A 72,089-nucleotide genomic window follows, 5' to 3' on the forward strand; every position below is an offset into this window, starting at 1 on the left:
TCAGCGCTTTATCGCCGCGGGGTAGTGCCACGAGGCAGTAGTGGGATTGGAGCATAAAGCCGTAGAGGGTCTCTGCTTGGAAGAAAAGACTACGAAGTGGATGGAGAGGAGACTGGTCCCAGCCCACCAGTGTGTCAGCCATTGCCATCGCATGTAAACATCGTAAATATCCGCAAATATACTTCTCTTGTAAGAATATATATATATATATACATATATATATATATATATCATCAGCCTGAATACATCCACTGCAGGACAAAGGCCTCTCCCATGTTCCGCCAGTTAACCCGGTCCTGTGCTTGCTGCTGCCAATTGATACCCGCAAACTTCTTAATCTCATCTGCCCACCTAACCTTCTGTCTCCCCCTACTCGCTTGCCATCTCTGGGAATCCAGTTAGTTACCCTTTTTACCAGCGGTTATCCTGTCTTCGCGCTACATGCCCGGCCCATGACCATTTTCTCTTCTTGATTTCAACTATGATTCCTTAACCCCCGTTTGTTCCCTAATCCACTCTGCTCTCTTCTTGTTTTTTAAGGTTACACCTACCATTTTTCTTTCCATTGCTCGCTGTGTCATCGTCAATTTAAACTGAATCCTCGTTGTAAGTCTCCAGGTTTCTGCTCCAGGTATATTACAGCTGTATCTTACCGGTACTTAGCTACGGAGCAGAAACCTGGAGACTTACAAAAAGGGTACAGCTAATATATATATATATATATATATATATATATATATATATATATATATATATATATATATATATATATATATATATATATATATATATATATATATATATATATATATATACGTGTGTGTGTGTGTTGCATGACTAATATACTCCACAAGTGCAGGCTCACCATTTTTTTACCATTCGTCCAGACTGTTCAACTGTTAGTCCCACTGGAGAACATTCTACAAGGACAAACATTTAAACCAAGTGGAGTAAGTGCTAGGGAGTAATAGTTGAACCTTGCAGTTGCTCCCGCAGTTAGTCCGAAATTGGCTCAAAATCTGTGGCAGCCCATTTAGTCCCCTAAAGGACCAATGGCATATCCCACTTTAGTCCTTTTTGGCTTAGAGTGTTCTTGCCCTCTGCGAACAACGCAGTGGTCGAGTTTTATTCGGTCTCGTTTGTGCAGAATAACAACACAGGCCAGTCCATCTTGCATTCCGCCGAAGTAGTGGCGCACATTTTACGAAGCCGCTGCTTGTCTATTTTTCCGCTGCCAGTGCGGGGCATCTGACCAAGGAATATAACGCCGCCGTGCAGATGCATGTGTTCCGGGAACCTCGCTGCAAATAAAAACAATCAAAAAGAGACTGAAGTTAAATAGCAACCGGTACTTGTACGCATATTTATCTGAAAGTGTCTTCAGATGAGACTGCTCAGCCATCATTCTGTTGGAAACCCAAAGTACGTACCCGAAACATAATTTTATTTGGACAACGGTCAGTGACCTGTTTAATAAAAGCAAAGCTCTAGCTCAAGTGAATGTGTATTTCGCCATCTACATCTTCATCACGAATACCATCTGCCCCCCTTGATCGTGTTGCACGGGACGATCACAGAAGAATAAAACTTTGTAAAAGATGCATGCCAGACTCCCTGACCACGGCTGTAGTATCTTGTAGAATTTCGTTGCCAGGTTTTTCTTTCAATAGGTAAATTTACCCCCCCCCCCCCCCTTCACGCTGATTCCTTCTATTTTAAAGATTTTGGGGTCATTTTGCGGCTACAGCATTCCCACGGGTGCGATTGACGTGAAAAACAAGCAAGTGATCAACATAAAGATGTTTGATCACCCTGCTCACCCTGTGTTCTATAGATAGATATGTGCCAGTGAAAGCGCGCGAGAACAGCCGACGATCGCGTCTCAAGCGTGGATGAATCTCTCTGGGCGTCCTAATTTCGTTGTGTGACAGGCCCATCATGGTCACAATGGGGGGGGGGGGGGGGTGTTACTCTTGCTGCTAGGGGTGTAGCCAAGAAGTGCATACCGAGCACGCTAGAGTTACTGTATATGCTTCCTACGGGATTTGATTTGTGGGGTATAACGTCCTAAAACCACCATATGATTATGAGAGACGCCGTAGTGAAGGGCTCCGGAAATTTCGACCACCTGGGGTTCTTTAACGTGCACCCAAATCTGGGTACACGGGCCTACAACATTTCCGCCTCCATCGGAAATGCAGCCGCCACAGCCGGGATTTGATCCCGTGGCCTGCGGGTCAGCAGCCGAGTACCTTAGCCACTAGACCACCGTGGCGGGGCGCTCCCTACGGGATATGATACCTGAAGGTAGCATATAAAGTAACTCTAAAGCACGTGTCCCTCCCCCCTCCCCCTCCCCCGAATTTTTTTTTTGCCATGGCATCGAGAGCAAAAAGTGACCATTTCAATGGAATGGGGCGGCCTCCCCGAAATCAAGGAGGTGGAAAGCAGCACTCACCTCGTTCCTAAAATCAAAACAGTGAAAAACAGTGCTCACCTTATTCCTTTCTCCTCCCTTTTTCGTTCATCGGAGCTGTGGCCCCAGTTCAATGGCCAAAACACAGTATGAACCGACTAGCCCAGCAGCAAGGACTCCTGATATCAGCAGCCGAGCCAGAAATATTCGATAATGCGTGAAGAGACGCGGGGGGGGGGGTAGCAGTGCTCCGATTTGTTGTTTTAATGCTTGTGCCGGCGTTTTCATGTGTTCGCGTACATGTACGCATACGAAATGTAAAAAAAAAAATTCTTGGTGGGGAGGAGGGGTGCACAACCCGCACCACTTCCCTGTCTACTCCACTGCAGATAACTGGTGGCGAGAGTAATATAATGTACACCAAGAGATGGGAAACGCAGCCAATGATTTCATAACGTTAGATAAAGAAATGAAATTAATCAGCAGGAACAAAATAAAATCAGCTCGCACAATAAACAGCTAAGTGAACATCATTGTCTGAGACATTTATACTGCAGTGAGCGTAAAAGTACGATAATGATGATGATGAGAGCACCGACAATGATTTACGCAGGCAGTGCGTTGCGCATTATCTACACCTAAATGACTATGTCCAGCCACCGAGTAACAAGACGCACAGAAAAAACAAAACAAGGACGCCTCTTTTACCCTGTTGCTTCATTTGTATTGTGTTCCACTCAGTAGTTGAGTAATTAATGCTATAAGCACTCGATAGCACTGTAACATATGTTATGCTCAAAAGAATCGAACTACGAACATTTCCCGAGGCCACCTGAATGCTTGGTCTGCTGCTGTGACTCACCGTGCTCAAAACAGCGAAAGTGATGATTGGCGAACGCTTACCGGCGATCATCTCCTGCAGACGCCGAGCTTCTTTGGTGGTAGCGTCAGCACAATTCTTCAGTACAACCACGGCCACAGCTGACTCGCCATAAACTTCATGCGGCCGACCAACCACGGCTGCGTCGACCACTCCGGCGCAGGCGAGGAGAGCTTCTTCCAGTTCCGCCGTGGCCACGTGTGTGCCGCCACACTTTACCAGGTTTTTGAGGCGCTCCAACAAGAAGAACTGACCGCGTTCGTCGTAGTAGCCGAGATCTCCTACACGCTTGTACTCACACAGGCACGAAGGATCACACATGACCAAAAAGGAAAGAAGAAGAACGATTTCAGACATTTATATGCACAAGCACACACGCATTAATAAAGTAACCATCGACTTTGAATATAAAGACAGCAGTTTCGGCTTATAGGTTGCCAGCCAAGTAAAAGTCGGGGGAAGCGATGCATTGCAATGCATTGTATTGCACATCATGGGAAGCACGAATGCGAGGCATACGCGTTGGTGGCAGCTACCTTGTGGCGAAATATTTCAATAGCGTCCAGAACTACAAGTGCTATTGCATCGACCAACCATACTCTGCTTCATGCTTAACTGTCATAGCTATTAATGGTGCCTCTTGTATAGTATTTATATGCTTACTCACCATGAATGTTTGATACAGAAGAGCTTTCGTGTTTTGTTACCTTTGTTGACAGTTTTTTTATTCTTCCTATTTTTGGTACTGTTACTAATCATCAGGGGATCGGAGCGATATTTGGAGATAGCTCGAATAACGACGGTGTCCTGCGATGACTTCTGCAGCTGTATTGCCACGCGCACTTATTGCTTTATTGTGGTGCAATAATGCCTCAACGACACAAAAAATAAAAAAAAAACACCACTCGGCGCCAGCCGCCATGCAATGTTTCAAGATCTACGCAAATTTCTCCGACCGTTCTGTTACGATTACGCGCAAATACCGGCTGCGGCGGTCACTTTTCGATGAGGGCGAAATGATAGAGGCGTATGTACTTAGATTCAGGTGCACAATGAAAGAACACAAGGTCGTCAAAATTTCTGGAGCCCTTCACTACTGCGTCTTTCACAATCACATTGTTTTGCACGCCAAACCTCAAAAATTATTGTTAAGAATACGCACAGTATGCGACTACTCTTTAGTTTATTTGGGAGCTTACGTAAGCACCAGCGATAACTTTAGAAGGTGCGATCACTGATGTATAAAACAAGATGCGCTACACCGTCGATCAGCTCACCGACGGTCGACAACGTTTATTGTGGCTGTCAGTGTACCACGTACTTTGCTTGTATTTGGAGTTATTTAGTTTTCTGGTCACAAGTTAGCCAAATAAAAAGCTTTGTATCCGCCATAGTGACTGCCGCCTTCTTAAGTCACCACCACGTGACAACGCACCAAGTGTGAGGCATTTCTTGGGGCCACATGTTCTCTCATTGAAAAGATATGTTCACTTAGTTTTCCAATCGTAATAAATTGGAAGAATTAAAACAACTTACGGGCTACCACACTAGATATAGGCACGTTTTGCTGCGCTAAACTTGCATTGGGAATAGGGTAGTGACCGGTGCCAACACGGTTGGATGAACTGAAAGGCGGAGGGGCTGGCACAAGCTTTGAGGGGGGGGGGGTGCTCGCCCCTACGGTCCCCCACTCTGGATCCACCACTGTGGCATGGCTTTCGAGATGGTGGGCGCCGTGTTTGGCCCCGGCCGTCCCAATCACCACGCTCCCAAGCAAAACTCAACACATGACCTCCGATATGGGAGATGTGCGGTGGGACACGCCGCGCGCTTGCCATCTCGGAGGCCATCACCTGCATCACTTCGTGCGCCCGGCTACCACCAGAGGGCGCACTCACTGTGGACTTCGGAGGCTGACATGTGGAAAATGGGCATGATTAAGAAGTCCGCACTAGAGATCTATCGAACTTTTAAGCAAGAAATTGCCAAGGAAAGGATCTATGATAATACTCGGGGTAGTTCTCTACTGTTTGAGGCAAGGACGGGAGTACTGCGAACCAAGACATATCGGGCAAATACGAAGGGGTAGACACAGTATGCAGTGCGTGTGGAGAGGAAGAAGAAACTGCCGAACACTTGATAATGTTCTGTAAAGGGCTTCACCCTATAGTTCAGGATGATGGCGCAGAGTTTTTCAAAGCACTGGGTTTTAGGGACCGGGAGGGCAAAATAGACTTTAAGCAAGTAGACTTAACTAGAAGGAGGATATCTGATTGGTGGCTAAAGTCAAGGCACGAGTGAAAATTAAACTCTTCACTGCAAAGTACGAATCCTCAAACTCACTTTTTAAGGAAAAAAAATAAATATAGTTTTGGGTTCTTTAAGTATTACGGCTTAGTGGCGCTAGCCACCGCCCGATCTAAAGGGTACAGCCACATCCATCCATCCATCGGCGGCGGCGGAGAATGCGGCAGACAGCAGAGCGCACGGGATTCCAGCATGCGCATTCCCCCCCCCCCCCCCCCCCCACGTATGATCAAGATTCATTACCAGAATCTTCTGGCTGCATTGAAGACAAGTATTATTTTTGTTACTGCATTAATTTTGGTCCAAATTACGAAGAAAAGCATAAAAACTGCTCAATTTTCCTGACGTAATAATATGTGGTATTTGACGTCAGAAAAACCACCAAATAATTATTAGAGACGTCATGGTGGAGGACTCCGGAAATTTCGACCACCCGAGGTTCTTTAACGGGCACCAAAATCTGAGCACATGGGCCTACAGCATTTTTTGCGTCCACCTAAAATGCAGCCGCCGCAGCCAGGATTTGATCCCGCGACCTGCGGGTCAGCAGCCGAGTGCCTTAGCCACTCGACCACCACAGCGGGGCGAATTTTCATAATATAGGCCATTGTAAGGAGATATCAAATCGCCTGTGGCAGTATTAGTTTTTTTCCATTATGGTACGTTTCGTATCGGTGCTAAATACCTTGATTTGAGAAATATACATCAATTCTAGCATTACTTTCTGGAAACGGTTTATGGGTGAAAACTGTTCTCGTCGTTGAACCATATTGCACTTCTATCGCGACACGCCATTTCACTATTTTATCCCATACGGATATCTATGAGGCAGACAACCAAAGCTCAGTTACGCTGCGGATAACCGAGCGTCCTGGTCGTGTCAATGAAGTAAGGTGATAAATAATTTTGCAGAAATATTGTAGAAGGCTTCGATTAGCCGGTCTAATTTTACTCCACATATATTTCAAAGAGATAGTGCTTGAGTTGTCATCGTCTCATTTTTGGTCATTTGTATTTTGATTATGTTTTAGTAGCACAATGGCAATACTAGTATCGTGTTCGTTTACTGTCCTCTGACCACATTTAAATCAAAGGGTCGCACATGTAGCAGAATGGTGTCTTTATGAAGAAGAGAAAGTATTCGAAGACTAACCCCCGTATTCTAGAACGTCCCTTCACTCAATGCTTCACCTTCACTCGAGAAAGCTGATGGGAGAGCCATCTCTAGGCACGGCAAGTCACTGCATATCACCGACAATCTGCTGCCACTCTCGAGCAGCGCAGCTTCATTTTCAGCCGAACAGTGGCGCAGTGCTCAACTTTGTCAAGTGAAGGGCAAAAGTCGAGTCGAGGAGCGTTTGTGAATACGGGAGTAAGACTCCTGACAAACTAAAAAATGAAAATTGTAGCTGCTAGGTATACCACTCAATGTGTCATATCAGGTACACCAAACTCTGAACGCATGTTGATTTTTTTTTGAATAAGCAAAAGATTTTGTAGTTCGTTCTTACGTTGCCCCGCGTATCCATTGAAAACAGTAATACTCAGAGAGCAAATTGGAGACCATAAGGGACCAAAACGTGCCTGTGACCAGCCCGTAGTCGTCGCAGGACTGACGACTTTTAGTCTAGATGCAATCTAGACGTAAGGCGGTGGACCACCTGATTCCTCCTCCCGGTTTCCTGCTTCTTCGGTGCGACGGGAGGTAGCTGGAAAGGGAAACTGGGGCAGCTTCGTGGGCGAGTGCGAAACGTGGTGCGCTGCCAGGTGTAATTACATCAGCGCGTATGCGAGAAATTCTGGAAATGGCCTTACAGTGAAAAACAGCGCTATAGTTTAGTGAAAGGAAAGAAAAAGGAACTCCTTGAATCGAGTGTAACCCGTGAGCGTAGAAGCGGCCCTCTTCTGACTTCGCTTGCGGATCGGGATCTCATCTTTTTTTTTCTTGGACAGTGCCCCCCGCATGCTACACAGCCCGCAAACTTCGAAGCATTGTAAGTTTTCATGACATATATATCTCTTGCACAAACATGGCAATTATAATATGGGTGCCACAAATCTACAGCAAAAAAAAAAACAAAGCCCATTTGAGAATACAAATGCCCCAGCATTGACTTTGCTCTCGTACACACTGATCCGAACTTTTATATATGAGCGCGAGGTTATATAAAAGTGCGAAATCATCTCTTTTTCTCGCCGCATGCAAGCTGCGCCAACAGCACGACAGCTTTTTCGATCCTATGAGGGAACACCACGGTACGGTGAAAAGAGCGGGCCATGCCTACCTCTGAAAATATATACGCTCTCTCCGTGTGATAGCCGGAGAGAGAAACACACCACACGCCTGCCATTTCGGAGGCCACCACTGCGGTGGTTTTGTTGCGGTGGTGCTCGGCTACTGAACTGAAAGGCGTGGATTTTATTCGGCCGTGCCGGTCGCACTGCGAGGGATTTAACGTGCGATGTGAGCGCACAATAATTCCAACCAACTAACTACAAACCCTATCTCAAAATGTTGTTAACCTATTAACCCCAACTATATGTAAATGCGGCAGACTCCTCGCACAACGAAAAAAAAAGCACATTATCTGCTCTGTTCTACATTGCAACTCTTCGCCGTCCTGACCTTGTGTAGTACTCTTCTTCCTTTCACATATATGACAGCTCTAGCCTTCAAAAATTCAACCTGTTAGAAGATTTAATGTTGCTGTCAGCATACCGGTTGTGTATTTTACTTATACAGGGTGTTTCTTTTTTTAACAATGCAGACATGTTTTATAAAAGTTCTGTGATAGCATAAGCCAGTGACAGTCTTCAGAGGCGAACTATACCTTGAGGCAAAAATATTTTGCCGCTCATTGAGTCCCATTGAAAATACTAATTTACAAACACCTGGTAATTTCATTGATTATTGACTTGAGGGTAATTGTTTTTATGACATTGTGGTCAGTTGCATCACAACTTATGAAAGTCTCATTTTTTTTTAGAAATACAAAAGTCTCAAGTACGAGGCATGCATCGTCGAATTTCAGGGCCCCGAAAGCGACGGGTGGCCGCTTTGCTTTGTCAGACTGAAACGGCCCGCGTGATGATAAATGATGAAATCGGCACGTCGTGGCAGTAATGACAGTAACTTGTCGGAGAAAAGGGCAAGTAATCTCACGTGCATCAATCTCTTGCAAATGACTTCTGCGGAATGCCGCAAGGTGGTGGAAGAGTTAGAGAAAAGCTAAAGCCAAATATCAAGAGGCTTTAGGAAAAAGCAGCTTTGTTTTTGCTCAGTCCTACAAACGGGTGATTGTTAATTTTCCTTTCCTAACATATATGTCTCGTTCGTGCTGTGCGCAAGAAAACTGCCACATCCGCCTTTTCTTTCCCCGCGCACAGTGTAATCCCCCGGAGCAGTCATTGTGGCGCTTTATCTTGAGACAAAATAAAGCCAAAGAGCGCTGTTTTTTTTTGTTCGTTCGGGTCAGTAAATTCGCTAAACCTGAACCTTTCGTTGTGCATATTTGGTGTTTTTACTTCCCTTATTTTGTAATGTCGTAGAGCCCCGTTTCCATTGCCACGTTTTGTTCTATAGGCTGGTTAACCTCCCTGCCGTTCTTTTCCCCCTGTTTTCCTTCCTTACTTCCTTGTAAATTTGTGAATACGTACCGGTTCGAAGCCAGCCTTCGCTATCAAGTACTTCTGCAGTTTCTGTTGGTTTGTTGAGGTAGCACTTCATCACGCTTGGAAGGCTGACGACGATCTCGCCGAGCCGTCGAGGTGGAAGCCGCTCGTTTGAATCCAGGTCCAAGACCTGCACATTTGCCAAACTGTCTGTCCTCCGCTACTTACCCAATATTCGCGGCGAGACTGGGCTATAGGTGGCCGCACCATCCCGCGAAAGTGTGGATAGGTGGTCGGCAGTGCGGATACAAATACACGCAGCGGCGCTTCGTTGCGTGTGGTCTGAGCCGATTGTCGGCAGATAAAATGCTTTGAATACAGTTTATTGTTAATATCTACGCTCTTCTCTACTGAATCGGTGCGCGACGCCTATGCAACGTTAACATTACCCGTGAGTTAAGCGCATTCTGCATTTTATAGGGATGCTCGCCCTGGGTGACTCTCTTCACGTTTTCGCACTAAATCACGCCTTTGCCGTGTTGTTTGTACGTGGTTAGCTTGTATTCCGCCCGTTATGCACTGGTGTAGCGTGACTGTACTACTTATTTACATTTTTGCCGTCTGAATACTACAAAAAAGAGACAAAGAAAGATCGTAGAAAGCCCGCATATCTGTGATTAGTTCAATACCACCATTTGCACCTTATACGCATATATGATCTTTTTTTTCTCTCATTCTCTTCATCATGAAATTTGGGACAGTCGATAAGTCTAGTCAGGAAAGCTTACTGGCTGACGGCGCTTTGCGCTACACTGCGTTTACCACGTACGTGTACGCACATGTTCTTGCACCAGTAAAATATAAAGATCTTATATAATAGTTCAACAGAAAGCTTTATTCGATGGATTACGTGCGTGACAGTGCTACAACAAAGGCCTGGTTAGTGGGAGAAGCATGTTTTTTTTTTCAGACAAAAAATGACCACTGCTTTCCGTCGGTCGTTAACAATGCCACACTAACGCTGAAGATATTGTAAAAAAACAAAGTTTTCACTGAAATCATACGACATTATATATAAGGCATGCCATCTGATATAGTTTTCAGCGTCTGAACTTTTTAAAGCGTTCTTAAATCTAAGCACACGGTTGTGCACAGTAAAACTGTTTTAACTACAGTTTAAGTACCGATATGTCATAGTTTCTGTGATAATAATATTTATATATAGTGGTACCACGGCCAGATAAACACAACTAGGGCTCCTCGCATGATCAATAAACTACAGTGCCATAATTGTACACCTATACCAACAACGCGCAAGTGCATGGGCCAGAGTTTGTTCTTTTTTATTTTTTTACAACCGAGTCGCTATAAAACGCTGCATTCACACACCATTTAATAGTCCTCATGTTTGGAAAGATGCCAAGAGCATTTTGAGATGTGCTTGAAACAGAAAACGGCACCCACTTTGAAATTATTCTGCTGAATGGAGGGTACGATGACTATAAACAGCACTCTGGAAAGTTGCACTCGCCAATCTTATTACAATGCATTAGCAGCCGAGCAAGACCAAATGATTTCATACGTCGTTTCAGGCATACGTAGAAACTGTTACACTCGCGCTTACATGACCAGACAAACCATACTTTGAGATTGTGCATGACGTACGCACACATAGAAACGCGACATGGCTAGCAGACGACGCACGGAGCAATCCACACTTCGCGACTTCGGCCAGTTGCCGCCAGGCGGCGACTCTGCTTGATCTCGCGGCAAATTGGCTCGCTTTTGAAACTGTTTATGGGCGACTATCCGTCGGAACAATTCTGCAATCACGCTTCACCATCACCTTCTGTTTGTCCAAGACCTAGTTTAATTCCATGCAGGCCACTCGGCCAATCGCATCCGATATCATATCATGGTCTGGCGCTACAGAAATGCGTGAAACAGTAGCAATGCCTTTTTTTTCACGGCCTGACCTACCTATTCATGACGAAGTGAAAACGATCATAATCATCATATTTTGCTGACAAATAATATGCTTCCCAATCGCGCGGTCAGCAATCACACACCTTCAGAAATACGAAGACTTTTGCCAGGAAGCTCAAAGCATGATGGTATACGCTCGTTAAACACGAGGTAGGTACTTGTCTAAATTATTCATGGGAGTTGCAGGAGCCTCGTAGGGCTCAAGTCACAATGTAAGCCTGGAATACATCTAAGTTTTTTCATTAGCATAGCTACTCAAGTGACAAGGGAGATATGGTTTTGTATGAGGTAATTTTTCTATGCATAAGTAACCTAGCGCAGCACATATCCCAGAAAACATATTATTTTTCGTAGGACTCACTCGTGTCACATCACACAAAATATTTGAAATCATCGTCGGCAGCCTAACTACGCAACTTTTGTTACGGCCTATAGATATCTTGCACGTGACGTCACAAACGCCCAACATGGCGGCTTTGGTGACGTACAGTGCAGTATAATCACATGGTGATTATTCTCCTTCACTATGATAACCACGTCGCTGGAAGATTATTGGGTATCCATGCATAAATGACAAAGGAACGCACGTAAGGGTTGACGTCACAAAGTTCACGTCCCGCCACGTTGGTGCTCCAACGTGGCTTTTTGGGTGAGCTGCAAGCCATATATTTGTTAAAGCATTGCCGGCTATTTCAGTCTTTGGATCATTCCACTTATTAGACGCCGACCAAAAGCGCTGATGGAGAGCACGCACCTTCATCTGCACCAGTGGCCCTGGATAGCCTAGAATGCCGGAGGCCAACTGTCCATCGAGGAAGCCGGCGACGACGCCACAGGCCTCGGTCAGCCCGTAGCACGACCCCAGCCAGGTGAGTGTGAAGGCTCGCTTAACAGTGGCGCGTATACTTGCCGGAAGGCCATAGCCTATCGAGACCACCTTGCGCAGTGACGGTACAACAGCGTGATTGCGAAGGGCGCAATCAGCTAGTTGATGCAGCAGCTGCGGCGTCGCTATAATGAAGGATACCTGCAGCGGACCAGAGCGTAACAGGATATTGAGAATGCCACATTTTTTTTTGCCTCATCGCTAAAGCCTCAAATATGATGAGCCGATAATTGTTGACTAGGTAAACCGGCAAGAACGATGTGGCCTAGCGGCAACCAACCGCGCCATACAACTGTCTATGTGAGTCGCATGTAGGCTATTGAATTAGGTCGACTGTACTGAAAACATTGGCAGGCTGTCAGCGCTCAAGGCAAGTAACTCATGAAAATGTGTAATATACAGCACACCTTACAAAAAGATATGCGTATACTAAACTTTGTGGCCATAGACCTTAGTGATTCAAGGAAATGTTGTAGGCCCGTGTGCTCAGATTTGGGTGCACGTTAAAGAACCCCAGGTGGTCGAAATTTCCGGAGCCCTCTACTACGGCGTCTCTCATAATCATATGGTGGTTTTGGGACGTTAAACCCCACATATCAATTGTCATTTTAGCGATTCAATCTGTCGCAACCTCATAAGCACACCTAAAAAGTGCAGGCACAGCCAGACCGGTAAAGGGCAAATTTGGGATAGGGAGGTGTGGGAATTGAGGCTAGCCCACTGCCATTGCGCGGGAATTTGCCGCCTATTTCTGCCGTCCTTATGTCCCGACATGACTGCCCTCCTTCGTGGTCGGTTGCGCTAGGGGAGCGGGGAGTGACGTTTAACACCTCTCACCCGGTAGCAGATGTCGACTGTAGCGCCGCGCGCGGAGTCTCTAGGAACGTTTCGCGCGCGCGCGTCAGGAGTGAGAGAGAACTTTTCCGGGACGACATGAGGTATGCACGCATTTCTTTTCCGTCCGTCGGCTCCCTTTGTGTGGGGCTCGTTCGGACTTCAGCAACGACGCCTTGCGTCCTCGGCGAACGCTTAACTTTTCTCGCCCCCCCCCCTTTCGGACGCTAGGCCGAAGCGCTGTGCAGTGTCCTAGCGCGTGGTCATACTACGCCGACCCGTACCTCTCGGAAGCCAATGCGAGCAGAGTTTTTGTCCTCGCTCGAGAGACCGGGCCCTTTTGTCCCGTTGTCCCCGTGAAACACTTTTGCCCACGGAGACGTGCTCGCAGCACCCTGTGTCATACTTCTCACCCGTGGCGTGGATAAGCCCATTTGCTTTCCCGCCGCGCCTTTTGCAACAGGCTCTGGCTCTGTACTGCGTTTTGGTGTTTCCGCAGACAGTAAAGTGTAGCGATCTTGAGCAATACCGTGTTCTCGCCGCGGCAACGGTTAACGTGTGCCCTGCGGCTCGCAGAGACCGGTCCCACGCTAGTGGCCGTGATCCTTCGGGATACGTGTACAGTATCACTAAGACTGGTCTCGCATTATTGGCCATTCTTCTTCGGTATACGTGTACAATACAATCATGAAATGGCTGAGATGCTACGTGCACACACTTTTTGTGGGTTATTTTATTATACTTATAGAAAATATATCAGCACGTCCCTGTTTGCAGTTTGTGCACGGTTACTGCACTCGCTTGAATCAATTAAAATTTCTGTTGTCTGCTCGCAACACACGTGTTGCAATCTAACGTTACAGATGGCCACAACAGGTTCATTGGGGATTCGCGCGGAGTTACCATCATTTACATTTTGGTTCACCTCGCTTATCACTTGTCTTGAACGAAGCCGAGTGAGGTTTCCTGTTGTCGGTGCATCCAAGTGTAATCACAGCCGTTTTGGGAATTTGTCGCCTACCCTTCGCTATAACATTTAGAGTTCCCGCGCCTTCAGCTCCGAGTCCACTTGGCGTGTTTGTCTTTTTGCCGCCACTTCCCGCGAATTACGTTCGTTTTTGTCCATGGCAGAAAGAGAATGTTCCATGGTCGTCATCGGGTACCTTGCATGTGCTAACGCTCTCCTTTTTCATCGTCGTCAACGTCATCATCATTGCGTATAGTGCACCGTGCATGTGCTGTGCATCTGCCAATGAGCTTACTGTTCATTGTCATCAGTGTCATTATCATTGCCGGACAACGAACAAGCCTATGCCCTCAGGTGCTTCACCACTAAAATTGGCAGATTCGATGTATTATGAGAATTCATTTCATGCGGAACAGTCAGCTCTGCTTATGGAACGGAATAGAAAAAAAATTACGGCATATTCACGGGGTGAATGATGATGAATGGGCGAAGCTCCGGAGGGATTCATCGGTAAACTGTGAATCTTCCGTGTAATTCGCCCAGTCGATCATCATGTAAAGACGTGAGAAACGCTGTGTGTGTATATACACAAATCAACTTTTATTTGTTCTTAGACGATGGATGGCTTGCGATGTCCCTTGCCTCGCGCGCTCGCACATCGGGATTCTGTCGGCGAGCGCACGCTGCTGCCGCCTTGCGCTCTCTCCGCTGTGCAGCCTTATCCATCCGGCGACTCCGAGCGCGCGCCAACAGCGAACGGATTTTATTACAACGCTCCCCCTAGCGTACGTCGCCGCACTAAATCGAACGATTGCCTTCAACCAATGACACGCGCCATATGTGACATCATTCCTATTTTATAAGATCTCGCGTCTTTCATCAACTACAAGTACCGCTTTCTAGTTTATAACATCTTGCATCTTTTCATCATCAGCTACAAGTACCACCATCTAGTAAACACTACAAGAACTAAACGAGAGGTGGCTACATGGATGGATGGATGGATATGGCTGTACCCTTTAGATCGGGCGGTGGCTAGCGCCACCAAGCCGTAATACCTAATGAACCAAAAACTATATTTATTTTTTTTCCTTAAAAAGTGAGTTTGAGGATTCGTACTTTGCAGTGAAGAGTTTAATTTTCACTCGTGTCTTGACTTCAGCCACCAATCAGATAACCTCCTTCTGGTTAAGTCTACACGCTTAAAATTTATTTTGCCCTCCCGGTCCCTAAACCCCAGTGCTTTGAACAACTCTGCGCCATCATCCTGAACTATAGGGCGAAGCCCTTTACAGAACATTATCAAGTGTTCGGCAGTTTCTTCTTCCTCTCCACACGCACTGCATACTGTGTCTACCCCTTCGTATTTGGCCCGATATGTCTTGGTTCGCAGTACTCCCGTCCTGGCCTCAAACAGTAGAGAACTACCGCGAGTATTATCATAGATCCTTTCCTTGGCAATTTCTTGCTTAAAAGTGCGATAGATCTCTAATGCGGACTTCTTAATCATGCCCATTTTCCACATGTCAGTCTCCGTTTCCTTCACTTTCTTCTTAACCGATAGTTCTTTTTGGTTTGGCCACCTGCTGTTTTCTAAGTATTTACCAGTCAACTTCCTGGTTCGCTTCCTCCATTTTGTATCGACATTCTTCATGTACAAGTAGCTGAAAACCTTCCTAGCCCAGCGCTCTTCCCCCATTTCTCTCAATCGTTTCTCAAATTTTATCTTGCTGCTAGCTTCCCGGCCCTCAAATGATGTCCATCCCATATCACCTTGTACTCCCTGATTTGGTGTATTCCCGTGAGCTCCTAAAGCAAGCCTACCTATTCCACGTTGCTTAATTTCTAATCTTGCTTGAACTTCTGATCTCATGCACAAGACCGCATTGCCGAACGTCAGTCCAGGAACCATGACCCCTTTCCATATTCCTCTCACAACATCATACCTATTGTAATTCCACAGTGCCCTATTTTTCATGACTGCTGCATTCCTGTTACCTTTAGTCGTCATGTATATTTCGTGTTCCCTCAGATACTCGGTCCCATTGCTTATCCATACGCCCAGATATTTGTATTTATCTGTTATCTCTAGCGTGACCTCCTGTATTCTAAGCTCACTACCTTCGTTGTCATTGAAAATCATGACTGCTGATTTTTCCTTACTGAATCTAAAATCTAACCTATCTCCCTCATTACCGCAGATGTCCATCAAGCTCTGCAAATCTTCCTTGTTGTTGGCCATTAGCACTATATCATCTGCGTACATTAATGCTGGTAGTGCCTGATCAATAAGTTTTCCTTGTTTGACTAAAGAGAGGTTGAAGCCCAGTCCACTTCCCTCTAATTTTGCCTCTAATCCTTGTAGGTACATCATGAATAATAAAGGTGACAGGGGGCACCCCTGCCTAAGCCCCTGTTTTACCTCTGCAGGCTTGGATACCTGTTTTTCATACTTTATAACTACCTTGTTACCTTTATAGATACCCTTTAAAAGATTAGTGACTACATGTTCCACGCCTAGTGTGTCCAGTATTCCCCACAATTCCTCTTGAACCACGCTATCGTACGCTCCCTTGATATCCAAAAATGCTAGCCACAGGGGCCTGTGTTCCTTTTCTGCTATTTCGATGCACTGCGTCAGTGAGAACAGATTGTCTTCCAACCTCCTGTGTTTCCGAAACCCATTCTGCAGTTCCCCCAGCACCCCCTCATCCTCTATCCACGCCTGCAGTCTTTCTTTTATAATTTGCATCGCCAGCCTGTAGACCACTGATGTCACTGTTATAGGACGGTAGTTGTTTATGTCAGCTTTGTCCCCCTTTCCTTTATAGATCATGCTCATCCTGCTAAGTTTCCATCCATTGGGAACTTCCCCATCGATTATTATTTTGCTCACTGCCTCTCTCAGAGCCTGCTTAGATTTCGGACCTAATGTCTTTACCAGCCTAATTGGAATGCCATCTGGGCCTGTTGATGTACCACCAGGAACCCTTTTTTCAGCCCTTTCCCACTCTTGTTGTGAAAATGGAGCCATTGCACTACTTGATTCGTCCTTGACTATTGTGGTGCATAAAGTACCTCTTTGTTGAAATTTTTTTGTCACCCTTGTTCTTATATATTCAATAGCTTCGTCCCCTTCTAGCCTAGCACCTTGGGCTGTAGTTATAAAACTCTGCTCTAGGCTCGTCTCATTTCTTAGGGAGTTTAGATGGTTCCAAAATTTCGCAGCTGCCTTTCTATCTTTTTTATGTAGTTCTGTCAGCCACTGAGCTCCCTTCCTTCTAATCTTTTCATTGATCAGAAGGGACGCATCCCTTCTACAGCTTAAAAAGGTTGCCCATTTTCTTTCAACATCATCTGTCGGTTCACCCCGCTGCTTAGCATGTCTGTGTTCCCTAGAGGCTTCCTGACGTTTTGCTATGGCTCTCTTAACTTCCTCGTCCCACCAACTTTTGGGTTTGTGTCTTCTTTTCCGGGGTGATTTGTCACGCGTCTTAGCAAGCTCTAGCTCAAAGAGCCTAATTAGATTCGTGTATGTCCACACTGTCTTATTATCCTCCGTGATTACTTTCTCAATTTGTTTAGTGGCTATTTCAATTTGCCTTTCTGTATAAAAATTTTCCTGTAGTTGCTCATCTTGTCTCCTTCCCACTTTCACTGCTCTTCCAAAACTTAGCTTGATACGTTTGTGATCGCTACCCAGACTTCTGGAGCCACCTTCATCTATGTGCATTCCCCTGAGCTTATCATACATCCTATGTGACATCAGTGCATAATCTATCGTCGACTGAAGCCTTCCTACCTCCCATGTTATTTGCCCTTCACACTTCTCGGTACTGTTGCAAATGATCAAATCAAGCCTTTCACACATATCCATGATCATTTTGCCTGTCGGGTCAGTATACCCATCTATATCTTCTATGTGCGCATTCATGTCTCCTAGTATAATCATCTCGCACTCTCTTCCTAACTCCTGAATGTCCTTTGATATACACTCTACCATTGCCTGGTTTTCATCTCTGGCCTTTGCTCCCGTCCACAAGTACACGAAACCAAGGAGTGTCATTTGACCTGCCACTTTCCCTTTTAGCCATAAATGTTCCTTGCACTCCTGCTTGACCCTTTGCCAGTCTGTACTTTTATGAATGAATGCCCCAATACCACCCTTCTTTCTGCTGCCTTCTGTTCTATTACAATATTCCCACGCGTAGTCCGGATTGTTCGGAGGTTGTTCCACGTCCCTGAGATGTGTTTCTACAAAACCGTATACCATCGGCCTCTCTTCCCTTAGCTGTTCTTCTATCTCTTCCCACTTCAGCCTGTTCCTACCACCCTGCATGTTAATATACCCTATGTCTGAATTGGCTCGGCGCTCGTGGCTCCGTCTATTTATGCCCCGGACTCTACCTATCTTAGATATTGGTGCCACTTTGGAATCGTATCTGTCCATACCACCTGTCGAAGAGTCTCCCTGGTTGTTTTCCTCGTTACTAGCTATCCTGCCCCCCGAAGGGCTCGCTTGCCCCCCAAAAAAGCTACTGCGCGTCCTGCAAGTCGCCAACCCACCTCATGACCTAGCCGCCCATCGAAGTGAATTCTGTCTCGTTGAAAACCCCCCCACCTATGCACCTCTCTGTTTATTTCCACCACCTCAAAGCCTTTCTCTCGACTCATCCGCCATATCTCTTGGTTTGCGTTGACCACCGCTCTTTGCAGGTTGCTATCACGCACCGGTACCTCCGGTATCGTGCATATAACTACCTGTACCTTAGGAGAAGTGGCGCGCATGTCATCGACGCCTTTCGCCAGTGTGGCTGCTAGTCCTTCTGCATCTTCATTGAGGACATCGTTTAAACCGCCTGAAATTATCACGAGGTTTCGTCTATCAGCTGTCGTTTTGAGCTTTGTGCTCGCTTGCCTCATGACTGCTTCCAGCTTGCGTCCTGGGAACGCTCCTACCGCAACCCTCTTGTCACCTCTTACCCTCTCTTTGATGGCTTCTGTGCATCGATTTAAATTCGAGTCCCCGGCTATTATCACATGCTGTGACTTTTCAGCTGGAGGGTTCTGTACCTGGGGGCTACTTGCACCTGTGACGCCTGCTGCTTTGTTCCCTCCCTGCCCCACCACTACCTCGCTGAAGCTGGGCCTTGCGACAGTTGAACCGGCTAAACCTGTTTTTTCCAAACTTGCTTGCTTTTCCTTCTCCACCGTTCTGGTTGCCGGTTCCCTACTGTTCTCTCGGTAGGTCGCTTCTTTGTTCAGCTTCGCTAGCGCTTCCTCGGCGGACTTCAGTCTTTCTCCCAATGCCCTCGTTTTCTCTTGCTCTGTCGCCACCGCAGTCTCGAGCTCGGCGATTCTCCTCAGCAGTTCACTCTGGGCAACCATCATTTTCTCTATTTTTTCCTCGACCTCACATTGCCTACACTTCGCGTCAGCCTCTTCTCCATCCGCTTCTACGCTTGGGTCCACTTTCAAACCCACTCCACATCCTGAACACTTTACAGTCTTTTTAACCATACCTTTCTTACACCAATTGTCCCTATACTCAATAATTACTAAACTCGAGCCCTGCACTTCGAAGAAAAAAAAAGGAAAGTCTAAGCTCTACTACAAAAACTTGCGTGTTCAATGTACGCGCACCTCCCCCACGGGGTGGCAAAAAAAACCCAACAAAAAAAAAACAAAAAAAATCAAACACACACACCCGCACTAACTAATAAATACCTGGTGTCTGGCCCCCGAAAAAGCCGTACCATAAAATAAGTACTACGAAGATTTCAAGCGCTGCCTTATAATTATAAAGACAAGCTCAAAACATGCAAAAACACTTATCTGCGCAGTCGATCCGGAGCGCTCAAAAAACACGTCCATCCACCTTGACAGCCTGAACTGAACCCCCTGAACTGACAGCCTGAACTGAACATACAGGAGACGGTACCGCCATCTAGTGAACACTGCAAGAACTAAACTAGAGGTGGCTACATACAGGAGACGGTACCGCCATCTAGTGAACACTGCAAGAACTAAACTAGAGGTGGCTACATACAGGCTACAAGGGACGCACAGCCCACGCCCTAAGGAGCTTCGCCCCTAAAATTAGTCAGGTCCATCGGGGCGCGAACTAGCACGTAGAGGACTGCTCCCACTCTTATAGACAGATAGCTTTTCGGCCACATCGCGGGCACGTTGGACTGCCCATATAGCTCTGCTGTCAAATCCGGACTGTGCCAAATCCGGACGAAAGGCGAGGCACGGTGTTGTCCTCTTTGCTTTCCGTGCCTCGCCTTTCGTCTGTTTCTTCTAGAACCTTCGTGCTCGCACTGCAGCCCTTATTACTCCTAAGGCAAGCCTATCTATTCCACGTTGTTTAATTTCTAATCTGCACGAGTAGACCGTAGTCTACTCGTGCAGCGCCACCACGCGGCTAAGCCGAGCGGAGGAGGAGTGTGTGCTCGACAGCCTGAAGAGAGCGTTCTCCCGGGCACTGGAAAAAAAAATAGAGGAGGCACTGCTTAGATGAGCCAGCGCCTCCTCTATTAGGGTGAGCACGCATTTCTTTTCCTTCCGTTGACTCCTATTGTTCGAGGGCTCGTCAGACTTCCCCAACGGTGCCTTGCGCCCGCGGCGAACGCTCACTTTTTGTTTCCCATTTTGAACACTAGGCCGAAGAGCAGTGCGGTTTCCGAGTGTGTGGTGATACTGCGCCGACCCGTATCTCTCGGAAGCCAACGCGAGCAAACTTTTTTTTTTTTTTTGCCTTCGCTCGAGCGACTGAACCCTTTTGTCCCGGTGTCCCGGTGAATCACTTTTGCCCACGGAGACGTGCTCGCGGCAGCCTGTGTCGTACTTCTTACCAGTGGCGTGGATAAGCCCACTTGCTTTCACGCCGCTCCTTTTGCAACGGTTTCTGTACTGCATTTTGGTGTTTCCGCAGAGAGTAAAGTGTTGCGACCTTGAGCAGTACCGTGTTCTCGCCACGGCGATGGTTGATGCGTGCCCTGCGGCTAGCTAAGACCGGACCAACGCTAGTGGCCGTATTCCTTCGGGATACGCGTACACTACAGAGTTCACCAGCTTGATTAGTCTAATCAATTACAAATAAAATGAGAGCGAATGTGCAGTATTCAAAATGAGTAAGAATGAAGCATGTAACTTCAGTCAAGTTACATGGTTAGGGTTTACGGGCACTTGGGTCTCAGGCGCCCTAAGTCACGCGTGCAATGTAACTTGGCTTACAGCACACCATTGTGTTGAGACATTTCAGTTACTTCATTAAATAAAAAACAGCTTTTTTCGATAATGTAACATCTTCTAATAGATACAAATTTTGTGGTGTGGATTTTAAACCAGAAGCCGACAGGAAAAAGTATGGTGAGGTGAAACTGAGCCGAAAAATTTTTGAGTTTGCCAACGAGAACGAACAACGGTCTGACCTTGTGCTTCTTGAAGGCGGAGATGAGCCAGTCCACCGGTTTCCCAGGCTGCCCTATCACGGTGGTGGCTCCGAGGCACAGGAACGTTAGTGCGGTGCGAGAAGAGCTGATTAAAGTCAGGTGCCGTGGGATGAGGGTCACGTCTTTGTCATCCACTGCTTCCGTAGCCCTGCGTGTTTGGAAGGTATTATGTCACAGAGAACATGCAACGACCTATTGTACAATGCTTTTAGAGCTCCCTTTGCCTTTGGGTGGCCATATTTTCTAACAATATACCGAGCGTCGTAAGCGGCTAAATTCCTTATTACGGATCTAGCGCAGTCGCCGTTTGTGGATCCAGTAAACTGGCACGACCATTCAGGGAAAGCAGACGCACTGCCTTCGCTAGATATCGGCTCAGTTTTAGCTAGGCCTGCAGTATTCATGATGAAGCAGTGAGCGAAACAACTTTATTAGGCTCAAAATAGACGCGAGTAAACGCAACGTTCTTCGGCTATGCCCACTCGGGGACCTTATGGCCCTCGCGCAGGCCCTCTGGTAAGCCAGGATTTGAGAGGTCAGGACCTGAGTCTTAATGAGCTTCTTCATTTCCTCTTGCATGAAAGAGAGACTGGTTGAGGGGCAGCCCCCATGACATGCTCGAAGTCCGCATAACCACCACGCAGAGGGCAGTCCGGGCTTGGGAATAATTCGAGGTATATTGTGTGCAATGCGGCAGAGCTCGGGTAGGTGCTTGTTTATAGCAGTCTGAGAGTGTCAGCTTCGGCCCTGCACAGCGAGTATTGTGGCAGGGGCAGCACTCTGCTTGAGAGGAAATGGTACTTAATGCATGTCTCATTGTACGAGAGGAGAGGCTCGGGTCGCCCAAACAATGGCGCGTTACCCAGCACACGGTCACGGAGCAGCTGTCGAGAGAGTCATGGCAAAAGAGCTTCATCACCAAGCACGCAAGGATATCGCGGCTCTTCACTTTTCTTCAATGCAGTTCTCACAGAGCCCAGAAAAAAAGCGCTGCCGGCAAGAAGCACTGGAAATTCCGCATCCGTAAACCACTCGTATGAGAGACTTGTTCGCAAAAGGAAATTTCAGCCATTCATGACTATGGTCATAATAAAGAAGGTGGCCAAAATGATAAAAATTCCTTACAAAAGATAAGGCAAGCATTCATTACATTTTTCTTTATTGATAACTTCTTGACTTCAGTGAAAGAAGAAAAAAAAACACTCCCGTTATTTCTGTGTTTTCACTGCCAGTTGGCTTTATATCATGCTTTGATGAAACGTCACGAACGAACCGTACGTCGAGCTGCCTATATTCCAGCCCACAACAGCTGCTCGAGCTACGTAATTTAACTTTGTGGCACATCAATTACCTTCATTGATCTATGTTCGTTTCCTGTGCGGGCACGTCCGGCATTTATTCTGCAACATTCCTCAAGTAACGATAGGCTTCGTCAATCGTGTGCGAGTTTCCCGTATTTAAGCTAGGCGGGCTTGGTGTTCTCTTGTAGGGTGAGCACTATAATAGGTGTTTTTACGTTGGCTTCAATGTTTAAAAGATATTTGAAAGAATAGATTTTCTCGTAAACGTGAACGTGAAAGATAATTTCGAAAGAATCTTGAGCTTTGGGGACTTCCAGAGAGAACGCGGTACCGTAATCAGCCCCCGTGCGTATTGCGTACAACCATGCCGCAAGGAGAGTTCGCGCAGCACTAGCCATTTCAAACTATCCTATCCACCGGATATTTGAGTGCCCACTAGGCCAAACATCTTTTCTTTTCCTCATTGGCGCCGTACCCAATTCTCGTCCGCAAGGTGCCACGCGCAGTTGCGCCTGTAGGCTGCGCACTTTGTAAGGGTGGAGAGCTTTAAACCACCCACTTGTTGCACAATTCAGATGCCTTAACGCCTGGTGCGATTCTATGATTCTGTCAATATTACGTGCGTTAAGGACAGCTTCCACTACGTGACGTTTGTTTATTTTTTAATAATTTTTATTTACACAATACTGCAGGCCCAAAAAATGGGCCCAGGCAGGGGGCGAATGTACAAAGCAATGGTATTATACAAGGCAAAAGGCAAACAAGCATTAGTAAGTCAAGAATACATATTGAGCAAAAAATAGCACTAATAAATGTAAAACAAAAACAAGCATGAATATAAAAAGTAACAACACAGTGAAATAAATGCAAAGTTTTAACATATTTCCAATTAGGGCGGCGTTGATAAGAGCGTGTCATACGTGGTTACGCATATACACGTGAAAAAATAAAGAAATAGAACGATTTTAAGAAGTAGTAGATATAAAAACACGGAATCGCAAATAATTGAAGGTATACAATTTCGAAAGCAAATTAAAGCTGTGACGTGGCTCAGTGGTAGAAGACCTTCCTCCTCGCAGGCAGCCTGGGCTCAATCCTCACTCCGAATCAAATTTTTATTATTTATTTTATTTGCATGTTTCTTGTTTTTTTGGACACGGACAAAATGATGATTTTTCGCTCACAACCAACGACGCTAACACCGACGGCGAGATTTCAGCAAAATAATCCATTTATTGGTATCACGTAAAATGTAAACTGGTAGTGGCGGCGTACGTCCATAACTGTTAGAACCACGCAAATCGATAGCCATTCAGCTAAGACTCATACGTTAGCTCTCAAAGTAATTAATTTATTGGACATATTGCGATTGGCTCATTGCGGTCAAGGAACCTGTCAGACATGTCCACTTGAAATATAGATCTGAGGGCAACGCAAATTTTCGTATATGCGTGATCAAACTTGGTGGTATAAAAATGCACAATTGTTTCAGACTCAATTTCTTAAAAAAACAAAAAAAAAACAGAACACTCTTTTGCACATTCAAGTGCGAAATCGGAACATGCATTACGTAGCACACTTCGGAAACGAATATCCCGATACTGGAGGTGCCATCGAAATTCGTTTAATATAGGTATACGCCTTCAGTGATCGACTACAATAATTAGTCAATTTTTATATGAGCTGAAAAGTAGAGAATTCAATAATTGACTGTTTGATTTAAAAAAAGTGCTAAGCTTTTACACACATGCGCAATTTATCGGACTATCCATTAAAGAAATCTTCTTTCTCGGAAAGCCCATTTTTAAATGTTATTTAGTATACCGGTAGAAAAGGCCGGATTACGGCTTAGGGGACACGGATCTCGTGAACGGACTGGTTATAAACGAAATGTATCGGCGCTTTCGTCCCCCCGTCTGTAACTGGGGTCCACCCTTGAGCTATAGGAAACACAGATTTCACAAGCGATGTAGTACGAAGCCCGCACCAAAACCCGCGAAATGCGTACGCAGTTGCTCGAGCCCGGCTCCACATCGCCACTTTTTCATTCGCTCCCCAAAAAATGGTCTTAGTAAGATAGGCTTCATTTCTGAACAAGTCTAACAGCGCCCACTGAACAGCGAACGTGAAAAAAAAAACAAAGAAAAGTGCTGGAGCAGTCGAGCACAGCTTGCAAAAAGAAAAAAAAAAAGACATTTCTCATGAGCTGTGAGCACGAAAATAGTTTGCTAAATCACCGAATTTTTATGCCACCATTTTCGCCACGTAATGTATTTCGCTCAATGCCTCCCAGATATGTCAGTATATATATATATATATATATATATATATATATATATATATATATATATATATATATATATATATATGAGATGTAACAGACAGTAATGCCAAGGAATGTACAGGGGAAGTTATTAAAACCAATGGAATGTAAATAAGAAGAAAGAAGAAAGAAAAGTGGATGAAAAAATTACCAGCTGCTCACAGCTGGTAATTTTCATCTCATTAATATTGTGTTAAAACACGGAAATACGAGCCCTTAGGTATACACTTCTCTTCCTTATATATATATATATATATATATATATATATATATATATATATATATATATATATATATATATATATATATATATATATATATATATATATACCGGGTGTCCAAGCTCTAACTTGACCCACGATTAAAAAAAGCCCTATACAAAAATAAAAAGCCCTATACACTCCTGTTCATAGAGTAAGCCGCCGCCAACGAGGCCTACCGCCTGAGACACCAACCACTGACGCAGCGACTATGACTTCGACACAAGATCCCATGCAAGCTCCGACACCTTCCACGCCGATCTACTGCACCGTCCAGAACCCGCTCATGCCTAGCCCCTTTCACGGAGCGCAGCATGAAGATGTTGACGACTGGCTGAGTGAGTTCGAACGTGTCGCAGCGATCAATTACTGGGATGATGCCGCGAAGCTCCGGAACGTGTACACGTGCCTAAAAGACGGTGCCAAGACGTGGTTTTTGAACAGGGATGATGTTCTGACATCTTGGCGCGAGTTCCAGCGTCGCCTCCTGGAGACCTACAGGAGTCCCGACCGCCGCGAACGGGCGGAGCGTGCACTTCAATCACGCATCCAGATGCCCAACGAGACCGTCTCGATGTACGTCGAGGACATGACACGGCTTTTCAAGCGAGCGGATCCTGCTATGGCAGAAGAAAAAAAGTTGCGCCACCTCATGCGTGGTGTGAAGGAACAACTTTTTGCTGGTTTGGTGCGTAGTCCCCCCAAAAGTGTTGCTGAGTTCCTTACTGAAGCGGCAACAATGGAGCAAGTACTGCACCAACGGTCTGCCCAGTTTGACCGTCAAGTGAATGCTGCCTCAACTCCCGAGATTTTCGCCACCCCTGGGAGCAAGAGCCCCGAATGGATTCGCGAGATCATTCGATCTGTCGTCCGGGAAGAAATGGAAAAGATGTACGGGACAAGGCAAATCGATGTTGGGTCTATCACCAGTGTCATCCGCGACGAGGTCCAGCAGGTGCTGCACGCCCATCGTTTTCCGCCCACGTCGGTTGATCTGGAAACGGCTCCTGTGTCTACTGACAGTCGCCGTCGTACGTACGCGGAAGCCTTGCGATCTGCCACTCCTCTTTCGGGTCAAGGAGTCCCGATCCAGCCAGTGCAGCACGTCCCGATCCAGACAGTGCCGCACGTCCCGATCCAGACAATGCCATACGTCCCGATCCAGACAATGATGCCGTCAGTCGCGATTCAGTCAGCGCACGCTGATTTGGACATCTATAGTCGCCGTACACCGACGCGCAAGTCTGATCTCTGGCGTACGCCAGACAGACGACCCCTCTGCTATCACTGCGGTGAGGCTGGTCACATTTACCGCGAATGCCCATACCGGCAACTTGGACTGCGCGGATTTTCCGTCAATTCCCCTCGTCCACGAACTGGTCAAAGGCCAAGGGATATCGAAGAATATCTCGCGCAACAGCGTACACCCTTTACACGACGGCAATCGCGGTCACCATCTCCGAGGAGACCCGCAGCCACTGGGCCACGTTTCGGGGTGACGGCACGGGAACGCTCCCCGAGCCCTCGTCGGGAAAACTGAAGGCAGCGGCCTTCGGGGGCAAGGTCGCTGGGACTCAAAGTGCGGAAGACCTCCCATCGATGCTTGCACGCAACGCCGAAGGCATTTCGTCAGAGAATAATCGCAGTGCCGAAGAAACGCCGACATCCGCATCTGAACTTAGTGACCGCGTGTCGCTCGACATACCTGTGCTGGTTGACGGTCTTCAGGTCAGTGCATTGGTAGACACTGGTGCAGACTATTCGATCATCAGCGGGAGGCTAGCGAAAGATCTCAGAAAAGTGATCACGCCGTGGAATGGAACGCGAATTCGAACAGCTGGAGGACACGTTGTAACACCGCTGGGTCGCTGTACCGCAAGAGTGAAAATTCGTGCGTCAACGTTTGTGCTCAGCTGCCTCGTTCTCCCCGACTGTTCGCGTCAGCTGATTATCGGCATGGACTTCCTTCGGGAATACGGTGCCATCATAAATATCCGTGAGCGCATCGTGACCTTCTCGACTCAAGGCGCAACAGATCGAGACGCCGATAACTGCCGTAGACTTGCGCTGCGTGTTGCTGACGACAGTGTGACGCTGCCACCTCGAGCAACTGTTCCCATCGAAGTCACTTGTGAAGACTTCCAAGACGGCGACGTGGTGGCTGAAAGCAACTTATCACTTCTGCTGCTCCAAGGTGTATGCGCCGCCGGAAGTGTAGTGCGCGTCCGTGACGGACAGTCAACGATACTAGCTACTAACTTCAATTACGAGCACCGGCATCTTTTCCGTGGAACCACCCTAGCCTATGGAGAACCTGTTGCCGACGTCACGGAGTGCTTCGCGTCCGAGGAAACGCATGAGGATAAGGAATTTCTAGACCACATCGACATCAATTCGACGCTGTCAGACGAGAGAAAGGCTGCACTTCACGACCTTTTAAGGGAGTTTAGATCTTGCTTCGCCTCTTCTTCTAAAGTCCGTCAAACTCACCTCACGAAGCATCGAATTATTACCGACGATGACGTCCGCCCCATCCGGCAGCAGCCTTATCGCGTTTCTGCCAAAGAACGCGAGGCTATTCAGACACAAATAAAAGAGATGCTCGATGACGGGATTATTCAACCATCCAGCAGCGCTTGGTCCTCGCCAGTCGTTCTAGTAAAGAAAAAAGACGGAACGCTGCGATTCTGTATTGACTACAGGAAGCTTAATAGCGTCACAAAAAAGGACGTCTACCCGCTTCCACGAGTAGACGACTCCCTCGACAGGTTACGACGTGCGAAGTATTTTTCGTCCATCGATCTAAAGAGTGGCTATTGGCAAATTGAAGTGGATGAACGAGACCGAGAAAAAACCGCGTTTGTGACTCCAGACGGACTTTACGAATTCCGAGTTCTTCCCTTCGGCCTCTGTTCTGCACCAGCCACTTTTCAGAGGATGATGGACACAGTTCTCGCTGGCTTGAAGTGGCAAAGCTGCCTTGTCTACCTCGATGATGTGGTCATCTTTTCCAAGAGCTTTGAAGAACATCTGAAGCGTCTGAGAAAGGTTCTGGAAGCCATTCGCACAGCTGAACTTACGCTGAAACCCCAAAAATGCCATTTCGGCTATGAAGAGCTGAAATTTCTGGGACATGTCATTAGTGCAGATGGAGTGCGACCTGATCCAGACAAAACTGCTGCTGTCGCCGCCTTCCCTGTCCCATCAGATAAAAGAGCAGTACGCCGTTTCCTCGGCTTGTGCGCATATTATCGCCGATTTATCGCCAACTTCTCTAAGATAGCTGAACCTCTTACGCGACTCACCCGAGATGACGTACCCTTTACTTGGGGCGTAGAACAAGGTACAGCGTTCACAGAGTTACGACAGAGAATGCAAACAGCCCCTGTTCTTGCCCATTTTGATGAGGACGCTGCTACAGAAATTCATACAGATGCCAGCAACGTCGGACTTGGCGCTGTCCTTGTACAACGACACGGCGGCGTTGAGCATGTGATAGCTTACGCCAGTCGTACTCTTTCTCGAGCTGAGACCAACTATTCTACGTCAGAAAAAGAATGCCTCGCAGTCGTGTGGGCGACGACCAAATTTCGGCCTTACCTCTACGGTCGTCCCTTCAAAGTGGTGACTGACCACCACTCGCTCTGCTGGCTGGCAAATCTCAGAGATCCATCCGGCCGTCTCGCACGGTGGAGTTTGCGTTTGCAGGAGTTTGACATTACGATTGTGTACAGGTCAGGGCGCAAACACGAAGACGCCGACGCGCTTTCTCGAGCACCTGTGGGGAACGCTGTCAGGGGCTCCGAAGATGAAGATGCCTTTCTCGGAGCAGTTAGTGACTCCGAATTTATGTCAAAGCAGCGGGCAGACGATGAATTACGCCCAGTCATTGATTCCCTGGAAGGCCGCAACTCTAAGGTCCCTCAACACATTGCTCGCGAACTGTCCTCTTTTTGTCTAAGAAGAGGCATTCTTTACAAGAAAAACGCCCGTGGTAGCGACAAGGCTTTCCTACTCGTTGTTCCTACCGACATGCGTGATGAAATCCTTCTGGCGTGCCACGACGAGCCCACGTCAGGACATTTGGGCTATTCGCGAACTCTCGCCCGAGTACGCCAACAGTATTACTGGCCGCGACTATCAACTAGTGTACATCGATATGTGAAAGGCTGCCGTGAGTGCCAGCGCCGCAAGACTCCGCCTGTGAGACCCGCGGGCCTGCTCCAGCCGATCGCACCACCACGGACACCGTTTGACCTCGTGGGAATGGACCTTCTGGGGCCCTTCCCTTTGTCGTCCTCTGGGAACAAGTGGATTATAGTTGCGACAGATTATCTCACGCGTTATGCTGAAACAAAAGCGTTACCCCGTGGCACGGCCTCTGAAGTCGCGCAGTTCTTCGTGCACCAAATCGTCCTACGGCATGGTGCCCCGTCATGCGTGATTACGGACAGAGGGACGTCGTTTACAGCACGAATGATGGAGGACATTTTTAAACTGAGCTGCACAAGTCATCGAAAAACAACGGCTTATCATCCGCAATCCAATGGACTGACAGAGAGGCTTAACAAGACCATAGCGGACATGCTGTCAATGTACGTGGACGTACAACATAAAACCTGGGACGAGATTCTTCCATACATCACGTTTGCTTATAATACGGCAACGCAAGAAACAACGCGATTTCCGCCTTTCCGACTTGTTTACGGACGCAACGTGCGAACCATGCTCGATGCTATGCTTCCGTGCGACGAAAGCAATGAACTTGCTCAAGATGCTGAGCAATACACTCAATACGCCGAAGAAGCTCGTCAGCTAGCTCGCATAAACACCAGGCACCAACAAGATGCAGACGCGCGACGTTACAACCTCCGCCATCGAAATGTCACCTACCACCCTGGGGACCGAGTGTGGGTGTGGATCCCTGTCCGGCGACCAGGCTTATCCGAAAAACTCCTAAGCCGTTATTTTGGACCGTACAAGGTTCTTAGACGAATCACAGATCTTACCTACGAGGTATTTCCGGACGGCGCAGCGTCTTCTCGTCGACAGCTTCGGCCCGAAACCGTGCATGTCCTTCGGCTGAAGCCCTACTTCACACAGTAGCCCTTGTGGTTTCACGTGCTACGACATGCCGTGACATTGCGTTGCCGCTGCTGTTTGTGTTCTCGTGTGTTTTTGTGCCCTTTCTTTTTGCGCTTGGCGGAAGCGTTGGCGAAACTTCCTCATTTGCGCTGCGAGTAGTGGCACTCTCCCTCTTTTGGTTCTCTATATCTGCGTGTGTATACCTTCATTTTTTTATTTACGAGCATCGAGTCGATGCTTTCAAAGGGGGGGACTATTGCCACATGGTTTGTTTGGGTGAGATCGAAGAGTGAAAGAAGACAAAGACGATCTCTCTGAGCCGCTGCTTGAGTAGTCGACTAAACGAGCCCATTTTTTATCAAGTTTGTCGAGAGTAACGTGACAATATATACCGGGTGTCCAAGCTCTAACTTGACCCACGATTAAAAAAAGCCCTATACAAAAGTTTTATCAGTTGTATATTAATGATGGTCATCTGTACATACTACTTCTATGTTTTGGAACTTGCTCCTTTTGCTCGCGGCTTGTCCTACGAAGGTGGCCGGCGTGTGCACCAGTGTTGCCAATGTGTACACTTCTGCGGTCGCGCTTAGCGTCGCCTCTCCGGTGATTCCAACAATGCTCGCGCGCCGCCACCGAAGGCGCTAGGGTGCCTCGATGCACGTGCCTCGGGGTGGCGCGCGTCGCGAAACCCTACAAGGCGTTATCAAGGCGTCGGGTTTGGATGGCTTGCGCGCTCGCCTCATCGAAGTGGCTTTTAAAGAAAGAGGAAGGGGTGGCAACTGTATTTCTCTCACCTCAGCAACTCTCCTTGGGGGATTAGTGGGGATAAAACACGAATGTCAAAGAGAGAGCAAAAAAGAAGGGTGTCAGTGGTGTTTGGTTAGGGTGGCTAGAAGGGGAGGTGTGCTGAGCGCGGCGCCCAGCTACAGCGGAGGGTCATGGCCTCCGATATTGCGGGCGTGCGACCACGCCGCCCGCCTGCAATCTCGGAGGTTATGGGAGGGTGGTCCTCTTTCGCGTGATTACCGCTTGGGCACGACATAGCGCTACCGTCTGGGGCGGCGTCAGCGTTTCCGCGGAGAGAGGCCATTCTGTTTGTCAGCGGTTGCCAGGGTTGCCAGGTTTTTTTTATTGTTTATTTCATTTTTATGCATCGTTCTCAATTTTTGGGCCACGCAATGATTATTTTCGCTTAGAACCAACGACACCGCCACTGCACTTTCTGCGAAGTTAGCGCTTCAAAGCTATCGCGTTAAAACTCAGAGGTGCTGCGGCAGGCAACCGGCGCAAATGATCACTCGACTCCTGCTCAATTATTCATCATCATCAGGTACGTTTATATATTAATGTACTCATATATACTTCATCGTAAAGGCAGTTCATGGAATGGTACGTCTCTTATAATTTCGACACTTGCAAGTGCTTCAGCTTTTCTGTCTTGAGGTTTCTCTGTCTGACTAGAATCCACTTCCTTCTGAAGGGTCTGAATCAGGAAATGATCAACAAGTAATGCAGTAGAATAAAGCCTTACGTGGTGTGATAAAAAGCGCGGAAACAGTCAAGATCATTCTGTTGTACGCAATGAAGTTTGTTTACCTCGTAATATGGTGCATTTAGTTATTTGGTTACTGAATTGAGCATGAAAACGCTATCGAACGTTGCATTACCACGTATGCTATGGTTTAATATACTGATTTGGCTAGTGTGAACCAAGTTATCTCCTTTGACGCGTATGGAGGCCTACGAATGAAATGAGCAAAGCACGCATCAGCATAATTAAACTGCGCTTTCACCCTAGTAGGGCATCAATGTGACATTTCCAAAAGGCCTAGCTATTTGCTTTCTGTTGTAAGATAACTTGACTCTGTATCTCATATCCGAAAATCCCACGGTAACAGCAGCAGAATAGAAACTCTGCGGTGCTAAAGGACTACATTATCAAAGAAAGTTGTATATATTTTGGTAACGCGTTCCGACTGCAGTGAAGCTTTGTCCCAGCCGAGCGCACAGAACGGACGCGATCGCTCACGGCACCCCTGACCACTGCGCCGCTCCACGGCATTCAGGTGAATGGCGGCCAACTTTTATTGTTGCCTGCTCATCCCACCTCCGCTTTTAGCCACCATAGTTTGGTCCGGCCACGCGCGACCGCGTGCCGCCTCGGAGCCGAGAGAAGAAAAATAAAAACCGTCAGGCAGGTTGGCAGGGCGAGGATCGTCGCTTCGTAGGCACAGCAGCACGTGACAAGTTCCTACGATCAGTGTTAGGCACGGATACCAATATCCTCGCAAGCTGCCTCAGCTGCCTGCTCTCAACCCCGTTAAAAAAAAACGACTGATAGCTCCATGTCTGCCATTAATGAGCGTTAGACACTTGACTCCCAGCAGCAACCAGTATGGCATAAAGGGGCAGGTGGTTAACGTGCCGATTGACGTCACCAACACTGGGCAGTGACGGCCGCAGAACGTGCACAACAAAGCTGCCTTTCATCATGCGCCAACCCGTTAAAAAGCCTTGATACAGAATTGTCCTCGCCAAGAAACGTCCCGTGCACCTCCGAGCAAACTCCTTTAACATCATTCACTTTATGGATATGTCGGTAATTTTAGGGGTGAAGCTCCTTAGGGCGTGAGTAGTTCCCTCCTTTGTAGTAGTAGTAGTAATAGTAGTAGTAGTAGTGATAATAGTAGTAGTTGTTTTTGTTGTTGTATGTAGCCACCTCTAGTTTATGAATTGCTCAATAAATGGCGTTGTGTGTATTTGTCCTTTGTGTGCTTTATGAACAATTTACGTGCTGTGGGGGAGTTAAGGAAAGATAGAACATGTTCCGATTGAATGTGGTGATATCCACCCAGGTATACGTGAGGGTACAAGCTTACACGAGGCTTTGGGTTTCAGGGAAGCACTTCGAAAGCTGAACACGTCCGCGATAGAAGCATGTAAGAGATTGTTAGAGTGCTGGTGGCAGAAAAGTAGAGATCAAGGACAGAAATAGTGGGAAAATGAGGTAATTCTGCTTGAACTTCTGAAGAGGCAGAGAGATGGAACAGAAGTTTATATTTTTTCTTTGTTGTAATAACATCTATTTATTCCAAGTAGATGGGACATTAGGCCAACATAAAAAGAAATATTTATTTTGGTTTTTTTGTCTTGCGAGCCGGGTGGCACACGTGTCACCGTCCCGTTATAAAGGGACGCTCATAGCATCCATCCTTGTATATTATGTGTATATGTCTTATAGGTACGAAGTCCTTCAAGGTCGGTGGAAAGGTGTAATGGTTTCAGGGCTGACATTTGGAAACTCATTGGTGTGCATGAAGTCAGAAAGAGATGTAAACCAAAGGACTGTGGGACGCCTCGCGTTGGGTGCTGATGGGAAGATGATGAATGAGGCTGTAAAGGAGGATATGGGATGGACAGAGTTAGTATGAGGCAACCATTAACGGCGTGTTGTGTGCAGCGCAGCTAATGTGGCTGCTGCAGAGCACGGAGTTCCTGACCCGTCAACGAACGACGCCGATCGGTTCCGCGAAGGCGAACGCGGAAGACCCGCGCACGGGAAAGAAAAGATACTCCTGTGTTCACAGGGTTTACGTGCGGAGCCGTCAAGGTTGCCCCCGTTTGGGACTATAGAAGGGGAGGTTCGGGCTTGGACGCGGGCAGACGCCTGAGTGCTGGAATAAAGCGTATCTTCACCGAACGACGGCTCTTCCTTCGCGCTGCGACCGGGCACTCGGGTCATCGAGGAGCGCCCATTCCGAACCTCAAACACCTTCCCTCCTTAGCTAATGTGAAAGTTGGCTGAAGGGTAGGAAATTAGCTGATAGGGTTTGAAGTAAGCGAAGCTCAGAGTAAAATGAGATGGAGAGAGGCTAAGGAAAATGAAGGAGAGTAGATGGGCCGGGAAAGAGTTCAGGTATCTGTATAAAAAGAGCGTGGACATAAAGTTGAGAAAAACAACTAGAAGGCTCACCAGTAAATATACGGCTGACAGTGTGAGCGATATGGCAACAAGGAGCATTAAGCGAAAAGTTAGAGAGGCAGAGAGGACTTATTGGATGACAGCGATAGAAAGGAAGCCGGCTCTCAGTAACTACTGAAAAGGGAAGATCGAAGTAAGGCGGGACAGCTTTTGTGATAATTCAAGGGGAAGCGCTTTACTGTTCGAAGCGAGATCGGGTCGCCGTATAACACGTAGTCATAAAGCGAGATTCAATAAAGAGGAAGAACAATGTACATGCTTTGGGGGAGCTAAGAAAGCGATGGAACACGTTCTGATTGAATGAGGCGACATCCACACAGGTATACGTGTGAGTACAATTATGGGGCTTTGGGTTTTAAGGACAATCATGGAAAGCTGAAAACATCCGTGATATAAGCAAGTAAGAGACGGTTAGACTATTGGTGGCAGAAAAGCAGAGATAAAGGACAGAAATAGTGGGAAAATGAGGTCACTCTACCTGAAGAGGTAGAGACAGAACATAAATTTATTTATTTTTTGTTACAGTAAGATCTATTTAATCGGAGCAGATGAGACATTAGGCCAACATAAAAAGAAAGTTTTCATTTTTTTTCTCTCATGAACCTGATGGCACACATGTCACCTCCCCATCATAAAGGGGGCGCTCATAGCATCCATCCATACATTCTTAGAAATATTATCACTATAGTCGGTGACAACCTAAAAATAAATACGTGCTCTGCCCCTAGCATTGCAGCGTGCCTGTCATTTATCTGTGGAACAGTGCAGTGATTGGCGATTTCCGCTCTTCTCATCTGCACTTTTTTTCGCTAAGAATGGAGATAATACGCATATTATAAATACAAAAATTTCATCGTTCTTTGTTAACACGTTAGGTTAGGCGGAGCAGTGAAGTCGCAACTTTTGATGAAATTTGCCAAGAAGTAGTGTTTTTCGACCGCAAACTAGAGAATCGAACACGTACCTGTGCAGACAAGTCTTACTCATGAAGTATGCGAAATCTGTCTTACGTCACGTAAATAACTGATAGCAATTCTGTGGGCCATTGATGCAAATTCTACCTGGGTGGGATGGTTACCACTGTGGGTGGAGCCAGGGTTGCCACTGGCCCGTGGCAACCTAAATAAATGAATGGCAATATGACGAACTTTCTTCAATTTTCGACTGAGGAGTTCAATAAGTTATGCATTCTATATTCAGTGTCTTCAAAGCGACTGGGTGACAACATTGTTTCTGATTTTTTCAGTTTAACATCCACCATACAAAGGCACACTTCACACGCAATTCAGTGTATCTGTACTGTACTTATTTGTCTTGTAAATCTCCTCACTTCACGCAGATCCTGAAGGCACTCCAGTTTTGATGCGTCCGCCAGCAACCTCCTAGCAAAATGCAATTCAATGGAATGCTTTCTTAGGGAACTTAAGAGCTTTAATCTTCTCTTAAGTTCGTTTTTGAATAGGCTAGGTGACTGTTAGGTGGTATGTTAAGGCCACAGTACCAACTATACTAAATAGCTCGTCAGCTTCTTCACTGTTGTCGGATCCTCTAATTTGGTATGTAGAGTTTAAAGTTGTTATTAAAACACTTTTTGGGCCAGTCGAAAGTTTGGGTTCTTTAGGCAGCCTTCATAGGCACAAGAAACTGCACTGAGGCGGATGTGTAGTGTACGCCTGTCACAGAACGAGCGCTAAAAAAAGAGCGCGCCGCCAAATCCTTGCGACAACGGGCGGCAGAAACGCCGCGAGGTAAAAAGAAAAAAAAAAGAAAGCAAACATCCAGGGCTCCCGGGCGCGCGCTCTCCCCGCAGAAGCACGGCTTCGCAGACGATCCTCCTCACCCCACATCGGCGGCCCAGCAAGACCGCGATTTTTCTAGAACGAGGGAGGCGGGGTCAGACCGAGTGAATCATCCTCCGGAGAGGGCAGTCGAACCGTCTCGTGCCTCTCCCCAGCCTTCGCTGCGCATCGCGCCGACGAAACGACAAGAAACATCTGGAATGTCGCGCGCAAGGTATTTAACCGAGCGGCCGAGACGAGAACGCAGGAGGTGACGGAAGTTAACGCCAGAGCGCGTAGGGATTCCGCCGTGGAGTCGGCGAAGGTTCTGCCCGTAGTGACGGAACAGGAGGAGACGGAAGTGAGCGCCAGAGTGCGTAGAGAGTCCGCCGTGTAGTCGGCGAAGTTTTTGGTCCGTAGGGACGGCTCGAGCTACAGGCAAGAGCGTGGGTTTACCGCTATCGAGCGAAGACGCGGGCAACAGCTGCGTGTGTGAAGCCGACGGATTTCCGGCGAAGAAGTTTGAAGCTTGGAGAGTGGCCATTTGAGGACGCGAGGTTTCCTGGAAGAGAAACTTCGAGAACTACGGAACGACAACAACGCTGGACTTTGAGTGAGTGATTCTCGGAAGAGTATCATTCAGACTTTTGATCCAAGGACTTTGGACTGAATAGGTTTTATATCTCTTTAGTCTTTAAGTGTCTTGGTTGTTCAATGCATGCGACTGCATTGTAGTGCGTATTGTTGTCTGTGTCCGTTGTTTCAATTGTGGCTGATTGTACTGTGTAGTACGTTGTTTGATTGGTGACGTATTGTATGTAACTATTGTGGAGTGTGCATACGTGTGTATTGTGTTTTGATCTGCCGTTAATGAGAATATAATTTTGTTTGTTTATCAACTCTCGGCTCTGACTTGTTCTTTGGACCACAGCCGGCGTCCGCTGGCGCGCCAAAAAGGACCACTTCTAAATTGTCCACGCTTTCGTGGTGCGATTCGGGGGGTCGATACTTCGACCCTTGGAATTAGCCCGGCGATTGCCTCCCTAATAAACGGGACATGTGTGACAATTAATCTGGCGTCCGCGATACAGGACCTTTTGGTGCACAGTGTGTCCAAAGTAGTGAGAAAGAGCCTCGAGTTGTTGATAGTGCTATCGGAACGATTTTGAGTGTTGTTCAGTGTTCTCGTTGACGAGTGCAGTGGAGTGTTCCGATAGACTGAGTGAGGCAGATACTTTTTGCACGCGGCAAGGTTTTATTTGCGAGACACGATGGATCTCGAAAAGTTAGTTGCTCTTGGTGAGAAGATGGGTCTTTCTGGCGCCGAACTACGGAAGTGGGTCACCCAGAAGGAAAAAGAAGAAAAAGAGAGAGCTAAAGAAGAAAAAGCAGCTGAGTTGGAACGAGAGAGGTTGGCAGCTGAGAGAGCGAAGGAAGAAAGAGAGCAACAGTTGAAGTTGGAGCTGGAGAGAGAAAAGCGGGCGGCTGAGAGGGCAAAAGATGAAAGAGAAGCGCGGATGGCTGAAAGGGAGCGGCAGCGGCAGCACGAGATGGAACTCGAGCGGCTCCGTTTGCAACAGCGAAGTGAAACTCCCGTCCAAGCTAGAGTTGAAAGCAGCGAACGGGAAGATAATGGTTTCCGCTTGAACCCAAGCAAGCTGCTTGTAGCGTTTGATGAAAGGAAGGACGACCTTGACGCGTACCTTCACCGATTTGAGACGATTGCGAAGAGCCAGAATTGGCCGGAACATCAATGGGCAACTGCTTTGAGTACTTGCTTAAGTGGTGAAGCGCTCAGTGTGTACGGTAGGCTGACGCCGACCGATGCAGCCAACTACGCAAAGGTGAAAGCGGCTTTGTTGAAGCGATTTAGATTCACTGTGGAAGGATTCCGGGACAGATTTCGGACAGGAAAGCCAGCTGACGGTGAGACAGCTACGCAATATGCCGCCCGACTTTGCCATTATTTCGACAGATGGATTGAACTTTCAGGGACAGCGCAGGAGTACGATGAGCTTAGAGAGCTGCTAATTAGAGAACAATTTCTTACTAGTTGCCACCCAAGCCTGTCGCTGTACTTGAAAGAGAGGAAGGCTGAGTCATTTGAAGGAATGCTTGAATTGGCTGATCAATTCTTGGAAGCGCAAGGTGGCACTAATTTGGCCAAGGTCAAGAAGGATTGTCCCGATGATTCGAAGAAATTGGCTCCTGAAGAAAAGAAGCGTGCACCAGAGAGCATGCAGAGATGTTTTCTGTGCAACCGAGTGGGTCATCGCGCGAAAAACTGTCGAACAATCTTTACGAGCCCTACGGTAGTGAAATGTTTTAAGTGTGGTCAGACTGGGCACAAAGCAGATGCATGTCGAAACGGAGTGAGTCAAACTCACCAGGTATCCTGTGTGCAAGCAGCACCGAAATCCGATAATAATGTCGTCACCGACGGATTCGTAGAATTGAAAAATGCGGAGAAAATTCCTATTGTCGGTGCTGTAATGTCAAAACAGCCAACCGGTGTTACGAAAGGAATGCCAGCGCGGCCTGGAAAAGTTGCGGGCAAAAAAGTTACGGTGTTAAGAGATACCGGCAGCTCCACTGTTATCGTTCGGAGAAATTTGGTACGGGAAAGTGAGTTGACAGGCAGAACGAAACCGGTTTGCCTAATTGCCCGTACGGTTCGGATGCTTCCCGAAGCAGAAATTGAGGTTGAAACCCCGTACTTCAGCGGGAAGGTTACTGCTTTATGCATGACGACCCCCCTCTATGACCTTGTCATCGGAAACATCGACGGGGCGCGAGGGCCAAGTGATCCAGAATGTTTGGGAGAAGACCCGAAGATAGAGCCCTTGCCAACATAGCGGCCGCGAGATACAGTGGAGGAACATCCCGTGACGAATCTCACTAGAGCCCAAGGTGAAGCTGTGGCGCAAGAGACAGCGAAGGAGAAGACGATCGTGTCGAATCAGTTCACGGGCCGAGCAACCGGACTTACGCCGGCACAACCTCAACCGACCGACAGTGTAAAGGAGACGGAGTCGGCCAGCCGGGCAAAAAGTAGAGGCATGATCAAGCGGGTAAATAAACAGACAGGACCCGTCGAAGGTAATGACGCGTTAACGGTGTCGGAAGTGACAACGATGGCTGAGACGCCGCCTCAGATACCGTCGTTGGAAGGGGCTCGCCGAAAAGGAACGTGGAAACACAAGAAGAGATCGAGCGAGCACCGCAAAAAGGGGCGCAAGCGCTGCTCGAAGTACTCAGGATAAGTGGAGAAGTCAAATCAGAATGTGTTGGGCAGTGCTGAGTGACATATGATGTGTTAATGTTGTGTTATCCTGTGTCACAAGTGTCGGTGATGTGATGTGATGTATTGTACAATTGTTGCAATGAATGAACTTTGTACATTTGTATTATTGGGAATGTGTGGTGGAGTGTTGTACTCATGTGCCTGTGGTTATATTTCATGTGTTGTGGAATTGAACTACAATGTAAGATTGTATTGCGTGAATGTGACGTGTCACGAGCGACGGATTGTGTTACAGTCTGTGAGAGTGTGTGGTGACTGTTCGCGCTCGTTTGTGTGGTTTGAATATTATGAGATAATATTCTTAAAGTGGGGGGCAGTGTCACAGAACGAGCGCTAAAAAAAGAGCGCGCCGCCAAATCCTTGCGACAACGGGCGGCAGAAAACGCCGCGAGGTAAAAAGAAAAAAAAAAGAAAGCAAACATCCAGGGCTCCCGGGCGCGCGCTCTCCCCGCAGAAGCACGGCTTCGCAGACGATCCTCCTCACCCCACATCGGCGGCCCAGCAAGACCGCGATTTTTCTAGAACGAAGGAGGCGGGGTCAGACCGAGTGAATCATCCTCCGGAGAGGGCAGTCGAACCGTCTCGTGCCTCTCCCCAGCCTTCGCTGCGCATCGCGCCGACGAAACGACAAGAAACATCTGGAATGTCGCGCGCAAGGTATTTAACCGAGCGGCCGAGACGAGAACGCAGGAGGTGACGGAAGTTAACGCCAGAGCGCGTAGGGATTCCGCCGTGGAGTCGGCGAAGGTTCTGCCCGTAGTGACGGAACAGGAGGAGACGGAAGTGAGCGCCAGAGTGCGTAGAGAGTCCGCCGTGTAGTCGGCGAAGTTTTTGGTCCGTAGGGACGGCTCGAGCTACAGGCAAGAGCGTGGGTTTACCGCTATCGAGCGAAGACGCGGGCAACAGCTGCGTGTGTGAAGCCGACGGATTTCCGGCGAAGAAGTTTGAAGCTTGGAGAGTGGCCATTTGAGGACGCGAGGTTTCCTGGAAGAGAAACTTCGAGAACTACGGAACGACAACAACGCTGGACTTTGAGTGAGTGATTCTCGGAAGAGTATCATTCAGACTTTTGATCCAAGGACTTTGGACTGAATAGGTTTTATATCTCTTTAGTCTTTAAGTGTCTTGGTTGTTCAATGCATGCGACTGCATTGTAGTGCGTATTGTTGTCTGTGTCCGTTGTTTCAATTGTGGCTGATTGTACTGTGTAGTACGTTGTTTGATTGGTGACGTATTGTATGTAACTATTGTGGAGTGTGCATACGTGTGTATTGTGTTTTGATCTGCCGTTAATGAGAATATAATTTTGTTTGTTTATCAACTCTCGGCTCTGACTTGTTCTTTGGACCACAGCCGGCGTCCGCTGGCGCGCCAAAAAGGACCACTTCTAAATTGTCCACGCTTTCGTGGTGCGATTCGGGGGGTCGATACTTCGACCCTTGGAATTAGCCCGGCGATTGCCTCTCTAATAAACGGGACATGTGTGACAACGCCTGAACGCCTAAAATGCCTGGCGTGGGCATGGCGAAGGTTACGCACTACTTTCGAATTTATTTCTGTTGTTTTGTAATCAAGTTGTTCAATTATCAGACACATGATTCTACCACAAAGACATTCTCTATATCTGCAGGAAGGCTACGCACACAACCCCCTTCTTGCAGGAGCAACATCTTTGCCCTGTAATCCCTACAAGTAAAAGCATCACAAACTTTTGTTATGATGCGCTGTCATTTAGGAACACTTCTAGAGCATGCGTGCCCTTTCTCCGTGCTTCCATGGTGATGCGGCTGATGTGACTAGCATCAAAAAACGTCAATGCAATTTAGGGGTTATGAATGGCACTGTAGTGAACGTGTCTATACATAATAAACAACTTTTTTAAAACTAGAAGTGCGACAAATATGCAGAGTGGCGACATTTTTTGGCGAAATTCGAAGAAAAATTGCCACATTTGGCTACCTTTCGGTAATCGCTTGGCGAATTTCTCTCAAAAGTCAGTAGCAGCCCTGGGTGAAGCTTACTTTTATTCTTAGGCTGTAACCGACTATAGATGGCGTTAGTAATTTTCGTATCGTTGACGAATGGATGGACAGACGGACAGACGAGTGGACGGGTAGATCCCCTCTCATCATTCATTTTTTAAGACTAAGCGCTGATTAAAGAGTTGTTTTATTTGTGAACCCATTTATTCTTGCTTGAAGCGGTTAATATTAATATTTGTACCTCGCCTCGAAAAATCCTTTAGGACCAAACATCTGTTGAAATAAACTTATTGCTGAAATCTGCTGGGTTGTTTTTTCCGAGAAAAAAAAAGCGGGGGAAAGTCGCCGAATACGAAATAGCCGTGTGCTCGCATGCCACCTCTCAAGCGTTTCAGGTATTCTTTATTTGATACACGGCTGCGTTCGCTCATCACCGCATTGTACAGGGCTTCACACTCGTCAATGATGGACGCGCCAATAGCGGGTTTGTATGCGCGAGTATAAAATAGCGTAAAGCTATGCATAATGAACGAACGATGCCGGTAAACTGTCAAACAACGCTTGGCAGTGCTTGAGTAGCAGCGTGCAAAAGTCCGTCTAGGCTCCACTCGCTCGCTGGATTTCGTCACGAGCGGTTGCGCCTCCGCGATCTCTGACGACAGCGTAGCTCTGGCTTACTGGACTTGGCATACGCTATCTCCTGACGCCGACAAGAGCTCTCGCCAGTGGTGCCCCGTGCTCGGACTCCTGTGACCGTGTTTCCATCTTTCCTGTCTTCTCCTCTTTGCGTCATTCGCTTTCCCTGCGCCTCGCTCTCTCCTTCCTCTCTCTCTGTCTCTTTACCTTTTAATCCCTTCTCTACCCCACCCCTCGTGAGCTACTGTTGAGGTGTCCTCGCCCTGAGAGACAGAGACGGACAGTTACGGGGCTCACTTTTCTCTTCTTTTCATTTCAAATCGCACCCCCCCCCCCCCCCCTAGAGCACGTCTATTTTACACTTCAGTGCTTCGCGCGCTTTTGCTTTTTATTGAAAGAAAAACAAGCAGATATATTTCAACAAAAAATGCTTAGTTCTTTGAGACGATGTACAACATGAAGAGCTTCTGGTGAGAATAAATAAGTTGGCCATATAAACCTAAGAACTTAATTAGCGCTTGGTCATCTAATAAATAAAAGGTATATGTACACACGACTACCGCCAATATAAAACAGGTAAAATTTTTCCTAGAGCACATTTAAAAAAAATCTTGCGTCAAGCAATTCGGGACCATATGTCGGCCAAAAATTTAGAGCTCTCTGAAACTCACACTCACAGATTTTTTTTCTTAAGTAAACTCCCTCGAACTCACAGTCAGCAAAATTTTCCCTCAATCGCACTCACTCGGACTAAGACTCGCAATCTATTACTCACTTGGACCCACTCATTGAGACTCACAGCTCTGTCTGAGTGAATCGACTCATGCATCCGTGTCCATGCTATTAGTTGTTTCATAGAAGGTTTCACTGCTTTTTAACACCAATATTTCACATGATCGTCGCTCTACTTGGAGCTTTTGATCTCGCATCAATAAATACGAGCTATCAGTGGTTGGAATACCCTAAGAACATTTTTACAAAAAAATTATTACTCAGACCAGATGTTACTCTTTTTCGTATGGTCCATTCGAGTGTGTTGCGCATTTCGTCTGTCGCCTTCAGCCTTATTGCTACTAATGCAATATGTTCAGTATACTAAAATATCTCTACCTATTATTCACTTCATACAACTTACCTGTCGGTGTATTCACTAATCTGTGCTCTGCTGCTTGAATTATGATGTATGATTCCTCGCACATAATGATCCAAATTGAAATGCATGATATATTTTAATAAATATGTAACAGGCCTGCTGTCTACGAGGTGCCAGTTAGGCCCGCGCGTAAGACAATCGGCTTCCGAGCGTGGGTTCAATATATGTCCGAAACTTGCTTCCACTAACGCTCTTCCTTTCAAATTTATCGCGTCCTTTTTACAGTAATTTTCTTTGTAGCAATTATCGAGACGAAATTGCAACACTAGAGAGAGCTTGGGCGGATAACATGGCTTCCGAGAGCGATGGCGACGTGCCGTGGTGGTGCTGCCCTCACGACACACCTGGTGCGCAGCGCTGACTCAAGGGAGCAACGCTCCCTTTTAAATTATGCCGCACAACTTTTTGTGTCTCAATCGAAATTTGTAAAAGCGCCTATTGGGGAAACCGTTGAGAAAACCGCCAGGCCTACGCGGAACGCGCAGTAGAGTCACATTGAAACTTAGAAGAGCGGCCTTTGAGAACCTTTTATAAACACTCTTTGGGTAACTGCTACAAGCACACTTGCTGGGTACCCACTACGCCATAAACAATCATAATTTTTGTGTATAGACGGCCAGAATTCATATGACATCCTTCGTCCTTCTTCGGAGAAGCGTGGTATCCGCACACTTGATAGGAAGTTTGGGCGTTTTTTATGCAGGGTCTGACGGCGATGAAGATTTATGCCTGAAGTGGGTATGCGCCACAGTTAATAGGTGATGAAGAACAAGCTCTTGTAAGGGGTTGGAGCATTGGACGACCCACTTGTTACGCAATTGGCATTTTGTGATGCCTGGTTGTTCCTTTGATGTTCAAACGTTTTATTACTTATATTAATGCGATTCCTTTCCCGGCATCAAGCCGGGCTAAGGCAAGTTTCCGAACGAGTCCCAAGCAGTGGTATGGCTCAGTCGTAAAACACTGGGCTGGCACGCAGCAACGCATCGGACACAGGTTCGAATCCCATTGTGTCCTCGGTGTTCTTTATTTACCTAGTTTTTTCATTTCTTATTTCTTGCGATAGTGGTTGAGGACACGGGTGGCGGCGGACAACTACGGCGCCGAATGTGACCCATGTTTTGACCTCCTAACCGTTTTCACTGTAAAAGAAAGGGGGGTGGGGGGTGTAGAAGAACGTCAATGCTCTTTCAAGACAACCTCCCAGGAAGTAGAATATTCAGTATAAAATGGTCCCAAACGAACAAGAGTATTTATCTTGTAGCTATAGGTGACATAAAATGTTTACGTGTAATCTGTGCGCACCTTAACTATAGTAAAAGAGGATTATTGAGATCGCCCCGATACATACCCAATAGTATATATCTGGAGATTTGCCAAGATAGCTCTTGCACAGCCTGTGGCGAGGCTACCACTTTATCTCATATCCTCTGGGAGTGCGGGTAAGCCCTAGGTTCACAAAGGAAGAGTAGGACGCACTGCTGTGAAGTCCCGCCCATGAAGACCAAATCCTTGCCGTCCAGTGTGCCCTTTATCGCGCCGGCAGGCTAGACCTGCCAGTCCCGTCGTGGTATTAGCCAGGTGCGTGGTTTATCGCGTTTTGCATTACCCAATAAAAGTTTCTTCTCTCTCTCCAGGCATGCGCCACAGAATGACGGATGCGGACACACTACAAATGCTACAAAGCTGAGTCGATTGACAATAGGGGTATGCACCCCTTGCACTGCACGCGCATTTCTGGTAGAATTAACCCCTTCCCTCATCCATGCATTCATGAATACTTAGCGGGGCCACACCTGAACGTGCAGATGCTGGCGATGTAGCTGTAATGCGTCAAGACCACACCCTTGGGGGCTCCTGTGGATCCTGACGTGTATCCGATGGCGGCAGTGGCTTCTCTTGTGTTACTAGGAGACAAGGCTTCCACATCGGCGCACGGAAGGACGAAGAAGTCCAGGAGGGAGACGTAGCCGTCTATCCGATCTGTCAAGATTACCGCCTGAAAAGGAACCGATGCAAATGTCAGTGCGACTGGTCAGATAGTAGTATTTCAAGGCTGTATCTTTGTATGACCGGAACATTGAAATGGCGAAGGCAGAACGTACTTTGGACCGACATAATTTTCAGGGTTTGATATCGCAGATATGGCTCAGGTGGTGTTAATTCAAACTAAAGTTTTGTTTTATGCTTTTCGGATAGGAAATTTTGACGGTGATCGAGCACCGATCCTCTTACTTCAACATCCGGACCATGTCACTGCAGCTTTAATGATGTGACCTTCATGCCTTACCCGAGCCGCTTTATTTAGTACAAATAACAGTATATAACCGTGGAGACAAGAGAGAGAGAGATAAAGATGCAAGGAAAGGCAGGGAGGTTAACCAGATGCACACCCGGTTTGCTACCCTGCACTGGGGAAGAGATGAAGGGGAGAAAATAGGTTGCAGAGAGATAAGAAAAGTACACACAATCACGAGCACACTCGGGGGAGCACACACAGTCTACAGGCGGTCGCTCAGGTTTGTTGACTTTAAGTAATGTAGGAGTGCTTTAGTCGCTTTCTGCGCAACTGAGGCAGATGTCCAAGGTCCCAGAATCTTCTGCACACAAAATGGTCTTGGATCAAGTTGATTCAAAACCATTCGGAGCTGGCATCACTGTGTGTCGTAGCAAGCGCAGCTGCACAGGAGGTGTTCAATGGTCTCTTCAGCTCCGCAGTAGTCGCATGTAGAGGTGTCTGCCATACCAATGCGAAAGGAGTACACCTTTCTGAATGCAACACTCAACCAAAGGCGGCATAACACTGTCGCATCGGAGCGGGAAAGCTGTGATAGTAGCTGTATCTTGAGCGAAGGATCCAGTTCATATAATTGACACCTTTGAAAGCTGGTAGACGACCAGAACGTGCGTGTAAGATCTCGAGCCAGCAGGTAAAGTTGTCTTGCTGCATCAATCCTTGATAGAGGATTCGGGACCACACGGGTTCCTTTATAGGCTGAGAGAGCTGCATCATCGGCTAATTGATTTCCGGTAATACCGATATGTCTACGCAGTCATTGAAATATAATACCATGCACTCGTGCCAGAGCTTCATGATGGCAATGTCTTATTTCATGTACCAATTGTTCATAATTCCTCCTACGCATGGCAGACTGCAAACTCTGAAGTGCTGCCTTCGAATCACAGAATATGACCTATTTTCCTGGGCGCTCTTGAACGAGATATTGTAGAGCAGCCCTTATAGCAGCAAGCTCTGAAGCCGTAGATGTAGTCATATGTGACAACTTAAATTGGATTGTGACTGCTGCAGCCGGAATTACAGTGGCACCTGATGAGCTGCTGGACGAGACGGACCCATCAGTGTATATCTGCGTTTGGTCCAAGTACAACTCATGTAATAATAGTAGCATTGCTTGCTTCAATGCTACTCTGGAGTGATTTCTTTTCTTTTTGATACCCGGAATTTCTAGACGTACTTGCGGCTGGTCGAGGCTCCACAAAGGACATGCCATTCTCGTAGCTGGCGTATATCCCGATGGAATGCTGTTTAGGTGCTTGGCTATGACGTCTGCAAACGTAGCACGTGGTCTTCCAGAGGGTAGAAGGGCCAAGTGGTGGTTGGGCACACGGCTAGCAGGTCGAATATGCGCTCTGAGGCAATCCACAACTCTATATGTCCTGACCGGATGGTCTTTGGCAAGCACGATTGTGGCATAAGAAGAAGCGCATCGGGGCAGTACTAGGCAGATACGCAGCGCCTAACCCTGCAAACTCTCCAATGAATGAGTATTGGATTTGTAGGTGTTAGTCAGTACCGGCAAGCTGTAGCGCAATAGACCGAGAAATAGGGCTTTGTACAACTGTAGCATGGAGGCCACAGAAGTTCCCCATGCTTTCCCGCACATGAATCTCATTATATGCGCAATATATATGAGTCTCTTCTTCAAGTATGCACAATGCGGGCTCCACGAAAGACTTCTGTCGATTATTATGCCCAGGAAACGATGCGTCCGGGCATATTTGACACTCTGCCCATTGATGTAAACAGGGTATGGCGTCCTTGTTTTGCGTGTAAACGCCATCAACGCGCACTTCACTCTTGATATAGCTAGGCCTTGTTTCGGAAGGTAGGCTGTTGTGAGGGTTGCTGCCCGCTGTATTCGTGCACGCACCTGAGGGCGAGTAACTGCAGCACCCCAAAGGCAAATGTCATCGGCGTATATGGATAGGCACACCAACTTTGGCAGGACCTTCACCAGACCAATCAGGGCAACATTGAACAATGTGGGGCTTAAAATACCTCCCTGAGGTACTCCGCAGTAGGTGTAATGTTCAGTAGTTTTACCCTTATCTGTTTGCACAGAAAAAAAAACTCCTGCCAGTCATATAGTCTTTTATCAATTCAAACATTCGTCCACCAATGTCCATTGCTGCGAGAGAAGTGAGGATGGCATCGTGAGCTACATTATCATATGAACCCTTCAAGCCAAGAAAGAGTGCCACTGATATACGCTTGCGACTTTTTTTCTTGCTGAACAAATGTCGATAAGTCAAGGACACAGTCGATGGAGGAGCGGCCCCGACGAAAGCCTGCCATGCAGGAAGGGTATTTGGTGTATCGTTCCAAGTACCACTCGAGACAAAATAGAACCATTCTTTCCATCACTTTTCCGAGGCAGCTTGCGAAGGCAATAGGGCGATACGCTGTCAAGTCCAATGGTGATTTTCCCGACTTCAGAAGTGGTATTAATCGACTTAATTTCCATTCTCTGGGAACACTGCCGCTGAGCCAGGAGTTGTTGAAGCACGTTAAAAGTTCTCTTCTGGTTTTTTGTCCAAAGTGTCCCAACACACTATAAGTAATACCATCGAGACCTGGCGATGACGTGCGCTTAGAAGCGACTAACGCACCTTCCAGATCTTCCATGGTGAATAGAATGTCCATTTCTGGTAATCGCATCTCAGGAACGATCACGGCGTCGATGCTCTCGTTCATAATATTCCCTGCAACTCTCGTGCAAAATTCTTCAGCCACCTCGAGTTCTGTTTTTCTATGATGGAGTGCCAAAACTTTAAAAGGGTGCCATTTTTGCGGAGAGGAGCGAAGACCACGAACTGTTCTCCAGATATATGACAGCGGTTTATGAGGGTCTAGAGATTCGCAAAATGCTTTCCAGCGTTCACTCTCCAGCTTGTAAATGCGTCGTTGAATTTTTTTCTGGAGCCGTTCTTTCCGTCAGGTCGTAAATTGATCTTGTGCGTCTGTATCGTCGTTCAGCACGCCTTCGTATAGCTCGTAATCTTTCCAGTTCGATGTCGAACTGTGTTATTTTAGACGACAATGGTAATTTACATTTGGACGCTTGAATAGCTCCCACGATGGTATTTGCCAGGCTGCAGGCGAGGCCTTCTTGGCAAGCGTACTCAACACGCGATGTAAACAACGACCAGTCAGTGCCAATTACAACACCAGAAGAGAAATTTTTTATGATACCATCGATTTTCACGTAGGTGAGTATGTGTTTACTCCCATGAGTCTCGATATCGCAAAACCATTTAACTTTGTGAGAGAAGCACCGTGACATCAATGTCAGGTCAAGGCAACTGACATATGTGAGACCCCGCAGACATGTTGGGGTACCATTGTTCATGACGGAAAGGTCGTAGTCGGGAGCTAATGTAACAATGTTCCGGCCCCTGGCATTCATCCTAGTGCTCCTATGAATACAATATATTCACCCTATGAGATACAATAGGCATTAGCTTATTAGCAAGTAGCTTGTTCCTTCCATTACGATGTAGAAGGTCCCTAGTTCGATCCCGGGTTTTGGTACCACTTGTAGAAAATCGAGCCTGCCATTGCGATAAAAAAGTTTTTTTTAGAATAAATCACGGCTTGACTCCGTGGGTTGCTGCGGCAGCGCGTGAATCGAAGGTCAGAACTCTCCGTCATTTTCGCCGTCGATCCTTTTCCAATAAACGTGTCGCTTCCCGGAGATTTAAATGATGCTCCGAATTTGCCGCCATGGCCACGGGCATTTCAATAGTCTGACGAGGAAGGACCTGGTTCTGTCTTGGGACGTTTGGACCTCATAAAACACAGGAGGGGGACTTTACGTGGAGCTTCGGAGTATCTTCTAATAACACTGGTTGTTGGGCTAGTTAGTGCATTTCATCAAGAAATCATATACAGCTGAAAAAATAATGTACACAAGAAACGGAGAAAACAGCAAAGCGGGTAGCCGCTTTCCTTATCATGCAGGCTTTCTACAAGGAAAGCACACTTATACGTCGACCGTATAAGCGCTAAGTATCCAATCGCCGAAACCGTTTGTACAAAATTCACTGCCTGGTGCCTCTAGTGAGTAGTAAGCATTACCACATTTTGTCGCTGAACTTCTTCAAATGCTGAACTTCTTCAAGCATACATTCAGCACTGCAGTAATTCCCACGCGAGAGTGACTGAATCACTCGAACAACTTCACTTTTCAAGCGCGGTATGTTTGCTCCTCTCCTTCTGCGATCACTGAGCCAATCATTGCACCATTTCGTTTGCGTACTGGGATCTATGCTGTTAATAAGAAAACCACTCTCATCTCATATATATATATATATATATATATATATATATATATATATATATATATATATATATATATATATATATATATATATATATATATATATATATATATATATATATACATATATATATATATATAAACGCGAGAAACTTGGTTGTTAGCGCCATGTCTGTGTCTTCTCGTCTCAGTCCTGTTCCGGTGCTGTTACTTCTTTCTTTGCCATTATGGAGCTTTATATTCTGCTCTTTTCAGATGACACGAGAGATTTCTGCGTGCGCAAAGTGGTACACACAGCTCGCATTATCTTGCATAATAAATTAATTTTTTTTCCATGACCGCCGGTGGTTTCTGTCACCTAACTTTCGGTACGCGAAACCTATAGCTCCCCATTATTTTACAACTCTGAGCCTCCGCAAAAATCTGCGATCTACACATGACTGTGTAAAATGATATAATAGAATCACCTTTATTTTATGGTGTTTGTCGATGTTCCGTACAGTGTTGAGGTGGGCAGAAGACGTAAGGACATACGACACTCCACTTTCTTCCACTTGCTGTTGAAGTTCGTCTGTATAAGGAAGTGAAGCATTAGTTTCAGTTTACTTTCATGGCGGCAGGAATTATATGAATGCACGCTCCAAAAGAGTTCTAATATATATATATATATATATATATATATATATATATATATATATATATATATATATATATACATATATATATATATATATATATATATATATATATATATATATATATATATATATATATATATATATATATATATATATATATATATATATATATATATATATATATATAATTTACAGGGCTGGGTAGGGCCCTCTTCAGTTTTTCTTCTTTTTTCTTTATCAATTTATTTCTTTATTTATCTGTTTATTTCTATACCCTAAAGGCCCTGTTGGGCATTACATAGGAAGGGGGATTTACATGGGTACATATATTTCAAACAACGTAAACAGAAAAAGAAGTGAAAAAATTAACAAAAAGAAGACAGCGATAACACTGAATTCGCATCATTCGCCAACAAATATATTTACCAACGCGAACAAAATCAGTCACATAAAATACTTATGAGTACGGAATTTATAAAAAAATTAGTGAAACACTGAGAAAAATTATATATGAGAACATTGCATGTGTGTTGGGAACCAAGATTGTAAATAAAACGAGGATAACGAGGCACAGGTCATAATGTTACTCGCTATGCAAATAGCCCTGTAGTATCGAGTGAAATATACCGCTCTTCTTCAATGATCTGCCTTACTCTCTCTCCTTCTTCTTTCCCGCCTTATCACAGTCACTAAACTTTACCACTTTCTGTGTATGTATACTATACAGGGCTATGTTATGCGTTGCTAACGTGCCTTGATTGATCGATTGATATGTGGGGTTTAACATCCCAAACCCACAATTTTGTTACAGGGATTACAAACACACGGAAGAGAGAAATGAGTGTATTTGCAATATTTACAAGTAGGTGTAACAATACGATTGTGAGAGACGCCGTAGTGGAGGATTCCGGAAATTTCGACCACCTGGGGTTCTTTAACGTGCACTCAAATAAATCTGAGTACACTGGCTGCAGCATTTTCGCCTCCATCAAAAATGCAGCCGCCGCAGCCGGGATTCGATCCGGCTACCTGCGGGTCAGCAGCCGAGTACCTTATACTACCGTGGCGGGGTGACTGGAGATTTGAAGGTGCGATGATCTGCGGGTGATGCTTTAAGTGATGCACTCAACTACCATACGCTTAAATCCTCCAGCATACTAACGGTGAGCTATTTGTGTGCAGCATATACTGTTGATGGTACGCGTATCTCGAAAGTGCTTCGAGTGGTAAATGATTGTTCACGGCAAGGCGTCCGTACTTTGATTTAAAGGGCGTGGTTGCCTGTGCTCACGCATTTGCCTTTATAGACATATCTTCACTCAAGGCTCCCTGGGTGCCACCATAGTCCTCTCTGTCTGGGCTGTTTTTAGTACATGTGACCCTCCAAAAATGCGCTGCCTAGGCTGTTTTTAGTACATGTGACCCTCCAAAAATGCGCTGCCGAGGCTGTGACATCGGCTTTTGTACACTGGTGCAATAGCCTAGAAAGGAGAAAATCCTCCTCTCCGTAAAAAAAGGTCTATATGAGGTTTCAACGTATGGCCCACAGTGTTGCACGTGTTGTGCTCTCATCATGCAGCCAGGAAGACAGCTGGTTATAGCAAGGGCAGAAAGAGAGAGAGATGAACTAGACTGCGTCCAGTTTGCTACCATGTACAGGAAACGTGGTATGCTTCAGTGCTGCAATGGCGGTGGTGTTCAGTAGCCAAGTTGACTAAAACGACACATTATGTAACAGCGGTTGTTTTTTTTGTTTGGTTTTTTTTCAATCTAGCTGGCAACCACGAGTATCATGGTTGCCGCTGGTGGCTACTTCGCACCAAGTTGTCTACCTTGCAGCCCCTTCTGGCGATGTAAATTTCAGGTTGGCTCCATGCCTGCCTTTTGGCTACTTTGGAACCTCTGTTCTGACACATTAACTAGCCATTTGTCTTCATATTTGAGGATGAAGTACGCTGTTCTCAAACTTTTATATCGTTCCAACCACCGCGCGCGATCACCCCCTTCCCCCCTCAACAGCAGGCTGCAGCATCGACACGCGCCAATTATGGCCAATACTTTCACTTGCACGGACCTTTCACGTTTTGATGCGCAGGGCTTTAAATACTCCTGTCTTTTGACGTTTGACAATAATGGTGATGAAGGACTCTTCATTTTTCATTCAAGAACTGTTTACTTCGCACCTTTTACTTCAGAAAGCCAGTACCCATGGCAGACGTTCGTAAAAAGCACATCATCTCTGCATTTTCATTTTTTGCATCCATTGCGGAACTTTGTTTTTTTTAATTTTTACACTCGACCTTCTGGTAATAAGAGAGGAGTGCTTCGATGCCACTCCCCCTGCCCCCTTTGTTAATGGGGAAACCTGCGCACGCCTGTGCGCGCTCCAACGCAACGCGCCGTGCGTGCATGCTGGCAAGCGTGGGTGGGTCTAGCACGCCAATCAGGCTGCCCGGCATCTGCACTGATGCTACGTGCAAGTTCCTGAATCTGGTGCGCAGTGCGTGTTATCGTGTGTGAATGCTGGACTGATATTCGGAAAAAATATTGGTATTATACTATTGACTTGTTGGCTGGAACGTTCAGAAACTGCTGCACATCTAGCAAAGACTCTTCATATTATACAGAAAGTAAATGAAGGCGCTCTCAATTTATTATATTTTTATATATATTTGCAGCATATCTGTGACTTTAAGACCAAACAATCGGAGAAAAATATTTGTGCTCGTGTTCATATCGTCTTTCTTATTCAAAAGGGTTGCAGTTATTGCCCCCCCCCCCCCCCCACACAAAATACTTTATACTCATACGATCTCATTCATTCTTTTCGGTTGCAAATTTGGTGATGGAATTAAACAGCGTGGATAATTTGGCTTTTTTAGGTAAATTCTGGCTCCAAATCCACCTAGTGGCGACCCCGACGAATATATAGCCAGCGTCACAGCGATCGGTGGGCCGTGGTGTTTCATATTCCTTCAAGAATGGGGCACTCTCCAGTTATTAAAAATGTTTCGTTTGGCATAATAGTTCACAAGTTTCATCCGTATAGGCAACTTTATAAAGTGGCTACATTTCGCGGGTTTGTGGCATTGCACATGTCAGAGAGGCAAAATATGGGTGCGTAAAAACCTATAGAGAGGTCTAAGTACGTGAAAAGCGTAGATTCCGGAATATATAATTTGCTTTTGTTCTGCCTAATCAGGCAAAGGAAGATGTGCATTTGATTTTCAGATGGAGTCGCGTCGTGGTTTCCGTTCCATGACGTGACAAACGGACTTGAACTGGTATTGCGCCTTACGGGAAAGAATAAACGGCTGAGCAGGCCAACACAATATGACCGAGCGCTAACTTCCAACAGAGCTACATTGGCAATTTTTATCAAATATCTACACTTGCGCAAGTATGAAAAAGCACCCAAATTTATATAACACCAAGATTAGCCAACACCATCGAAACATCTCAGACATATAGACAGTTCGCTTGAATAAGGAAAAACACTTCATGTCCCGACAGAATCATCGAAAGGGAGCATATATATATGATGCCAGCTCTTGCTATACAATGCGCTTATATTATTTCTCCAGTCAGTCTTCTTGAGCTGACCTGCTCGGCTGTTTCGTTTTTCCCAGAATGTGCTATAGCAGCTCAAATACGACGAACCAACGCCCTATCTTCAACACTTGCGACAAACAGAAACGTGCGGGGCCGACAAATCTGTGAGCGCTATAATGGTGAAACTGTAATATCGATTAGGTTCAGATATATTAGGCCTCTCCGGTAGACATCAGCGCTGCTCAGTAAGGTGCGTCACTTCGATGCCGCGAGAAGGCTATAGAGTTCAAACAAAGAATATCGCATTGGCCACAGGGAGGCATGCGTTCAGAAGGCATGTGTACTTACTGTCAGTTCGTTGGGAATTGGGGAAGACGACAGTGACGCCGCTAAACGTGAGTGCCCAGGTGGCCACCAGGGCGTCAGCAGTGTTCGGGATTAGCGCCAGCACACAGTCTCCGGCGCGGATACCGTGCAACCTGAAGCCCTCGGCAAACCGGCCAGACAAGGACAGCGTGTCGAGGAACGACAGTCTTTTGCTGCCGTCAATCTGCGCAATTCCGCCTCTTTTGCAGTATTCAAGGCGCGTACGATGCAGTAATGCGGAGCAGCGGGTAATGTGCTGAAATGCTCGACGTTTAACGTATATATAACTCTAACACAGCCCTGTTGGGGACAGTGGCGGATCCAGAGGAGAGGTGGCAGGGGCGATCGCCCTCCTTCAATTCTGTGCTCGTAGAACACCTTCTATTACCAATTAAGACAAATGAGGAACACCACTGCGGGCACACAATATAAGTATTGATGGTACAAAGGGCTAGTGAAAAAAACTCAAATTGCAGAATCTCATTTGGTAGTTTTCAAAGTGGTGTGCAAGCGTAGGTGTTTGATTTAGAAAACCACATGCTTGAGGCCCTGCCTGGAATGTTGTTGTTGGATGGCGTCGGCACGGCGTATTTGCATCGCCTGCACATTCATTCCTGGGATGACGAACTTTTCGTTAGAATGAGTCACGTAACTCGTGTCTGTTATCTGGCAGTCAACCAAGGCCATATATTTGCAATACGATGTCAAGAAAAAACATTTTTTGCGTCCGTGCCTCTGTGTTCAACAACATAACGCACAGGAATATCTTATATCCTAATGTAGCGCTCGCTAACATCTGGAACAATGTCCTAGCATGCACCCTGCGATGACCGAAGTGCATCCTATGGCACTAAACTTTCGCGAACTCAACGCATTTCGTGATGAACTTTATGCATATATGACATTTATCAGGCAGAGGACAACATGTGCCACACCATTAAAATTAAACTCTGAGTGCTGCACAGCGTATTTGTGGTTCCTTCACTCCGTAGTCAGCCTTGGCGGAGTAAGAGCTCGATGAGAAAAAAATAAACGTTTTTTTTTTTCATTTGCATCAGCAAACACAGTAACCCACAATCCTTTTTTCACTTAAATATTATTGTGTCTGCGTAAACACAGTAAAATAAAACATTTTTTTTCCGCTCAGGTAGAAATAGCTACGCTGTATAACACGTAAAGCATATGGGTGCAACCGAGCCTTGTGAAGTCCTTCCAGCGATCACTTACCAGCGCTGTTTTCACTCCGAAACCTTCAACGTTGTTCTTGACGAAACTAAAGAGCGAGCACTCCGGAATCTCGCAGACTGCGTTAGGAAAATAGACGATCCCATCCTTGATGTTTGGTTCCATTATCTGAAAGAGATAATTAAACAATGACACTACTTGAATTCAGGGCAGGTAATAACCACGGAGCCAAACCACGAGATTGAAGTAACTAGAAGAATAAGAATGCGGTGGAGCACATTTGGCAAGCACTCTCAAATTATGACAGGTATAGATTGCCACTATCCCTTAAGAGGAAAGCATATAACAGTTGTATCTTGCCGGTACTTAGCTACGGAGCAGAAACGTGGAGACTTACAAAGAGGGTTCAGCTGAAATTGAGGACGACGCAGCGAGCAATGAAAAGAAAAATGGTAGGTGTAACCTTAAGAGACAAGAGGAGAGCAGAGTGGATTAGGGAACAAACGGGGGTTAAGGATATCATAGCTGAAATCAAGAAGAGAAAATGGACATAGGCCGGGCATGTAGCGCGTAGACAGGATAACCGCTGGTCATGAAGGGTAACTGACTAGATTCCCAGAGAAGGCAAGCGAGTTAGGGGGGGGACAGAAGGTTAGGTGGGCAGATGAGATTAAGAAGTTTGCGGGTATAAATTGGCAGCAGCAAGCACAGGACCGGGTTAACTGGCGGAACATCGGAGAGGCCTTTGTCCGGCAGTGAACGTAGTCAGGCTGCTGCTGCTGATGATGACTACTTGAATCCATTAAGGCACTAACGAGCAAGATAAATAAATTCAACTTGAAATGCTTACTGCGCATGCTCATTGTATTGTCGTCGAACTGCACCAGCGTACGGGTGCACTAAATGCCCATTATAGATGCAATTATGGCCAATGAGAGATCGGCCATGGAAGCAGATTCCAAAAAACAACCAGCGAATGAGGGCTATATGCATGGTGCTTCGCCAACTGTGACGCGAAGGAACGACTCGAAGGTCTACTTGTCTTTCAATTCATTTAAGGCTAGGATAGGGTGTGCACTCTAGCTACGACGCCAGCGGCATGGTGGAAGCCCGGGAGGCCAGCATTGGGCGTGTCAACAGGAATATGGTCTCTTGACTATAAGAGTTCCGCCCGGGATCTCTCAACTGACCTAACCTAAATGGGAACTTTTCTTTCTCTCTCGCTCGCCTTAGTTTGTTTTCTTTGTATCCTCCTGGCACCATGAATGAAGGAGTCATTGTAATACAATATATCGATACGGTTCATTTTGTTGTAGGTTTGTGTGCCATGCGTTATCTTTATTCACAACGGCAATTGTTTGTACAAATCGCGCAGTCATCATCATCAGCCTGACCACGCCCATTGCAGGGCAAATGCCTCTCTCATGATCTACCAATCAACCAGGTCTTGTGCTTTTCGTTGCCATGTTATACCTGCGAACTTTTTAAAATCTTATCGGCCCACCAAACTTTCTGCCTTCTCTGGGAATCCAGTTAGTTAACCTTAATGACCTGCGGATATCCTGTCCGCGTGCAACGTGTCCGGCCCATGTGTATTTCTTCTTCTTGATTTCAATTATGACATAGTTAACCTCAGTTTGTTCCCTAACCCACTCTGCTCTCCTCTTGTTTTTTAATGTTACACCTATCATTTCCCTTTCCAACGCTTGCTGCATCATCCCTCTTTGTAAACCTCCACGTGTCTGCTCCTTAGGTGAAAGAACAGGCAATATGCAGCTGTTATGTACCTTTCTTTTGAGGGTTAGTGGTAGATTATCATTCATGATCTTATAATGCTTGCTAAATGTGATCCACCCCATCCTTATTCTTCTAGTTATCTCACTCTCATGGTTCCGCTCTTCGGTTACTACCTGTGTTAAGCAGACATATTCCTCTACAAATTCCTGCATCTTTCCACCCGTAGAGAAGCGTTGTTTTGCGATAGGTGGAAAATAAAACATTCTTCTTCTTCTTCTTCTTCTTCTTCTTCTTCTTCTTCTTCTTCTTCTTCTTCTTCTTCTTCTTCTTCTTCTTCTTCTTCTTCTTCTTCTTCTTCTTCTTCTTCTTCTTCTTCTTCTTCTTCTTCTTCTTCTTCTTCTTCTTCTTCTTCTTCTTCTTCTTCTTCTTCTTCTTCTTTCTTTTTCTTTTTTTTTTCTTTTTCTTTTTCTTTTTCTTTTTCTTTTTCTTTTTCTTTTTCTTTTTCTTTTTCTTTTTCTTCTTCTTCTTTTTCTTTTCCTTTTCCTTTTTCTTTTTCTTCTTCTTCTTTTTCTTTTCCTTTTCCTTTTTCTTTTCTTTTTCTTCTTTTTCTTTTTCTTCTTTTTCTTCTTCTTTTTCTTCTTTTTCTTTTTCTTTTTCTTCTTCTTCTTCTTTTTCTTCTTGTGATAAATGTATACACCCCCCCCCCCTTCTTGTCGCCTTCCTCAAATATGATGTACACATCCAGCCTTCGTGACTGGAATTATCCAGCCTCCGCCTGAATCAATCGTAATTCCAAGAATATAGGATCAGTTTGGATTGATGGTGCACTTATACTAAAACATTTCGTGAACGTAGTGGTAGTGGACATAATTGCATAGGAAAATTCAATCCGTGTAGTGTAAAATATAGTGCAGCGCGAAAAGCAGACAACGAACGAGCGAGGAGATGAGGGCACCACGAATTCTTCCAACCGAAGTTTATTAGATTGGGACGCACGTACATATATATACACAGACAGAGCAAGAAAAGATCAAACCGGGGAGTTAAAATCAAAAGGTGAAAATCTAGAGAACTGCCGATAAGTCACACACGTTCATTAATACTGCCCCCCCCCCCTTCCCATGACTCACCAAAAACAAAAGCCCTTTGTCAGAAAGGTGCAAGAAAGGCATGCTTATACGCATGCGTCCCCAGACCGTTTGATTTCCCCAGCCTTGATAATTTCCCTCACCCTTTGGTCTCGATTCCGTACAAGGACCACGATGTTTTCAAAGATAGGGCTACACTTGCAGTCCCGCACATGGATGCCGAGGGGACCCTATACATCAGTGTAAACGTTATATTGGTGCTCAGAGAGTCTGTCATGCAGGCAGCGTCCCGTGTGACCCACGTACTTTCCACCACACGTTAGAGGGATGACTCCTTGAATGCATGGTACGGACTTTCTTAAGCCTGTGCGAGATGTCATGCAAATAGGGCACCACAGCGGTCTTCTTATTTTGCGCCCTCGATATCACTCTGCGCTCCTCCTTTCTCCTGGGATCCCAGACGTTCCTAAGCAGCCCTTCAGTCACAGGCAACACCACGTCCGGCGTGAACCCTGCGACCTTAACCTTTTAAATGCCGCACTATGAAGCAATAGGAAAAAAAAAACTAAAATTTATGTTGATAATTTGCATTGGCCTTCTAAGTTACCTATGATCAAAAATACAGCCACATTCACAATGACTAAGCATGTTTTTTCGCATGTTCCATTTTTGGAACATTGGCATTTCCTATATGCAAAACACACATTTTCTCTGGAACAACCTTTATTGACTTTTCAGCCGGGTTTCCTTATTCAGGATAACTGAAGAATAATATTTAGCGTCATACGATGTCTCTGAAAAGTATAAATATTTATAACAACACTTTATGAAAATTTCTTCTTTCATACTAGTGGCTGTACTACAGTGAGCAAATCACAAACCGTGGTAAGCGGCAAAGCCTTTCTTGTGCAGCCGCTTTTTGCACTGCTGGCACTGATTCGTTGTATTCTTCTTGCATTCCACGCACCTTCCCCGAGTCGTTGAGATGATGTAGTGGCCATCAGTTTTTCTGCCCTCATGTCTCAGATGAACCCGGGGTCCAGGTCTTACAGTGAATCTCTGCTTGAGCTGCAGCGAGAACATGGTGACGTCCCGCCGAAAGGCGATGTGCGTCATGGCGGCATCACTATTCTTGTGAAGCTCGCAGTGGAGGAGCCATCCTGCGACGACAGCCATGTTCAAACCATTTCCGGAAAGGTTCCACCACCATTTCTTGCTCCTCAGTCTCGGTCGATAGCTTCCGAGGAGGCGGTCCATCACATCTACTCCGCCCCTGCCCTCATTGTATTTTCTGATCAATTATGGTTGAGGAATGTCCATCTATTTGTTTGAGCGTCGTGAGGAGTGTTTCGTACTTCCAACAGGCTCGTGGCTGAGGTGGTTAGAAGAAACTGTGACGACTGCATTGTCATTCCACCTGCATGCGCAGACTGCCCCGTCACACGTCTAGTGGAAAGATCCTCTTTCTTCCTTTTCGATGTTTTTCAAGCTCTTCAGTGGACAACCACCGGTTCTTGTATATCGCACAGTTCCTGTCGCTCGAATCCCCTGGTCAGCCAGTTTCGTCAAGAGGCCGTGCGAAGTGAAAAAGTTGTCAAAGTAGACTTCGTGATGTTCAGGCGCTTCCAGTACCGATACCGTATTGCTAACAACCCTGACCCCGAGAGGTGTCTTGTCGTCCTTCTCGTTCCTCCCAAAATATATTTCCATCGCTTAGGGGTACCCATTCGAAGAGCATATCATCCATATTTTGTACCCAAATCGAATTGCTTTACCGCAAATAAACATTTTGCACGAGTGGTGGTCATAATAGGGCACCATTGACTAGTCGATGCTGAGGCTTCCATTGAACACTCCAAACTGGCGTAAACATTTGGAGATTTCGTCGTAAAACGGCTGAAGTTTGCCCATTTTTTCGCCTGCTTTCAACTGAATGTTGTCAACAACATGAAAGAACCTTTTCAGCTGCCGGAACCTATTGCGGGCCATCACTGTCGCTACTATAGGCACACAAAGATCTTCTGCAGTGCTCCAATACGAGTCCTCAGACGGAACGGAGTGGTACCCGCTGAAAAGTAAGAGGCCGAAAAACTGACCTATGTCCGCTCCTGTGACGTCCACCTCCTCCTCTTTTTGGAGTGCGTATCTTGCAGTTAGTTCAGCCAGTGAACCAAGATACTCTGGAGAAATAAATTTGCTGAACAGCATAAATGGGCCCATGTTTGCAAGATCAGGAAATGCCTCTAGCAACAACGGAGGACTCTCGCTGGAAGTGTTTTGTCAAACGTGGCACACACCATACCCCATACTGGTGTATGGCAACGCTTCGGAGCATTTGTTTTCCGAGCGTTCGTTGAAGCTTTGCGTCCTTTTTCCAGCAGCGAATTGCCGCCCCGCTGGTTTCTTTCGTCGTGGCTCAGGACTCGAACATGCAGAAGGCGAATAATCGTCTTCATCGCTGCACTGCATAACTTCAACGTGCCCAAAAACATCATCAGGAACAACTATAGAAAAGTCGTTTTCGTTCACGTGCTCCTCGTCAGTTATATTGCCATCTCCACCAGTCGGCAATTGGCATACAGACGCACCTTCGCGTTCGTCACCAGGAAGGCTGAACAAAAGGTCAATTGCTGCCTCTAAAGTGAGGAAGCGTTGTGCCACGACCCACAACGAAAGTTATTGCGGTGTAAAGCACAGTACTACAAAAATAAAACCAGCCGCAAGGTAGTTTTCTACTTACATTCACAGGGATTGATGCAGCTAGGCACTGTAGTTCAATGCTGCTCTTTCCACGTGTCTGGCAAACTCAAAATGACGCCCAGGAACGCTTATGTTCAAGTGTCTGCCAAGCGCCGTACAGCGGGCGCCATCGACAAGGCAAAAAAAGAAAAAGAACGAGGCAAAATGCTCGTGCGCGTCTACGCTGCGTTCGACACTGTGAGACGCCAATGTTCCAAAAAAGGAACATCCGCACAAAACTCTCAAGATGAAAACTAGATTGTCTTTGTTATTTTTTATTGTATTGCAGCGTAATCCCGAACTATTTGCCGATATTTTAGTTCTGATTTGCTCACTGCAACATTACTTTTTCCTGCGGAATAATGCAACAAACATCTGGTGGTCAAGGACCGCAAAATATGCCTGTTTTTAAAAATTTATCTAATGATTCTCCATAGGTTCATAATAGAAATTAAAAGTGCTACGTTTTTCACAAGCATCAATGAGTATGCGTAAACATAAAATTTTAATATGCGATATATTGGAGAGGAAATAAAAAATTCGGTTTCGTATGTTCCAATTTTGGAACATTGGCAAGTAAAAGGTTAAGGCGGGTCACTTGCTACAAAAAGGCGTCTTCCACCTGGTGATGATGCGACTTGCATAAGGCCTACTGCAAGGCTGAGTGCGCGATTGCTCTTTTCACTAGCTTCGAGTGCCCCGACATAAAGGGCAGCAATGGCTTCTGCGCACGAGGCTCATACCGCCATAAGGTGTCGAAAAATTGGAGGGAGCGCTGGCGTTCGTGTGGTTTTCTCGGCCCCTGAGAAGCTTTCTGCCCTGTGCAGTTCAACCTCTTGGATGAGCAAAAAAGAGGCTGTACCACTGACCGTAAGCGAAAGTCAGTACCATGCATTCAAGGCGTCGTGTACGTCATCCTTCTGACGTGTGGTAAGTAAGTGGGTCGCACGGGACGCTGTCTGAATGACGGACTGCGTCAGCACCAATGTAGCGTTTACACTACTGTATCGGGTCCCCTCGGCATCCATGTGCGGGACTGCAAGTGTAGCCCTATCTTTGAAAACACCGCGGTCCTTGTGCTTAATCGAGGCCAAAGAGTGAGTGAAATTATCAAGGCTGAGGAAAGCAAATAGTCTGGGGTTGCATGCATAAGCATGCCTTCCTTGCACATTTCTTACAAAGAGCTTTTGTTTTTTGGCAGGTCATGGAAAGGTGGCGGTGTTAATGCACGTGTGTGACGTAACGGCAGTTCTCTAGAGTACACCTTTTGAGTTTAGGGGAGAAGCTCTTCACGCCGTTGGTCGTACGTTCCCTGTTTGTAGTAGTAGCCACCTCTCGTATAGTCCTTAGAATGTCCGCTGGATAGTGGTACTTGCATATAATGAATATATGATGAAAAGATCCGAGATGGCGGTACTTGGAGTGTTCCCTAGATGGACGTTCGGACGGATGGTTGGACAGACAGACAGGCAGACAGACAGACAGACAGACAGACGCATTGACGCACGGTCGGACGCATGGACGGGTGCATGGTTGGACGTGCGGACACAGGGCGGACGCACGAACGGACGGATGTACGGACACTTCGCCGCACTCATCATCATTCACTCCGTGGATATGTTGTGATTTTTTTACTTTCTGGCTTTATCTTTTCTTGTTTTGCCTTATATATATATATATATATATATATATATATATATATATATATATATATATATATATATATATATATATATATATATATATATATATATATATATATATATATATATATATATATATATATATAATGCAACGAGCAAGGTTGCGTAAAAACACAGGTTATTATTCCAGAAACGTTAGCCGCAACAAGAGCTGGTACAGGCTGGAACCCGGCAAGCACGAGCCACACACGGACGTCAATGTCTTCTTTCACGCTGGCACAGAGCTGGCGCCACTATGCTTCGGTACAAGTACTCCCCGCGCAGAAAGGAGCCAACCTGGCGACCTAGGGAAAGGACACGACAAGGGGGTCATAGCACGGTTTGAGGCGTGATACGTGTACTGTTTCACGCCCACGGCAGCGTTGGTCCGAGGGTGGATCAATAGGCTCAACTTCATAGTTGACAGGAGATGTTTGCCGCACCACACGGTAGGGGCCATGGTATTTCGACGAAAGCTTCGGGGAAAGACCGGGAGGGGTAGACGGGACCCAGAGCCAAACCAGCATTCCTGGGTTATAGTGTACAGTAGACGCAGAGGAATCGTGGTCAGTTTTCTGGCGCCATTGGTCTTGTGCGGTAAATGAGCGAGCGAGTTGACGACACTCTGCGGCTAAGCAGCTGCTTCGGAAACAGGCGTCGCTTCGGAAACATCAGGCCTGTAAGGGAGAATGGTGTCCATGGAGCATGATGGCTCACGTCCGTACAGAAGGAAGAAAGGAGAAAAGCCAGTGGTTGTTTGTGGCGCAGAGTTGTACGCGTACGTGACAAAAGGGAGCACTTGGTCCCAATTAGTGTGGTCGTCAGAGGCGTACATGGCAAGCATATCTCCAAGGGTACGGTTAAAGCGTTCTGTCATGCCATTGGTTTGGGGATGGTATGCCGAGGATTTCCTATGGACAGTGCGACATGCCTTGAGTAGCTCGTCGACGGCGTTTGAGAGAAACACGCGTCCACGGTCACTGAGTAATTCACGAGGTGCACCGTGTCGCAAAATGAGATGGTGAAGAAGAAAGGACGCAACGTCTTTCGCAGTGGTAGCAGGCAGCGCCCCTACCGCGTCTCGCAGGCCGATCGTGACGTCATCACTCAACACGTCGACGAGATGCTGCAACGTGGTGTTATTCAGCACTCACACAGTCCTTGGGCTTCGCCAGTGGTCCTCGTGCGAAAAAAGGATGGCTCCATCAGGTTTTGCGTGGATTATCGTCGACTAAACAACATCACATGCAAGAATGTTTATCCCCTGCCACGCATTGATGACGCCTTGGATTGCCTTCAAGGTGCGGAGTTTTTCTCTTCACTGGATCTGCGCTCTGGATATTGGCAAGTACCAATGGCTGAACCAGACCGTCCAAAAACGGCGTTTGTGACCCCTGACGGCTTATATGAATTTAAAGTAATGCCCTTCGGTCTTTGCAATGCGCCTGCGACTTTTGAAAGAATGATGGACAGTGTCCTCAGGGGACTTAAATGGCACATCTGTCTTTTCTATTTAGACGACATAGTTGTATTCTCGGCGAATTTCGAAACTCATCTTTCCCGTCTGGAACAAGTTCTCCAGTGCCTTACGGCAGCCGGGTTGCAACTTAACTTCAAGAAATGTCGTTTTGGCGCCCGCAAACTCACAATTCTCGGCCACGTCGTTTCAAAAGAAGGAATATCGCCAGATCCTGCCAAACTGCGTGCCGTTGCCGAGTACCCCAAGCCTACTACCCTAAAGGAGCTTCGTAGTTTCATAGGCTTGTGTTCCTATTTTCGGCGTTTCATTCGCAATTTTGCCTCTATAATTGCCCCTCTGACTCAGCTTCTCTCCCGTAGCACGGACCTCTCTGGCTGGAATTCCCACTGCGATGAGGCATTCACGGCGCTACGCCGGCTACTCATCTCTCCGCCAGTTCTCCGCCACTTCGATCCCAATGCACCCACTGAAATTCACACGGATGCAAGCGGTGTCGGCCTCGGTGCCATTCTCGCTCAACGCAAGGATGGCTGCGACGAGTACGTTGTCGCCTATGCCAGCCGTACACTAACGAAGGCAGAGTCCAACTATTCCGTCACGGAAAAGGAGTGCTTGGCTATCATTTGGGCTATAGGAAAATTTCGCACCTACCTTTACGGACGCCAGTTTGATGTTGTCACAGATCACCATGCCTTATGCTGGTTAGCGTCCATGAAAGATCCTACTGGCCGCCTCGCTCGTTGGGCTTTACGCCTTCAGGAATACGATATCCGTGTTGTTTATCGCTCAGGACGCAGACATTCAGACGCCGATGCACTATCCCGTTCTCCACTGCCTCCTGACCTTGCCTGCTTATCAACTGCCATTTGCGATTCGTCATCGTTGAGCATCACTGACATGCCATCCGAACAGCGCAAGGATCCCTGAATCAATTCTTTGCTCGACGTCCTCTCTCACAGTTCGTCAGAAACGACTTCACGCTCCCCCTCTCGTCAAGCAAGACACTTTGCTGTCCGTGAAGGCTTGTTGTATCGCCGCAATTACGTGACGGATGGCCGTAGGTGACTCCTTGTCATCCCTCGTCATTTGCGTTCGGACACCTGGTAGGGGCGCTGACGAAGTGGAGTATGATGACCGGTGTCGATATGGTGAGCGACAACTGACGTGCGTCCCAAGGGAGGTTGTCCGTGGTCGAAGGAAGCGCGGAAACGGTCAAGTAGTTGAATGAGCTGATTGCGCTGGTCTTGCGTAAGGCCGGTGTCTACGCTGCGCAACAGAACGTCTTCGTCAGGTAGTGAGGGCGCGGTGCCAGCTGTGACAGCATCCACGGACATCGGTGTCGTATCAGAACGGGCATCGAAAGGAAAGATGTCATCATAAGTGCCAAGACTCCCAATGCATTCGCCATGCAATAAGGTAGCGGGACAAGGGAACGGATTGCACACGTACACGGCACTGGAGCCATCGGCAAGTGTTATGACGGCAAACGGGACGACAAGGTTCCGGCGACGAGCGCATTCTTGTGACGGCATAAATAGGGCAGTTGAATCGGAAACGGAGTTGCACAAAAGAGATACCGCGGTGACCGAAAAAGCAGAAATGACGACGTCAGCGGCGACGATCACCTGTTTGGGTGAGCGAGGAAGATCTATGAATGTCGTGCTGAATGGAAACAAAACGAGTTGAGCACGAGCGCAGTCGACAACCGCATGATTAGCGGAAAGAAAGTTCCATCCCAGGATGATTTCATGAGACGCATGCGGAAGGACGACAAATTCTACGATGTAAAGCACTCCTTGAATCACAACACGAGCAGTGCATGTGGCAGAAGGTTGGACGTGTTGCGAACTCGCCGTGCGTAAAGAAATTTCAACCAGTGGAGTCGTCACTTTGTTCAGTTTGCGGCATAACACTTCACTGATTATACAAATAGCGGCACCTGTGTCGACAAGAGCAGTTGTGGCGAAACCGTCCACAAACACGGCAATCTCGTTAGGGGGCGATAGATGAGGCCTTGGAAATTTCGTCGGTGGCGCAGCTCTTGCCTCAGGAACTGCGACTGTCAGTTTTCCTCCTGGGCGTGGTTGGAACGGCGAAGCATGGGGGAAGGAGACCGAAGACGGGGTGAAGGAGATCGACGTCGGCTGAAGTCTGGTCGACGTGAGCGGGGGTCATGCGAATCAGGTGTCACATGCGATTCTGATGGCCGAGGTATGTTGCCGGAATGCTGCACATCATTAAAATAGAATCCACGGCGACGACAGTAGCGCGCGACATGTCCTGGAATACCACAGTTGTAGCAGATGGGCCGGTTATCCGGAGTACGCCAAGAGTTGGCAGGTGCTCGAGGTGGTGGAATGGGCCGATTTACCGGATAAACTGAAACTGGTGACCTGTAGTAGTTGGTGGCTGGACTGTATGAAGGGAGCGGCGGTTGGGCAGAAGGTCGGCGGACGGCTTCTGCATAAGTCAGCGGTGCAGCCACTGATATTGGGGATGTGGGCGAAGGGAGAGCTTCGGCAACTTGCGTCTGAATAGCACGGCGAAGTGAGTGGTCCAGTGTTGTGGGGGTCTCGTTGATGGTGGCGACAAGAGAGAGCTGTCGAGCAACTTCCTCCCGGATGTACTGTTGAATTTGAGGCATTAACACGCTGTAGTCGGGGCCACTGCTTTTGCACTCCAAGGCCGAAATATCAGCTGTCTGCGTATTAGCGCGACGTGTAGAAACTCGTTGCTTGCGCTGCTCATCGAAACTTTGACATAACTGAATCAAGGCCGTGACGGTCTGTGGGTCTTTGGCCACAAGCATATGAAAAGCGTCGTCATCAATGCCTTTCATTATGTTCTTTATTCTGTCAGCCTCAGTCATCCTGTCATCAACTCGCCTACAGAGGCTGATCACATCCTCAATGTAGCTTGTGAAGCTCTCACCATTTCGCTGAAATCGTCCCCGCAGTCCCAGTTCAGCGCGAAGCTTACGCATGGCTGGACGACCGAAAAACGAGGTGACGGCCTCTTTGAAAACCGACCAGGTGGGGATGTCGGCTTGGTGGTTGGTGAACCATAGGTTGGCCAAATCCGTCAAATAGAAGATGACGTGAATCAGCTTCGCAGGGTCATCCCACTTGTTAATCGCGCTGGCATACTCGTACTCTGCCAGCCAGTCCTCGACATCTTGATCTTCAGTGCCGTTGTATACTGGTGGGTCACGCAGACGAAGTACACCAGAACACATGACGGGTGGCAGCGTGGAAGAGCCTTGTGGGGGATCGACGCGCTCGGTCATCGTGGACTGAGATGGTAGCTTACGGCTGTGGAGCTCCAGGACGTTACCCAGCACGTTTCCACCAAATGCAACGAGCAAGGTTGCGTAAAAACACAGGTTATTATTCCAGAAACGTTAGCCGCAACAAGCTGGTACAGGCAGGAACCCGGCAAGCACGAGCCACACACGGACGTCAACGTCTTCTTTCACGCTGGCACAGAGCTGGCGCCACTATGCTTCGGTACAATATATATATATATATATATATATATATATATATATATATATATATATATATATATCAAGGTCCTTGGTCATGTTGTGAGCAAGGACGGAATTCGTCCAGACCCCGAGAAAACTGCTGCGGTGCTTCGCTTCCCTCGCCCGGAGAAGCCGAAAGATTTGCGAAGTTTCCTTGGTCTCGCCTCTTATTTTCGGCGATTCATACAAAACTTTGCCTCCATAGCCGCACCACTCCATAAGCTACTTGCTTCTGGTACGCCGTTTCAGTGGTCTCAGGAATGTGAATCAGCTTTCGACAGGTTGAAGAGTGCCCTCACGACCGATCCTGTACTTTCTCATTTTCACGATGGTGCACCGATCTCCCTCCATGCGGACGCTAGCGGCCACGGTTTAGGAGCCGTCCTCCTCCAGCGCGACAACTCTTCGCGAGCGAGTCATTGCGTACGCCAGCCGCGTCCTCTCCGCAGCCGAGAGGAACTACACGATCACCGAGAAGGAGTGCCTCGCCGTCGTTTGGTCAGTGCAGAAATTTCGTCCCTATCTTCACGGCCGCCATTTCACAATTGTGACCGACCACCACGCTCTATGTTGGCTTTCGACACTCAAGAACTTGACGGGACGCCTCGGCCGCTGGATTCTACGCCTACAGGAGTATGATTTTGCCATCGTATACAAGTGTGGCAGGAAACATAGTGACGCCGACGCTCTTTCTTGCTGCCCACTACCAGCGACTCCACTCGGGGTTTCCGCAATCAATTCGCACAACACGCCCTCGGAGTCCACGTCTACGGCGGTTTCCTCTCTCGCCTCTATGGACCAGCTGCCTTCGGACGACCCGCACGATTTTTCTTCTCGACAGCTGGCTGACCCATACTGTCGACGTATTATAGGCTACCTCACTGGCAGTTCTCGTCCACCTAATGCGAGGCTCCGTCACCAACTCTCGCAGTTTAAGCTGGACAACTCGGTGCTGTACCGCAAAATTTACCATCCTGACGGTCAGAGCTGGGTTCCCGTTCTACCCCGATCGCTTCGGTCCGAAGTCCTCAGAGCACTTCATGACCATCCGACGGCTGGTCACCTTGGTTACCACAAAACCTATGATCGCCTTCGAAGTCGGTTTTATTGGCCAGGTATTACCACTAGTGTAGCTCGGTACGTTGGGTCCTGCACTACCTGCCAATGTAGAAGACTACCCCCATCTGCTCCAGCCGGTACACTGCAGCCTCTTCCATGCCCAGCCACACCATTCGAAGTTGTAGGCATCGATCTTTATGGCCCCCTTCCAATCAGTGCTGCTGGAAACCGATGGATAGTAACAGCCGTTGACCATTTGACGCGCTACGCCGAGACGGCATCTGTCACTACCGGTTCAGCTTCTGAAATTGCCGACTTCATCCTCCGAGCCATTATACTGCGTCATGGAGCTCCACGTGTATTGCTCAGCGACCGTGGAAGGGCCTTCCTTTCACAACTATTGAACGAACTTCTTCGCGCCTCTGGCACAACTCACAAGACTGCCTCTAGTTATCATCCCCAAACTAACGGCCTCACTGAGCGATTCCACCGCACTCTTGCTGACATGATCGCCGCCTACATACAACCAGACCACAAGAACTGGGATGTAGTTCTACCATTCGTCACTTTCGCCTACAATACGGCTATTCAGCGGACAACCGGCTACTCACCATTTTACCTAGTTTATGGACGCTCCCCTACTTCTTTGCTGGACGTCTCCTTCTTTACCTGCCACGCGGATTCATCTCCATCCTCTTCAGAGGAATACGTTTTGCGGCTCGCAGAGAGCCGCCAACGTGCTCGTATAAACACTGAAGCCCGACAGCAACACAGAAAGCTGGTTTATGATGAATCTCATCGTGCTGTATCCTTTCAACCTGGAGACGAAGTGCTCCTTTTGACGCCTATTCGCACACCTGGTTTGTGTGACAAGTTCCAGCCACAATTTATCGGGCCGTACACAGTTCTTGAAGAAACTTCACCAGTAAATTATCGCGTGACGCCACTTGTAGCCCCAGCAGATCGCCGTTATCGAACTACTGAAGTCGTCCATGTCTCCCGTATGAAGCCCTTCATGCGACGTTCTTTGTCCCCTTGACCAGTCGCGGCCAGGGTGGCTGCTCTCACGTGGGGGGAATCAGTGTGGGCATTTAGTATACCAATCCTCTTCATCTGTACATTATCATCATTATCATGTATTGCTTATGCATCCTCATCGTTGTCACGTATCATCATCATCTTGGTTCGTGCATCTCCGCTGTCGGCTGCCGGTTCCTCGGGCCTAATAAAGGTCATCCAAACCAAGACTTCATAATATATATATATATATATATATATATATATATATATATATATATATATATATATATATATATATATATATATATATATATATATATATATATATATATATATACGTGCATGCGTCCCAGTGCTGTGTCCACGTCTCCTCGCTTGTTCGTTGTCTGCTTTTTGCGCTGCAGTACATCACGTTTGACTTGTTCCAACTCACACAAAAAGCAACGTTGCCATATAGTGTACAACAAAGTATTTCTAGGAATACGCCGATCGAGCTCTGCAGGTGTGCACTGACGAATACTTCGAAAGTATAGCTTGTCTTGGCACACCATTTTGGCTTGGTCATTCATGAAAAATAAAAGTTAATTGAAGCAAAAGCTAACGCAAAGCATATAGTTTGAGTTTTTGGCTTTGAACTAATTGGAAACGTTCCGTAAATTTTAGAGTGGACATACCTTCTGCAATTATTGGTTCCCTATTCTGTAATTTCACTACACTTCATATAGTAATAAATGTAAGTTAATTAGTGAGTTTTAGTAGGGTTGAGAGCTGGGCTAGTTGGTGAGACATCATTTAACGATATGGTGTAGTAGCGCAATTTTCACGGGGACGAAGAGGACAAGAACACACGACACTCGTAGCGAGTGTCGTGTGTTCTTGTCCTCTTCGTCCCCGTGAAAATTGCGCTACTACACCATATGGTTAAATGATAGTGAGTTTTATTATTTTGAAATCATTGCTCAAAACACAATGACAGAAACCTCGCAACTCACCACGGGTCTCAGCTGCGTGAAGCTCTGTAGGATGACAAGCAGTCAGGATATGAGCATTCACTGCAAGCTCACCCCTATTTTGACGTTTTAGTTCTCTACCTTCTGTTTTCCTCATCTTTCGGCCTCTCATCATCCTGTTGTGCATAGCTTACCCCTGATTACAGCGGCCACAGCCTCCAGCAGGTGCATCTAATGGGCGATACATGGAGTTCTCGGTGTGGAAGTTAAATTTCCTGGGTGATTTACTCTCCGTTCTATGCATCAAAGAACGCAAAATATTTTTTCCCCACAGCTGCACGCAATCTTCGCACTCTTAGGAAACAAGTTTCCGGTGCCTGTGACGTCCGACAATTGGCACTTTGACTCACGTTTTGTGGCGTGGAGGCATATAACCAGTGTATTATCAAGCAACATCTACAAGTTATGAAACCGTGCCTTGTGAACTGTACATTACATATACGGGGAGACAAACTGTAGATCCATACCTAAGAGAAGCAAGACATCTGTTCGGTAAATGCACTGAAAGTGCAGCCACCAATGGCTCCCGCTCAGTCGGAAGACATTCATGAAGATGTCCACCTGGGGCTTTCATTCTATCCCGCTCCCAGCAGTCCCTTATGTCGTATCTACCTCTGAGCAGGGGAAACTATATATGACCAGCAGCCTATGCGCCGTTCTCGCGATTTAGAGACGTTTTGCATCTAAGCTTTGTCATGCACTATGCCTATAGAGGCCGTGGCATATACATATGTACAGCGGTGAGCACTGTTAGGGTGAACACGCGAGCGCGTTGCCGCGCTCTGCGCAGCGCCAGTTTGATGGCGCGGGCGCGCATAGAAGTGTAGCATGCACACACACACATGCGGCACCTGCTTTACGTCGTCGGCTACAACGCTTGAGTGCGCCATTCCGTAGTAGCAAAGAGCCGATCTCGCTATAGTCTGTAGCAGCATACATGAAAAGAGGGCCCGCTCGTGTGCGACTGCGCAACTTGGATTCGGTGCCGCGCCGGTACACCATGCTAAGCCGCCGCGTTCACACTGATACGTGGGGTTTAACGTCCCAAAACCGCCATATGATTGTGAGAGACGCCGTAGTGGAGGGCTCCGGAAATTTCGACCACGTGGGGTTTTTTTAACGTGCATCTAAATCTGAGCACACGGGCCTACAACATTTCCGACTCCATTGAAAATGCAGCTGCCGCAGCCGGGATTCGATCTCGCGACCTGCAGGTCAGCAGCCGAGTACCTTGGCCACTAGACCACGGCGGCGGGGTCCGCGTTCACCCTAAC

The 72,089-nt window shown here is 46.9% G+C and overlaps 1 protein-coding gene across 1 annotated transcript; it reads right to left on the bottom strand.

Moving 5' to 3' along the window:
- Positions 1 to 1,125: 1,125 nt before the first annotated feature.
- On the bottom strand, positions 1,126 to 59,415 carry LOC119176844 (luciferin 4-monooxygenase). The gene is made up of 9 exons (XM_075876530.1): positions 59,350 to 59,415; positions 55,517 to 55,642; positions 54,272 to 54,473; positions 44,949 to 45,135; positions 21,325 to 21,493; positions 11,956 to 12,228; positions 5,132 to 5,209; positions 3,320 to 3,590; positions 1,126 to 1,301 (listed from the first exon to the last, which is right to left on the bottom strand). The coding sequence occupies exons 1-9, from the start codon at positions 59,413 to 59,415 to the stop codon at positions 1,126 to 1,128; spliced, it is 1,548 nt and encodes a 515-aa protein (XP_075732645.1).
- Positions 59,416 to 72,089: the final 12,674 nt, after the last annotated feature.

This window comes from Rhipicephalus microplus, chromosome X (assembly GCF_043290135.1).
Source record: "Rhipicephalus microplus isolate Deutch F79 chromosome X, USDA_Rmic, whole genome shotgun sequence".
NCBI lineage: Eukaryota > Metazoa > Arthropoda > Arachnida > Ixodida > Ixodidae > Rhipicephalus > Rhipicephalus microplus.

Coding starts and splice junctions, on each gene's coding strand:
- LOC119176844 (XM_075876530.1), bottom strand. CDS start 59,415: ATGACGCACATCGCCTTTCGGCGGGACGTCACCATGTTCTCGCTGCAG. Junction 5,210..11,955: donor GGCCACTGGTGCAGATGAAG/GTGCGTGCTCTC, acceptor TCCACATGTCAG/CCTCCGAAGTCCACAGTGAG. Junction 1,302..3,319: donor TCTGCAGGAGATGATCGCCG/GTAAGCGTTCGC, acceptor TTTTATTTGCAG/CGAGGTTCCCGGAACACATG.